The following is a 60,948-nucleotide window of genomic DNA, read 5'->3' as shown; positions in this document are numbered from 1 at the left end:
TTAGCAAGCCAGTTCAGTGCACAATGGTTTTTCCTAGAGACTTCTGTCAAAATTTCAATGGCATTGTATTTAGGAATTGTAGATATAAAATGGCAAACGTAAGCTTAAAACTCAGCTCCACCCCTTCCACCCCCACCCCTCTAACAGTGAAATGAATGTGCGCTGTAGAAAGTGAATATTGTTGTGTTAAATTAACAAAGTAAAAATAAAACAACAAATAGTGTGTTTGCATTAATGTGGCTAAGGTAACTGTAACTGAAAAGAATGCAGAGAGTGGGAGGGGCTTAATTCTATTGGGTGGCGGTGGATGCTGCGTCACAAGTCTCTCTGTGCTTTCAGCTGTCATGGTTTTCATTCAGTCCTCTCTCTTTTTCTAGGGGGTGGGGGGTCCTGAGGATGACATTAGTGGTTTTGGCTTCAAACAAAGATTTTTTTTTTTAATGCAGTTCCAGATTTCCTGTGTTCACCTAAATGACTCATTGACTTTATCATTAAAGACTCTAACATCATGTTGGAGTTGAAACTGTGAATTTCATAGGATCACAGCTGCACAGTTTGTATAATTCATGTGAAAAATCCTATTTGAGGAAACGATTCATTATGTTTTTAACTAACTAAAGACAGAGAGTTTTGTTGGAAAATGTTCTGCAGAAGAGGAAGATTGTTCTCCAACAGGTTATTGTTTTTCCAGAATGTAGGGCATGTAGTCAGGGGTGCTGCTCTACAAACACGGACAGCAGGCTCCTCTGCAGCAAACGGGACCAAACTGTCCACAAACGGAACCACAAGAAGCTTCCATTATTCCCCCAAAAGCAAAACAATCAAACCGTCAAAGCACAAATATCCTGGCGGAAGATGGCAAGTTTCATCTGGAGAGGAAAACCAAGGAAGAGAAACTCTGTGATTCCAGCAGGCCACAAGGAATGCGGCCATACAGCATGAACAGACAAGCCCAGCATGTGATCGCTCACTCACACTCCCAAAGAAGACAAAGGAAGCTTATGAACGGCTGGGCATCACAGCAGGACCCCAAACCGGATTCATTTTTGACGGGAACGCAGTCAGGAGGACACAGTCTGCTCTGTGTGAGGAAATGCCCGCTCTGCCACACACTCCATCACTGTCATGGCTACAGAATGAGCTGGAAACGTCATCCTCTGGTTTGAAACCCGACTCACACTGAGGTGCTGCTCCGGGGCTGAGCCGGGACCTTTCAGTCGCTGCAGGATTGAACCGGGAAGCTGTGAAAACCGACGGATGGAGAGGAAAAGTGTCTGAAAAACTCCAATAAACACCTTTGAGCCTCAAAATTGTGATGGTTGTGTTCTGTTCCTCCACCGAGTTGATGCTCCTCAGGTTTGGTCTCATTCAGCTGAACTGATGGATGAAGATTTGTGGGACAGAATATAAAACATGAATTATTGAAATGCTGGAAACACAGGGATCAGAAACAAAAACATCAGAAACAACATAAAAATGAACCGGGAGATATCCGGCACATCGAGGAATGAGTGTATTTATATATTTAGAGTTTCATTTGTGAGGAAAACAAAAATGATTAAAAAGTTCTGTGAGGGAAAAATGAAGATGGAAAAAAATGATATTCAAATAGATATGTGAAAATGAGACTTTGATCTACACTCCAGACCAGTAGGTGGCAGACATGCCCCTAAAGAAGAAGAAGAAGAAGAATTCCTCCTGATTTCCTTAAAAAAATACTAAATTTAGCAATAAAACTCCTCATTTCTTTGAATTAATCGCTCAAATCATACATTATTTACACACCATTTCTCCCAGTTCCAACAAAAGAAAAGAAAACAATTAAAACCAAACATCTGACTTTACAGAAGAACATAAAATCACTTTTTTTTTTTACTTTTGTAAATCTAACTTCATGTACAGTTTATTGTTCTTTGTTCTTTTACTGTACGTCATGTAAATGTTTTAAATAAACGTAAACATTTTTTTGAAGAAGAATATTTAAACATTAGTTTAATCAGGAATCTACGGAGCCCCTAAAGGGCCATTGATGAAAAAAAAAATTGAAGTAAAAAAAAAAATTTTGAAGTAAAAAATAAAAAATAACTGGTGCGCAACAGTTAGTTTCAGGTATTCAGGACCTCGTCATTTGGGTCATGACCCATTGCTCATGACCACAGGTGAGAATTGGAACGGGGATCGACCGGTAAGTTGAGCGCTTTGCTTTCCCAATTCTCTCTTCACAACAGACCGACAGTGACTGCATAACTACGGACGCCGCTCCGATCCGCCTGTCAGTCTCACGCTCCGGTCTTCCTTTGCTCGTGAACGAGACCCCTCCATCTGGGGCAGCGACACTCCACCCACCCAGAGATGGCAAACTACCTTTGTCTGGTCGAGAACCATGGCCTCAGATTTAGCGGTGCTGACCCTCATCCTCAAACCGCCCCCAATGCACGCTGGAGGTCCTGGCCTGATGAAGCCAACAGGACAACATCATCTGCAAAGAGCAGAGAGGAAATCCTGTGGCCCCCCAACCAGACCCCCTCTGGCCTCTGGCTGCGCCAAGAAATTCTGTCCATAAAAACTATGAACAGAACCGGGGATAAAGGGCAGCCCTGCCAGAGTCTAACAGGTCTGACCTACTGCAGCAACCAAACTCTTGCTCCGGTCATACAGAGACTGGACAGCCGTCAGTAAGGCTCCCCGGACCCCATACTCCCAGAGCACCCCCCACAGACTAAACTGGAAGTGTACTTTTTGTATTTATTTAACAAAAACAAATTAAATTCATTCTGAAAATCCCAGAATGAGTTTGGAGTTTTTACTCAATTCATTTTGGTTTAAAGTTTGTACCTAAATATGCCTTTTCCTTCCTCTGATGTCTAAATCAGTTTTCGTGGTTTTTGCAGGAAGTCCTCCCATGACGCAGCTAATTTTCAACGCTAGAGGGAGCCGTTTTAAACGTGTATCAGTCTGGATGTGTCACAAAGCGCCGGTGCCAAAGGGACCGGCTTCAGGTCGGTGTGTGCACCTGTCCCGATCCGACCAAGAGGACAACGGTCAGTTTGCTGTGAAGTACCGTTACTTTAGATCATTTCCCTCCTAATCTCATGAAACTGAAGCGCAGCAGTTCTGCTCTAAATGCGCATGATGATCAAGTCTTTGGAGTTTCGCCTCTGATCCCGCCCTTCGTCATTCATGTCGGTAGAAATGCGCAACTCTTCCTCTCAGGGCGCAGCGCTTCTGGAGTCCTGCAACCTGTCTGTCTGCTCCGAACCCAGCGCCGCTGCAAGCCTTCCTTTCTCCTCCTCTTCCTCCTCCTTCACCTCCCCCTTTCCCCTCCGCTGCCTCCCAGCCCCGCAGGTTCAATCTGTGCCCCTGTTTCCTGTCACATGGGCTGGAAATCGGATCCTTGTTTTCTACTATCTGGTGTCTTTGTGGTGTCAGTGGAGCTGGAGGACCAGCCTACAAGTTCAGGGACTTTAACTCCGGAGCGTCAGTCAGTCAGTCAGTCAGTCAGTCAGTCAGTCAGTCAGTCAGTCCAGGTCGGCGTGCGCATCCGGCTGCTCTCCAGTCCACCTGAGATTTTCAGACTTTTACGCACCATGGACTCCTGCGGGGTCTCCTCCACGCTCCTGCTCGCCGGCTTCCTTTGCTCAGCGGCTCTGAGTCACTTTGACACCGGTGAGTCCAGATTTCTTGTTTTTTTTTCCTTCCGAAACTCCGGTGTTCAGCCTCTGAACAGTGTTGGCACCGCTCCGAACACTTCAGGGTTTTTGTCCGGTTCTTTCATTCGAGTCGGTCCGTTTCGGTCCAAGCCCGACAGTTTCCCCCAAACAGACGAGGCGTCTGGCTGCAGATCTGGTTCATGAACCGTTTTTGGAACCGACGCGCTGGTTCCTCTTCGCGTTCTTCCACGCACGGAGGCGCGCGGATGTCGGACGTCGTTCCTCCTGCAGGAGGAACCGGCAGTCTCTCACGCGGTTCGGTTCGGGCTTCATGTGAGTTCACGTCCATGCACAACTTCAAAGCCCCCCCCATGTCAGAGCAACAAATCCTCCCGCTTTTCTTTTGTATTTTTGTGTCTTTTAATTACAGGCTGGGGTGTCAAATTAGAGGCTCCGCCATCTGGGTTTGTGCGTAACTGCTCCCATGTGTACCTATGCATTAAGTGAAGGGCGGCATTCCCCCTCAGCGAGCGGAGATGTTTGCTGGAAGTCAGCGGAGCCTCTCGGTCTGTTGCTTCCACAAACACTGGAGAAGGTCACAAACAAACACTCATCTCCAGGTTTCATCTGCTGTGTTGGAGGAGAATCTCCTCACATCCATCTGCAGATGTCAAAGCTGGAGCGTTGGATTTGTCCCTCACCCAAACTCTGCGGGTGGATGAAGGGTGTCCTCGCGCGGGGCGCCTGACCTGCATCCCGCTTCTCCCCTGGCTTCTGCTCAGGCCTCCATGATCCTGTCAGCTCTGTAAGCCTGTAATGATGGGATGCTGGTGTCATAAACAAGCCAGAGCTGCTTAATGGCTGCAGATTTATGTTGCTCTTGATGTTTGCTGGTTTTTCTGAGAGCAGAGTCTTAATTATGCATTTCTGATGAAAGCTGGTGCGCCTTTCAAGTGGTGCTTTGGTTCTGAAAGGTCGTGGTTTGGGGAGTTAAATAGAAACGTTCATGCAGACAGGAATCCTGCTGCAGATGTGTGCAGATGTGTCTCTGAACCCCAATATCTCCAATCACTGCATCTCACTGAGGGAACTCCTTCTATGCATCTACAGAGGACATTTGGGACTTTTGACTGATACCAAATGTGAAGGGGTGGAACTCTGGGAATTGTAGCTTTTGTGGATTTAAAAAAGTTTAACTGGACATATTTTTCCCCCCTCTGGTTGTCAGGACAAAGTCTGAAAATGGGATTTTTGGTGTGTGAAAGGAGCAAAGGAGCAATTTGGATTAAAAAAGCTTGTTCTGTTCTTAAAGTAACTACAACTACAGACGTCTTTGATATTTAGAAAGGTTTTTCTTTAGGGAGTTTCCCAGTGATCCCAAAACTATTGGTTGTATTTTTACTTTTTTTTTTCAGATTTAAAGTCTTTGATGCACGTTTTTCCATACTAATCCCTCCCCTCACAGGTGTCTATTTTATATACGATGAGTTGAATAAGTGAACGACCCTGGGAGTATTTCAGGCAGGCAGCTCAGCGTTTACCTGGTTACTCCTCCCTGCGGGCGGTTCAGTCTAATCAACTCACCTGCTCAGCGTCCTACTTAAGTTCCAGGTGTGCGGTTCAATCCTCTTTTTCCATTTCCGCGAGCTCTGCGTTCGTCACCCCCCCTTCCTCCCCGGCTTCCACCTGTGAGCTCCGTAAGAGGTAGTTTAACACACAAAGTTTTCTATGGAGATCTTTGTTTAAGGTATCTAAACGGAGCTTTATGCCAAACTAAAAGAAATATGGAATAAATCTTCTTTACTGCAAGAGTTGTCTGACTGAAATGGGGTGCGAGCATCCTTGACAGCCAAAATGAGACGGATTGGACCAAATGCCATAATCCAGGGGGGGTGAAACTCCAGGCCTCGAGGGTCTGTTTTTAAGAGATCCTACCTTACCTGCTGCTGCAAACCCTGTTGCACATCGACCTTCAGGGTCTGGAGTTTGAACCCTGGGCCACATTCTGAGCAGACCTGCACAACAACAGGTGGAGTCAACATGTTGCCACAAGCTTTAGAGCGTAGTTTCTGCAATATTAATGCAACTTTTTCTTTGCCGTTTTATCTTCCTGCATGGGTCTGTTCCCCCAACCCTTCGCAGCTCAGCACCGTTCCCGCTTCAGGACTGAAACGATGCCTCAGCCTCACTCTGGGCCCTGAGTTCAGTCTCATGCTGACTGAGGAGGCTTGCTGGCTTATGCAACCGTAATCAACAGCATTCTTCTTGAATTAGGTGTGTCCGAACCCAGTCGCTCTGCAGCCAACTAACAGATGCGGCTGCAGATCAAAAACACCGGCAGGTGGATGTCAGAATGTGCTGGACTCGCTGGACTGACCAGAACCCCGGAGAGTGGTTAAAGCAGTCGTGCATAAAGAAACTCTGAGCAATGGAAAGTGAGGGAGATAATCAAAGCCAGTACATGCCTTAACGTTTAGATCTGCAGCTGAATTCACAGCAGCAGGATCTGCGGTGCTTGTGTGCAGCCCTGAAAGCTGCACAAACCCTCAGGTCCAGCGCCGACGAGAGCTGCTTTCAGGTCCAAGATGAGTGAGAATCAAAGTGCCAAAGGCCACGCCCCCTTTCTGTCACAGGTCTGTTTGGATTCATCTCCAGAGTTTTTATTGGCAACAGTCTGATCATTTTCTAACTGAAGGTCGGATTCTTGCGTGTGCTTGGTCACACCTTTTGAACCACCAGGTGAGGATCAAACCAGTGAGACCTGGTTTGGTTCAGAGCAAAGTTCGGTTCACTCCTGGGGGTGGATCAAAGGAAAGGAAGAAGTTCGTACCTCACTGGCCAAAAAAACGCATCCTTAAGAATTTGAAGAAGTGTGAAAAAGGAAAATGTTGATCTACAGACCATCATGATCAGTGGATTAGCCTGTTTAGCTAGTTTTCTTCTTGATGCTTTTTTCCATCTTAGTGAGACAATAGCGCCCCGAAGTGAGCGGCGTTTGGAACTGCAAGATTTTGCGGGCGTTTTACTCCGTTTAAGCCTTTAGTTGTCTTTTAAGAGCGACTGAGTGAAAGAAAACCCAACCAGCCAAGAACATGCCTTAGCTTTAGCGTTAGTATCAAGAGGGACCTGGTCGTGAAAGCTTTTCAGCACAACTCCAAGCATACGGCCATGGAGGGCAGCAATCTGACTGTATTGACACTTTTACGTACAAATCATTGGATCAGGAAAGTCAAAGCTTTAAGTCTTAGTCACACGTGTTCAGAAGGGTTGATACGTACGGGTTCTGTGCGGTTTTTGGGTCGTCCGGGTCCGTAGAGAGGACCGGCTGCATCTTTAGGTGAGCTCAGGTGTGTCTGCAGTTAATGTTAAAGTCCCTCTATCTTTTTTCCGTATTTGACCCGGTGAGCTGCAGACACAGCGGCGCTCAGGAACCATTTGGTGGTTTAACCCCCCAATCCAACCCCTTAATGCAGAGTGTCAAGGAGGGAGGCATCAGGTCACATTTTTAGAGTCTTTGAGTCTTTTAGACTCAGCCTGGATTTGAACTCACCACCTTCCAGTCATAGGGCGAACACTCCACCACAATGCCACTGAGCTGATTAGTTGCTTTTAGGCTCGTGCGGCCACCTTCAGGGACGATAGGAAAATGGGACGTACCATTGTCGTGGTAAGCGGATGGTGAAGTATTGGTAAGGTTAATGGAAGTTACACACATTTATGGTTTACGGGTGATGCCGTCGTACGGCGTCCTTACGCCACACTCTATTCGTTAATAAGGTGGGAGTACTGGCTCCTTACTGACCGCACACATAATACTGCACGCACGGGGTGTGCACGTGATGCGTACGTGCCCGTAGGACGTCCACACAAACTACTCTGGTTGTCTGATTTCCTCATTCGGCCCGGAAAGAAAGGTGGGACCAAGGTTTCAACAAATTGTTCTCAATTTTCACTTTCTAAATCTCTGGCTAGTTTTTATCTTTGATACGTTGTTCCTGGAGCTGGAATCCTGAAATGGCCTTTAGGGCAGCACATAGTCTTCTTGGAACCCCACCAGCAGAGTCCCTAAAAGGAGACAGAAAAAGTGAAAAGCACAGCACCATCTGGATCCTCCTCGTCTTGTTCTGGACTTGTAATGGCAGCCTATAGAGAGCAGCTCAGGACTGGGCTTCCTCGACCTTTGTGACCCCTGAGACAGAGGGAGCTTTGTGAGAGAGTGTCTGTGACTGAAAGAGGGATTCATTGACTCGTCTGCTGGGGAAAGATAATAACAGACCATCCTCAAGCGCTGGAAGAAACACAAGCTTGTGTTGGCAGAGGCGGCGGGGATGGAGCGTCGGTCTGAGGAGAGACAGCGGGATGTTAAAGACTTTCCTATAAGAGCCTTGGAGTGTGTGTAAAGTCCCTGAGCTCCATGGGGAGGGGGGTTTATAAGGGCTTTAAGGCAGCAGGCTGTCCTGGGTCTGGGTCTCAGATGTGGGTGCTGGGATCGCTCATTCTTTCCTGGTGCAGGAGCAGAGATGGAAAGATCTCCCTTAATGCTTTTCCGTACAGAAGACGTATGGCTGGATTAAGCGTTCGCATAGATCGGTTCTGTGTGCAGAGCCACAAAGCTCACGACGGAGAAGACGGGTTTAGCTTTTAGCTTCTGGTCTGACCTGGATTTTGAGATTTGATGAAATGAAGTGGAAAGTACCAAAAAGATTTGGATCGCCTCCAGACCCTTAAAGACAGTCGTATTCATATTACAGCAATCCGTTTATTGGGATGAACAATCTATCGATCATTTCCTCTTAGACTTGATACATGATGTCGAGTCAGGGTCTGATCTGGAAAACAGGCAGAACGTCGGTGTAGGGACACCAAACGGGCATGGACCGGCTTTGGTCAACCACATGCGTTGGGTTCTCCATCCTGTCTGGATCCCTAATTGTATCCGTGTGCTGCATGGATGGAAAAAACACGTGGGGCCCAAAACTAGCACCTGGTGGAATCCCCAATCACACGCACGGGCGAAGCCACAGTGGCGGCTGGCGCTGGTCGGACGTGAGCGCATTCCCATATGCAGCCTCGCTTCTCATCTCGTTTATAGCTCCTTCTGGTTCCACGGGTGAATTTTGGGCTGAGATGTGGTTTCCCCACCGCACCCAAGTGGAGAAGAAAGAAAGGGAGCCATAAATCAGAGCGCGGGCCGTAAACCCTCCTTTGGCTCTTTAACGTCATGATTGAAGAAGGAGATTATTCTGATGATCAGACGTCTGTGGGACGATGTGGAGGACAGACAGGCTTCACGATGACTGGAGAGGTTCTACATGAAGACACATGGAGGTTTAATGTGTAAAGATCCTTTTGTTGTAGAATCATGGTATGACGGCATCACGTTCTAGCCTAAAAGGATGTCGTTGGTCGTGTGACATCGCAGGAAAACCGGCATGTTGAGCAGGAGCGTGCTGTGCAGGACGCCACACGCAAGCGTCTAAGAAATAAACGGTGATTGTTGAATTAAAAAGTGAAAATCAAGAGTTTAGAATTCATCCTTCAAACCACAAACTTTGAGGAGCTGCGGTTTCTGTCCGTGCTCCGACTTACTTTTTAAAAACAATTAGTAAACAAATGAGAATATTTATCAATTTCATTTGTTTGACACCTGAACAGAGTAAAAAAGAAAATAGCAGCAGTAAAGATATGCTGTCAAAAATATATAGATTTTTCAGGAGGGATTGAAGTTTGAGGAGAAAACTTAAAAATTAACCAACTGTGCTCTTATTGTGAAAATTCCAGGTGAGTGGTTGGATATCAGACTACTTACATATTTAAACGATTAATATTTTTAATGAATGCACAAAACATTAAAGTTCTTTTTGCTTTGAGGCTTTTTGCAGTTTCTCTTCGGTAGAGAAACAAGATTCTCCTTATGACCCTCCTAAGAGCTCGCCAGAATGAAGCCGGCTGTGTTTTTGTGAGAAACACTCGACCTTTAGGTTCTAATGAAGAGAAGACGAATGAGAAGCAGGCTGATCGTCCTCCTCCATGAATCATAATCCACATCTGCGGCCTGTTTGACAGAAACTGCTGACTTGTCTCCACTTTCTCGTTGCACGTTTGGGTTCTTGTCTTTACACCCTGCTGCTTTCACACCGACGGATCACGTTAAGCTGCCAAAGCGCTGAATTAGTTCATAAATTTGTTGTTTTTCGTTCCCAGGAGAACCTTTCTAGATCATGAAGAACAGTTTTCGTGTAAAAACTCTGATTTTGATTCGAATGATGATGACAACCTTCACCAACATGATTAAAAAATCTCCAGAAAAGCTGATTTTTGTGTTCAGTAATTGGATTAATCTGCATTTTTTAAGTCCATGAAGAGCAAACACTGAGATTTCTAGATGTTAGATCCTTGTTTGCAGTGTTTCTAAAGTGTGAACGACCCCGTCCATCACTACTAGAGACAAATGGACGGAGATGTGGCGCCGCGCGGGTTCAGTTCTTCACCTAACGCCCCGACAGGTGAAGCTGGACGTTGTGCTCTCAAACGGACTCAGAGGAAGAGTTCAGGTGACGTCAGTGGCTATGGAGGAAACGGCCTTTCAACTGCGGCGGCGTTTTGAGAAAGTCCCTCATTTTCTGGATGAAAGTGAGCGGCATCTGGAAGAACAGGAAGCAGCGGCGCAGGGCTGACGCAGAGCACCATCCATTTCCTGTTGACGTATGGGTGTTTACCCTTCAAGGGGTCAAGTTGTGGCCGACCGCCGCGTCCTCCTGTGCCAAGGGACAGATCCGCCCACCAAACCACCGACCGCGGAGGCCTGGAAACCCAGCTGGTTATTATAAACACGCTCTTGCTTATTATCGTGCCTCTGACATGACTCGCCTCTCGGCCGCCGCTTTGATCCACGCACCTCTCTCTGTGCAAAGCAGCACCTGCTGGGGCGGCGGCTGAGCGGGCGACCTAGCATGCAAAGCAGCCCGTCCAGCTTCTGGATTTATGATGGTAATGACAGGGGACGGGGGAGGAGGCAGGATGGGGGCAACTGTCCCTGAGAAAAGCCCTCAGAAGTTTTCACCAGGCTTACCTGTCGACCTGCTGGGGGGGGTCAGGTGAATGATGAAAGTTCTCCTTCAGAGCTGGGTGTCCTTCATGCAAAATGACGCGGCCTTTAGGTTCCTCCACCTCTACACAGGTTTGTCTTTGTGTTATTTCATTTACCAGGACCTTCATGTCTGATGGGAGAATCGCTGGTCTATGTGTCGTTAAAAATGGTCAGGTTTTCTTTTTCATCTCAACACTAACAAAGGAGGATGAGTGTGTTTTCCTTTGCTTGATATGAAGACCCTCTCTGATGAAAACAGTGTTTTTGGGAGTTTTTAAACCTGTTCTTGTTGTACTTATTAAGAAAATTCAGCTTAAAATTACATTTCTGAGTATTTCTTAATTCAAATCGTTGTGAATCAGATGAAAAAATGCACTTGGAGTCTCCAAGCTCCGCCCCTTTCTGATGCATCCACCTGCAGACAAACAGATCCATGAACGTCTTTGTTTTCCCGGTTTGAGCTGGAATCTGGATCAGGACTGGACGCCTGGATGGATCTGATAGTGCTGCCATTTTTGTCACAACGGTGATGTCATTTTGGGAGTGTGAGGGGCTGTAAGCTTTCAGGAGAGAGAGTAAACAGATGGGTAATGATGGGAATTGAGGGCAGGCTTACTCCACGCCACACTCAGGGGTGACTTTCTGATGAGCTCCTGCTGCTCTGCAGAAACGATGTCCTAGAAAGCGACACAGGATGTGGAGTTGCTGCTGTGTGGGACGTTCTCCGTCTGTTTGGTCGGAGGCTGAGGTCGTTGCTGCGCTGCGGTGAAGCGACGGCACCACTTTAAGGAATCGCAGAGCCATCTGGGCTCTGGTTTGTGTCCGGCTGCAGCAGCTCGGAACCAGAGAGGCGAACCGCCGGCTTCCCTGTTCGCTGGTTTGAAGAGGCAACAGAACGTCCCACAGGAGCACAGGTTTGGACGGCGCCGTCCTGCGGCGCTCACAGGTGAACACAGAACCGGCGGGGGGGGGCCTGCAGCTGTCGTGGTGGCACCAGCCCTGACCCCCTCAGACTGTAGGGGGGCGGTCACACTCGGCCAATACCATGAAACACAATCTATGGCTGTCAATGGATCCTCCAGCAATGGATCCTTTTGTTGGTCCAATGGCCCCCCCTCGTCTTTGTCCTGCAGCGCTGCAGCCCCTCCCACAGAAAAGGGATAGCTTTCCCAGGACTGAAGCCTTTCAAATTGAGGGGGGGGGGTCTTAAACAGCAGCCTTTGTGCTGCTGTTTTAATATTTCTACGTAAACATTTTTTCCTTGGATTCTCTGCTTTTTTCTGAATCTCCTCATTCAGAAAAAACACAGAAAAAAATGACAAGATGCCCAAAACTGACAGAAACCCCCCCCCCCCCCCCCCCCAGCTGTGTTTATGGGTGCATGCTTGGCTCCACATATGGAGTCTGTTTACCCGACGTTGCAAACCAGAAGCTGAAGTCCTGCAACAGCTTTACACTTTACAGGTTGAACGTTATAAAGTATTCAACCATCGTTTTCCTCTTTCTTTATTCTAGGATCTTCCTCCATTTTTTGCTGCTTATCTCCTTTTCCAATTTTTCTTCTATTTTATCCATTCAACTATTCAAATGTTCAGCTCTTTCATCTTTTTCCAGCTATGACTTTTGGTCCTTCAAATCCTTGAACTTTCCAGATATTCCAGGATTTTTGCCTCCATTGAAACACATGGAGAATCCTTGGTGCTGTTTTCACTTTATTTATGGTCAACTGTGATCATTTCTTCCTTTCTTTATTTTTTTGTGCTAATTATCACCCTTTAATTATTATTTTCATTCAGCAATACAGCATTCAACCCTCCATTTTCTGCATTCAGACATAATATCAGAACCGTTGATCTGGACCAGATTGGACACCATCCGGGATTTTAGATGAAAAATGTTAGTTTACAGCAAAAGAGAAAAAGCAGTTGTTTTGATTTTTTTTAAAGTAATTTTGGTTTTAAAAGTAATTTAGTCTGTTTGTGTTTCTAATGTTGTCATTTATTGTAATAAACATGTCTCTTTTTTTCTCTATTACTCTGATTGTTTCTTAGCTGGGCCGGACTTCTAAATCTAAATCTACCTGACAACAAAACAAAAGCCAATTCCAGAAATCCAAATTGAAATGAAACCAAATAAGAAATCAGAGAAGCGGAGTTATGTTTTGGTTTCTGGAACATAATTTTGATTCCTAAAAAGTAATTTTATTTGTTTTTGTAATATTTAATTTGTCTTGAGTTATTTGTTGATGTGATTTGACCTTCAGGGCCACCGTAGGTAACAGCTCCAAATTAAAAAAGGAACCATTCAAACCTTTCCGTTTATTGTTAAGTCTGGTCGTGCGTTCTCTTAATTTACATTTTATGTTTTTCTATCTTCAGAAAAAGCAACTTTGGAAAGTTCACAGATATTTAGGGGGAAAAGTGACGTGAAGTTGACCAAACGCTGTAATCAGCAGATAAGAATCCAAAAGTTCATCAAGCTGCGCTTCTTCAGAACGTTTCTCCTCTGTGGGTCGTGACCTCTGCCGTTTGTTCTGCAGCACGGCGGCAGCGTCTGATACGTTCCTCCACGTTCATAACCAAGTCGGTTAGCAGCCAGCAGACGGGCGCCTTTGAAGCCGCTCCAGCTTTTCTCCATGTTTGTTTTGATTTGCTCCCTGCATTAGCGGGGCGGGGTCACGTCCATCTCGCTCTGAAAACCTGAGACCTTTATTTATCCCCGTCAGGCCTCGTCTTCCCTGTAATCATACGCCTGCCGGGGTGGGGGTGGGCGCTTTGTGGTGGCTGCACGCCGCGCTCACTGCTTCACCTCAAACCAAACTACGTATAATTTACATTCCTGGGATGGCAGCTAACCTGAGCGCACGCAGGCCGATGGAAAACAGGTGTGGTTAGTCCGTCCCATTAGAGACGTCCCCTCGTGTGTGGAGGTCATGATCTGACCTGGTTCAGCATGGATTAGTATGGTTTAGAACAGATCAGCACAGGTTAATGATCTGACCTAGTTCAGCATTAATCAGTACAGTTCAGCTTGGATCAGTATGGTTTAGCATGGATCAGCATGGATCAGTATGGTTTAGCATGGATCAGTATGGTTCAGTATTGTTCAGTTTGGTTTAGCACGGATCAGCATGGATCAGTTTGGTTTAGCATGGATCAGTATGGTTCAGTATGGTTTAGCATGGATCAGTATGGTTTAGCATGGATCAGCATGGATCACTATGGATCAGTTTGGTTTAGCACGGATCAGCATGGATTGGCATTAATGTAGCATGAAGTCACAGGCAGCAGACGAGGTAAAGCCATCCGACCAGTTGCTCAGATGTGGGCGGAGCCTCATCTCCATCACAGCTAAGGAACAAAGGAGCTAGCGTGGAATCCTCAGCTAGGAGGATGGCCTGACGATGGCTTTACATCACATGGAGTTTGACCCCGCCCCTGTATGAGGGGGCGGGGTCATCGTTCATCAAAGCCATCTCTCCTCCGTCCTGCAGGATTAGCACGTCCCACTTCCTGCTAAACGCTCCCATCTGTGTCCCAGAGCTCGTCTGGAAGATCGCTTGATAAGAGAGGGAAAAGATACGGTCGGGTTCGAGTCTGCGGCATCGTAAAGGCAGCCCGCCCTGACCGGCGTGCGACTCTTTCCTTGTTCATATTAAGTTTTGATTAATCCACAACCGTAAAACGGAGAACACCAGGAGACCGTTAAAGACAGCCCGTCAGTCTGGACGGTTCTGAGCGGGTTCTGCTTGGTGTGTGTCGTCCAGATCTTTGGCTCCAACTCTGAAGATGAGTTTGAGCTTCGTTTACCAAAATAAAAGCCTCCCATGAAGATAACAGGAAGCCTCGTGTCCACGTTTCTCCCTCAGGCCGGTCTTCTTTCGGTCTCTCGCCGCCAAAGCAAACCCGCCGCGGCCCTGAGCCGGGCCAGGCCGGGCCAGGCCGGCACATCCGCTCCACGGAGAGGTTCTGGCCTCTCCTTCTCTGATGCACAAACATCTGCACTGGGAGCAGACGTGGTCTGTGGCTGCAGCCCACCGATGGCTCTTTCCATTACCCGGCTAAATAACAGGGCGCGGGACGGGCCCGCGTTTTATAGGTGCTACCTTGAAAAGCTGGAAGCGGGGGCTGCGGGTCTGCGGCTGCAGTGAACGCCGAGGGTGGTGCAGCGCCGCTTTTTCTGGAGGAGCTGTGGGTTTGGAAGCTATTTTGGGAGCAAACGAGCTCTGGCTTTATGACCTGGTTGTCCGGGGGGGTGGGGTTACATGACGACAGCATGGAAGGAGAGAGGATTCATGGTCTGCAGGTTTCAGCCTGTGCTTGACCTTTGCTTGACCTTCCTGAACTTCTGACCAGCATCATTAGCTGAGCGCCGCGGCGGTGAATTTCAGGCGCATTTCCAGCAGGCCTCTGACGTCTGATGTGGGTTTGATGTGGAAACGGATACTGTTGGAAAAAAGGGGAACCAGACTTGAGCTTCAGCCAGCTGTGAACCCCCCCCATCCATGGAGGAACTCTGTAACCCGTTACATCTGGCCCGGTTTGGCCCGGCCGTGGCCTCCGATCTTACTTCGCTGACACTAACGGGCGCCGCAGCAGTAACGGAGGGGAAGCGGATTGTTGGTTTCCTCTGTGCGCTCGCCGTCAGCCCCTCGGTGACGTTTGGACGCGGCTTCTCCTCTGCGTTTGTGCGTTTTTGTGCATCAAACAGCTGAAACTCGTATTCTTTTAGCGCTGCCTGTACACTAAGCCCGTTCTGATGAGCCCAAAGCTCATAATAAAGATGGAAGGAAGCTGTTTCTGTCGGCCCTCGTGTGAGGAAGCAGTCGTCTGTAATTATCCGTCTTTTCAGCCCTCAGAAAAAGCTGTGAGGCGTTCAGGGGCGGCTCGGAGACGTTTGCGTTCTCAGTTCCACTCTGCTCTGCGTCTCTGCTTTTGCACATCAAACATGTAAAGCATCAATGTGGAAGTCATTAGGCACTAATCTCATCACCGCATTAACGGGGTGAGTGGATGTTGCTGTTCTCTCTTTTTGGGGCCCCCGTCTCTTTCCCGGACTTTTTCTATTTGCAGATCTTTATTATTTGAGGCTTTCCCCCCTCAGTCCTTTCAGTCTTTCATTCAGCTGCAGTTCTGGTTCCCATCACGGCTTATGACCAAACCACAAAAAAGCTCCAACCCACAGCAGTCTGACATGGGGGGGGGGGGGGGGGGGGGGGGGTCAGGAGGAGTTCCTCGTTCTCTCTGGGAAAGGTGGGCCGGTGGAGATCTCCTCTTTGACACGACTGTCATCCTCATCCTCACGATGGTCTCTCAGGGTTCTGCCATGACCTGCTTCCGCCCAAAAAAAAAACTGCTGCCACATGAAAGCCCCTCCTTTATTATCCTGACAGTGGCAAAGAGCTGCCATATTTACCGTCTAATCCTGGAAGCTCGCTCGGCCGCAGAGAGGCGGAATGGTTTCCAGCTGCAGTCGGATCCCAGCCGACCACGTGCAGACGAGCTGCGCCGCCAGAGTGGAGTGGGAAGGTTTCCGGAAGGAGGACCGGTCCGGCCCCCTGCCTCCTCCTCCTCCCTCCGTTTGAAGGCCTCGTTGGGGTTGAGGAGCGGTCATGACTCCTTTAGGAGAGCAGTGACTCAATGCTGAGTCGGTCCTGCTGCTCAGCTCCTTATAGAAGCGGTTCCTTGTTTGTCTCGTTGTTGTCATGGTTACCACCATCTGGAACAATCTAAATACTTATCTTGTACCCTTATTGTATGGAAGCATTTCTGTAGCAAAACTAAAATTAAAAGTCAATAACAGAAATGATTTTTTATTTTCTATTTCAAAATTAAAAGTAAAAATCAATCTGCCAAACAGCACCACTCATTCTGTCACTTAATTAAAATGATAAAGAAAATGGTACTTAACATTTCATTTTCAAACGGTTCTCTGGTAAAATTTAGAAATGTCTAATTTGACAATTAAAATGGATTAACAGAAATCATTTTTCTTTTTCACAATGTAACTGCATCAAATCACTCAAAATGAAGATAAAACATCAATCTTCCAAAAGGCTTTTTCATTTTCTACGTCAACACCGCTCATTCTGTGACAAATGTAGAGCGATAATGCAAAGAGGGGATTGCTTTTTCGTTTTTTGGTGTAGCATTTCTGGTATTGTATGCTACAGAAACAATGTTATCATAGAGTTCATATCTGTTTATTCCGTTATGGTAAAGATGCAAATGAATACATGAAGTTGGGCGGAGCAAAAAGAAGGGGGGGTCTCTAAAGACATCCCAAAAGGGGACAGTTCAACCACTACATCTCAGCTTTGTTCTGTTATTCTGCAGGATCTGGACATGAAATCCTTAACAGATTATTTCTTTTGACTGTTTTAATGATGGGAAATGTCTCGGGTTGTGTGGGAATTTGCCTTTTGGTCCGGATTGAAACACAGATCTGCTGATATCATGGAAATGCATTTGAAACAGAGGCAGCAGTTCTGGTTCCTTTGAATCAATTCACTTTGAATAAAGACGATGTTTTTCTCAAGTTTTAAGACCCACTGATAAAAAATCCTGTTTTTGGCGTTTCTAACATTTTCTTGTGGCATTTTTCTTACAATTGAGAAGACGTATGAATAGAGAACGAAGCTCAAAATTGCATTTCTGAGTATTTCTTTATTTAAATTCTAGTAAATCTGGAGCAGAGGAAAAAAAAGTCTTTTGAGAAGATTGTAGTTGTGGGCTGGGGGGGCCACAAGCTCCCTGCTTCAAACTCTCAGCTATGGAGAAGGGAAGAGGGGTGGGCTTGCTCATGCCAACAACTTAAAGGTGAATTTCTAAAAAAATCATTTTGGCTAAAAACGGCAGCATCAGAGTGAGAAAAGATCAGAAGTTGATCGGAGTGGGACTCATTTCTGGAAATGATCTCCTGGTGGATCATCCCAGCAGTTCCTGAGCTTTGTTTGACGTCACCCGGACTGACATGTGACCCCGTCTAACTCTTAAAAACTCTGACTTCATGCCAGGCGACTCCATGTGTAGACCCGGGTTCAGACCCCAGCGGCAGGCCAGAGGCCCGGTCACATTTGTTCTTGTTTATTTTCTGCTGACTGTATCAGACAGACTGCAGTCATGTGACCTGTGGTCCTGGTCCATCACCAAACCCCAGGATTTTACGCGTTGGTGGAACACACTAGCCTGGTGACTCTGGAGGAGCGCCCCCTGGAGGGCAGAAAGCAGCTGTTGTCCCGCCTCTGTAAAGACTTTGCTCCTCTTCACCTCCCAAGGAGGACCTTCCTGATCAAAGTCATGTTGGGGGTGGTCCACGGTGGTCTCCACCAGAGAAACCCACTGAAGTCCAGCTCTCGGAAGAAACCAGAATAGTTCTGCTCATGCTGGAAAAGGCAAACGTTTCTCTGTAAATCCTGTTTCTTTAGTGTTTGAGAGGTGGTTGAAGTCTTTGCTGAACAGAACCGACAGACGTTTGTGGTTCTGTGGCAGAAAGTGAAGTGAAATCTGTTGGTCAACAGATCCAGCCTTTTAGATCAGAGGTGTGTTTGTTTGTGTCCGAAGCGCCCCGGTGGTCACTCTGTGAACTCTTTTGGCTCCAGTTTCTCAAACAGGAGAAGGAAGTTGTTGCCTTTTCAGTCCAGAAATCGAACATTTTTGAACTTTTTCATGGTTGGTTCCAAAACCGAAGCGGTGAATGAATCAGATTGCAGCTCACTGACAAAGACAGGAGTCCGAGGCGGTTCCTGTCTGCTGCAGCTCTGCTTGCATCAGTCGATGTTCCTCTGCAGCCCCCCTGAAGCCCCCCTGACCTGCACAAAGGCAGCCGTCACTCAGAGGCTGAAAGAACAACGTTTTATCTTCCACATCTCCTGCTCTCAGCGATCGGTTACATCTGCTCACAGGTGCATCTATTGAGACCTGGGCGTTATTTACCGCCTCCCCTCCGGGGATAAACCCAATCGGAGCTCCGCCCCTCCGGTCCACAGCGGCGTGACCTCTGCCCAAACCCCATTAAGCACTTGTTTTTTTATTTCAAGTTGGAGTCGAGTTGTTCTCGGTGCGTTCTCCGCTGACGGTACAGTCTGCTCATGAATGAAGGGCCGCATTCATCCGCCGAATAGACGAGAGCCGTTCACAAACAATGGAGGGGCATCAGAGGACCAGGAACATGACACCCTGCAGCTCCTCGCCACCTCTGCCGCCTCAGGGTTCATGTCTGCCGCACGAAGGACGGCGGATACGCTGGACAATGGCAGCGAAAAAAACAACTTTGATTAGAAGCAACGTCGACAGACACACTGAGAACAAACCTCTGACTGTTGGCGTGCACGTGCAGATGTGCACGCCAACAGCTGTAAACATGGAAAGTCATTTTCTGAACTTGTTTTATTTCGTTGGTTAAAGGCTATAAATCCTTCAACCATTGTTTTCCTGTTTCTCTTTCTTTATTTTAGGATCTTCCTCCATGTTTTGCCGCTTAACTCCTACATATTTTCATCTATTTTATCCATTCAACTGTTCAAATGTTCAGCTCTTTCAGCTTTTTCCAGCTGTGACTTTTGGTCCTTCAAATCCTAGAACTTTTCAGGATATTCCAGGATTTTTGCCTCCATTGAAATAAATGGAGAATCCTTGAAAACCTTTGCTTCTTTCAACCATTACAACTTCATATTTTTAGCTAGAGGCACCATTTAAACTGAAATTTATTCACAAGACTTTAAACTGAATCCAATTTAAAATATTTTTTGGTTTTTGAAATATAAACCTTTAAACTTTGTGGTCATTTCAGCTTTATAATGGGTTTGATGGGAGAGGCTTCTGACATTTTCACCAAAGTTCTTCCTGTTTGGGAGCTTCTTATTTTGGCATTGTGTCAGCTAGAGACACCGTTAAAACGGTAAAACGCTCACAAGGCTTTGGACTACAACATATCTTAGTCTGGTGATTATGCAATGTACATTTTTTTGACAAATGGACTTCAAACTTTGATGACTTTTCAACAATCTCCCCAGCGATGGCATGACGTCATACGCTGTGCCGGTCGACGGAGGAAAAAAGCCTTCAACTTTTCAAACAAAGCTCCCTCACATCTAGAAAATCAAATCAATCCCAATGAAAAATACATAAAAACGTAGGCATGTTTGTTGGCTTTTCAAAAATCTATTTTGTGTCAATTTGTCAGTTTTCCTTTTTTTTTAGTCATCCGGGAGGCCAGAGAGCCGCAGAGCCGTAGATCAACACTCAATGATCAAAAACAGCTGTTATAAGTCCCGCCCACTGCACCTGGTTGGTGGCGTCATGACACCACATGTGAGCTTTGGTGCAGAAGGTTGCTGGTTCAGTAGTGTTTGTATTTTTTCACAATCATCTTTTTTGTTATTGTGCTGTTTTCACTTTAGTTATTGTCACATTTGATCATTTCTTTCTTTCTTTTTTTGTGCCAATTACTGCAAAAACTTTCCTTTTCATTCAGCAATATAGCATTCAACCCTGCATTTTCTTCTAGAAATGCAGCTCCTTCTGGTTTACAGATTTTTGCCAACAAGCCAAAACCCTTTCATAAGTGAATTCACCGACTAAAATCACTAGAATCACATCAGTTTCACATAAAATTGACCAAATAAGACGTTCCTGTCCGACTCTTCCAGACTCGTCTGAGATTTTGGTTCTTATCTGGTTCTGAACGTTTTTAACGCTTGATCTATCTTAGGCACTTTAATGTTGGGAGTGGGGTCATCTAGACCCACTATACAGAGCTCTGAACCTTTCTTCTTCAATGATTTGTGATCTTCACTGGTTTCCATGGATTACATGAAATCTTTCCACCTTCATCCACCTTTGTCATGGTAGGGAGAACACCTCAATGGAAGGGGGGGGGGGGGGGGTCATCTTGACCCCGTAGGATAGCACAAGGGTTACAGGACAGAGGTGTGTTTATTTCTTGGTGCTTGTGAGCAGTTCAGGGTGTGGCAGAAGAATCTGAACTTTCCAAAAAATGTGACAGCAGAGAGAAAACAACCAGGAAGGAGGCAGAACGTTCCTGCCGTCGCTGTAGGTCAGAAAAAAGGAAGTTCAGTTCAACGGCAAACCGCAGCCTGATGGGCCACGGCTGCTCCACCGTGGGTTTGATGCTCTGCTCGTATCCATGTTCTCCTCTGACACCTCCTCCAGATAAGGGGAGGGCGGGGTCCACTAGACCGCGGGAGCCCAACAAAAGGATGACAAATTTGGAACGTTTTTCATTTTCTGTTCTGTCAGAGAAAAAGTGTTTCTTTGTTCCTGCAGACTGAAATGATGACAATCCATCATAATCAATCAATGCAATTAGTTCAGCTGACGCTTTCATTTTATCATAACGCGATAAGACCAGAGTTGGCGTTGCTGTGAGAGGTGTTTTATTTTTCTTTTCTCAGACGGGAGCCCCCGAGGCTCAGCCCGCCGACGGCTCATCAACCTGCCATCACTCTGTTTGTTTGAATTCCTCCGTCCAGGGAAGAAAAGCTCCCCAACGGCCTTTGTTTTGCTCTGGAAACCACATGTGGTTGTTCTACGCTTTTAAATTCAAACCATCTCTGCGCTTGCTTCATATCTGCCGCCCCTCCCCATGCATGAGCATTAATTGAAACAATACGCGTCTCTGTTGTTTTGAGCAAAGCTGAAGAGCTGAACCTTTAAAAAGTCACCGTCTTTGTGGTTTGGGAAGACGGTGGAGCCGCATCACCTCCGATTCTTCAGGCTTCAGTGGAAACCTTCAGGCCTAACGCGTCTGACGGAGCGCTCTAGAACAGACGGAACGAGTACGACTGGTTTGGAGAGACCTCTTCCCCAAAAGACAGTTTGCAGCCAAACAAAAGCTGAACTACAAAGCTAAAATAACTACGTAGGGCTGCGCGATATGAGGACAAGTGCCATATTAGTGATCAATGTTGTCATGACGATATAACTTTGGATACATGAACAAAAAGGCAAACAATCAAAAACATAAGTTCCATTCTACTGCTACAGTTTAATTTAAATAAGAGTTAACCCTCATCTATATAGGAGGCCAACATCAAACGTAAAAGAGCTCCACCCGATTGGTCAACAACGTGAAGGCGTCCGTCTGATTGGTCAAATGCATAGAAGGATTTATTTCCCATAAGGCTGTTTTAGCACATTTAAGGTAAACATTTATCACAATTTTTGACGTCTTTTGCACAGCTTGAACATTTAAAGTTCAACACCAAAGTATCTCCTGTTAAAATATTTTATAAGGAATTTTACTAACAAAGATGAAATGTAAACATACATGCAGCCATAGAGAGCCGGTCACATAGGAGCAGTTACAAGCACAAAACAACTAAATGAGGCCATATTAAACCCTTTAAAGGTCATATATCCTGCTTTATTTAAGCTTTTCAGGGTAAACTATATCTATATATATGTTTGATGTTTATGTATTATTTTTCAGGGTTTTGTTCTGCATCTAATATTAGTCTATTGAACTAATGTTTTGCATTTTATTCAAACATTTGCTTAGCTGATCTGAAAAACCAATATTTGTATCTTATATCTGAACTAATAAAATCCTAGATTGTGTTGGGATTCATTTCTACTCTGTGCTTTGCTTTCAGAGTGTTACACCGCCAACGGCGAGGACTACAGAGGCCTCCAGAACCAGACCAGCCTCCAGGCTGGCAAACCCTGCCTCTTCTGGAACGAGACCTTCCAGCATCCGTACAACACCCTAAAGTATCCCAACGGAGAGGGAGGTCTGGGGAGCCACAACTACTGCAGGTGAGCATCCGCCCTTTTGGAACCATGAGGACTATGAGATCCAAAACTCATCTGACCAATAGAATGACTGAAGCTATGGACGTCTATGGGATTTTTTTGGCTTCTTGGAACCACTTCCTGTTTAGAACGCCAGGGGGGCGGAGCCACTCCTAGATTTTGTATGCCATCAACAATTCCGTGTCTTTTACCAACCTGGCACCATTTAAAAAAAAAAGAAAAAAAAGGAAAGATTCCCAACAGTGAGAGCTCATTGTGAAAAACCGGCTTTCAGCAGAGAGATCCTGCAGCGACCGCAGAGGTCTCTGCTGTTTGTTCGGGGTTTATTTGCTCCTGAACTCTTGACGGGGTATTTGGGTCTGTCAGCACGAGCGCTTAAGCACACAGAGAGTTTACAGAAGCGCCGTGCGTGACGGACACAAAGGCTCAGCGAGACACGTCTCTGCGCTTTCGCTCTGACAGCCATGCCTCAGGCTGTTCCACCGACACAAGCCGCTCCGGGAGTCACGGTAAACCAGCCGATCCGTTCAAAACGGCGGCTTGGCCCGGGTGGCGCCGGGCCGGGGAGAAAACACAAGCAGCCTCTTCGATGATTCCTGGTTGTAAACGCGTGAAGCAGCAGCAGGCATCCTCCTCTGGGAGGATTTAGGATTTGGATTTATGCAAAGCATGATGGTCGAGCGCTGAGCGCGGGACTGCGGGGGGCCACAAGGGGCCGCTGCACCCGGGCGCGGGGCCGTAGGGGGCCCCTCTGACATTTTTACTTTGGTGGGTTCTTACCTCACTTTGGACAGTTTTCCTGATTTAATTTGATTTGTTTGATGTTTTTGTTTCAAACATTAATTGTAGTCAATACAATAAAAAGACAAAATACACACAGATTTTTTAAAATCATTACAGAAATGATGAAATGCATAAACAACAAAAACAAAGACACATTAAGTCAAATTTTCTTAATGAGATTTATTGATCATTAACTAAAGTCATCCTGAGATTGATTTATTGATTGATTGATCAGGAAGAAGCGAGTTTCTCTACTGAGTTCAGTCATTTCATAGTTTGACATCGTTTTTGTAATCCGGTTCTGATCCAATAGATTCTTTTTGAGTGTCTAGTAATGATTGATTATCTTCAGAAATCATTAATTCATGATTTCAGTAAACAGTAACTTGAATCACACACCATGTAACAGAAATGTAATGCCATTGATTGTAATCAGATTACAAGTTCATACTAATCCAGATATCCTCTCTATACATTTCAGATCAAGGTATCAAGTAACAAAATTGATTATTGATTATCCTCAGAAAGAATTCTTGAATCTTTTCAGTTCATGATTCACACTTTAGGTAACCGATATGTAATAATCATTGATTATTATTAGAACACAGGAAACCGGTATTTGTTGCTACACATTAAAGATCTAGTAAAGAGAATCAATAGCTTATTGATTGTTTTTCAAACATTTCAGTGATCAATATTGCACACAGTGTAGTCCTCATTGCTTGTGTGAGTCTCTTTGAAAGGAGCAAAGTAAGTGGGCGGGGGGCGGGGGGTTGTCCGTTTTTACTCGTATTTGAATTGCAAATCTGCAGATTTGTGAATCAAACGGCCTCTTGAAGCTCCTCAATTTCTGTCGGATGATCTTTTGTTCTGGGTTCAGATTATGTCGGTTCTACTTTTACTTTACTTTTTGGTTTTGTTTCCTAATTTGCCGTAGGTCTTGTCTTTTTGTTTTATTCTTGTTTGTTTTAATTGTTTAGAATAAACCAAAATCCCCAAAAACCTTTCCGGCGGTGAAAAAAACGTGTTTCCCGCCTTCAACGGCCGTTCAGCCCAGGTCCCCGTTGGAAAAAACATCTTCTGGGATTTCTTGGTAAAATAAATAAATAAATAAAAAAGATTTCTTAAGATTTTTGACCTTTGACCCTATTTAGATAATAAATTGAACCTAATGCAAGAAAATGCTAAATTCTTAAATGGCGATTCAGTGTTTAACGTCAGTAATCAGTGAATCTGATCCTTTGTCTTCTTCTCCTTATTCATCTTTTAGGTTTTACCACACTTAGATTTGGGGGCGGGACTTAAACTCGCTGTCATTACTCCGATTCCACCCTAAAGTCTCTAATGTCAGCAATGACTTGATCAGACACCAGACCTCCAAAAGTCTCCAACCACCCAACTGCAATCAGCCAATCTCCTCCTCCTGTTCAAGGGAGATCTTTCATCTCCTCTTCCTCCTCCTCCTCCTCCTCGCTCTGCAAATGTCTGCTTCATGAAAGGCGCTGCTGCTTGTTAAATGACTTTAGGCTTTTATATGAGAGCCGTCTGTGCCAAGCATTACAAAGCAGATGATAAACTCAGCGATTAAAGTGGAGGAGAAGCGTCTGAGCAGCAGCCAGCGGAGAACAGCTGCTTTGAGCCGCTCCCGCCTGCGACGGCGAGGCTGCAGAGCGTGCCAGGCTGATGTGGCCGCAGCTGGCTGAGCGCCGCGGCGTGCAGCAAGCTGGCAGGGGGAGAAAAAGAGAGCCGGTCGGTGTAATTGGGCCCATTAAGAGGCCAAACAGCTTCAGTGATCTACCTCTGGGTGTGGGAGGGGCCCCCTCTGCTCTGTTAATCACAGGGTGGGAGGGGGGGTGCATCATCATCTTCTGCTGCCTTCGCCATTGAACAGCTTTTGGTGACCGTGTGGGTCAGGCTTCTGTGACAGAAAAGAGCAGACAAAGCAATAAAATGCTGAATAATCTGGAATTAGGAGAATCTTCAGGAGAAACTCTCTTTCCAGACCCTTTACACAGTGAACCTTGCAGTCTGAAGCCGGGGGACCTCTCCGCTCATCCGGATCCGGTCTGGTGTCGGTTCCTGGAGTCCAAAATCAACGTGGAGAAGCTGCATTCAGCTTCTATGCTCCACAGATCTGGAACAGACTTCCAGGAAGCCTCAAATCAGTTGTGTTTGTGTGTGTGTGTTGGTGTGTGTGTGTTTTGTGTGTATGCGTGTTCAGAAATATGGAGTTTTCCAGCATTTCTTCAGTCCCTCGCCGCTTTTCTGACAGAAAGAGAAAATCTCCCAGCAGCCCCTGGGCTTTATTATGACGGGGCAAACGTGCATTGATGTTGTTCAAAAGCCTCACAAAGGCCAGACCCCATCAGCCGTCTCCTTTTTTTTAAGCTCTATGTCTGGCTCAGAACAAAAAGCTTCTCCCCCCCTGACCTCCAGCCGGACAGTTTGTTCTGGTCTTTAGCCCCAGAGCGCCACAGAGGAGGCTAAACCAACAAGCCCCTGCTGTGGGGGACGCCGCCCAGCACGGTTGACGCGTCTGCAGACGTTTCCACAACAGACATCCAGCTTTCAGCCGCTGACCCGTCTGCGCTTTCAAGTTCCTCACTGAACCGATTCTGCTCCAGATTAGCCCGAAAACAGGAAACGCAGATTTGTGGGTTTTCTGTTTGTGATGAAGGACAACGGCGGCAGAACCTGTATGTTTACAGACGCTGCAAACATTTGTTTCTGACGGGAATTGGCCTTCTCCATGCTCCGATGGTCCGGCGTCGCTGCTCAGTGGCCGAAGTTCAAATCCTGATTTGATTCCTGATTCAGCAAATAGATACAGATTTATTTGTCCTTTTAGATTCTCATAACCTGAATAAATAAAGCGGGAACTTCCATTGATCGAGTGAGGAATTCCTGCTTTAGAAATAAAAAACAAAAACAGTTATGGGGGGAAAGTGCAAACCAAAGCCTTCCTAGTGAGGCATGACGTTTAGCTGGGAGGAGGGCTGGAAAACCTGGAAAGACCACGTGTCTGTTGTCTGGGAACGCCGTGGTACCTTTTCAGGAAGTGGGAGAGGGAGGTCTGGGCCTGAGAGCCTGCCGCCCCGGATAAACCCACATGGCTCCCAGTGTGCAGAGTCCAGACAATGGATCCAACGGCAAAAAATAATGTAAACATTACTAGAAATTGTAATCTGGTCCTGCTGGAACCATGCAATACTGGATGTTTTTATGTGGCGATTTACTGTGGTCATGTGATGTTTCCACTGTATATTTATTATTTTTTTTTCTGCTTTTATACACTTTGCACTTTTATTATTTATAAATATTTTTGATAGTATTTTGGTCATATATTTTATGTTATAAACATGTGGGACGCACAGATAAAATGGCAATTTTTACATTTTGTTGTGCTAATAAAGAACTATCTGCACTGGAAAAATGTCCATCTCAAGACAAATTACAAATACAAAATACTGGATGTTTTTTTCCTGTTATGCATGAACAAATCTGTCATTAGAGCTAGAATTTTTCTTGTTTTGATTTAGATTTCTTAAAATAAACTCTGCTCTTTGAGACTAAGTTATTAAGCCATAAACTCTCTTATTTCAGTATATTGCTCTAATAATTAGAACTATTACATCTTGAAATACTCATTTATAGTTAAAAAAAGTTTTATATCTTTAACCCTTGTGCTATCTTAGATGACCCCCCCCCCCCCTTCCATTGACGTGTCCTCCTTACCATGACAAAGGGGGATAAAGGTGGAAAGATTTCATGTAATCCATGGACACCAGAGAAGATCACAAATCATTGAAGAAAAAAGGTTCAGAGCACTGTCTAGTGGGTCTAGATGACCCAACTCCCAATGTTAAAGTGCCTAGGATAGCACAAGGGTTACAGTAGAAAGATTTATTTATAAAATATAAAAGCTTTATATACTTCCCCCTCCAAAATGTCCTATTTTAAGAGCTACAACAATCCATCTATCTTTATTTCTAGATAAATTAAAACAGACATTTTATAGACAACTGTCAAATGTATATGTAAATAATGAGTCACAATAACGAGTTTGATTAGAGAAATTATGAAAAATAAAATGTTTATAAGATTAAATGAATCAACTAGATTTAGGGTGTTACTGTTTTTGAATAGTTACTGGAAAGTTGGTTTTGTCTTATAACAAGTGTAAAAACATATTTTACACTAATATTTGGTGTTTTTGCAGGGCATCTATCTGGATGGATGGATGGGTGGATAGATGGATACATGGACAGTGGATGAACGGATGAATGGATTTTTGGGCACCATAGGTTTTTGATAAAAGCAGAAGTACATCCAGAGGTTTTCCTAAAGAAGCTGCCTTCTTTCCTCGGCCTCAGCTGTGAACCTGCACTTGAAAAAATAAACAGAATTGAATCTGAAACAGTTTGATTTCTGCCTCATTTGCATAGCAGACGAAACCAGGCTGAGAAAGTGACAGAAGACTGAAGAAAAATGGATCTTTATAAAAAAAAACATTGCAACATAAAGCTCTGCAGGTCCAGCGATAAGCAGCCGGTATAAAAGATGGAACGATGCAGGAAGATTGAAGGAAAGATTAAAGCGACCCAAACATGTCAGAAAAGAAAAGCAAACTCTTCTCAGAACCAAACAGGAAGTGACAGAGTAAACAAACTTCAAGTTAAAATTGTGATAATAATCAAAAGACCAAAGAGTTGATTCAGAAAGATAAAACAAGCATAATGGTTAACATTGTTTTTTTGTTTTTTTCCCTGCAGGAATCCTGACGGAGACGTGCAGCCGTGGTGCTACATCGCAGACCACGAGGACGGGATCTACTGGAAGTACTGCGACATCCCGACATGCCAGAGTAAGGCGGGACTTCTGTCTGCAGGAAGGGAGACCTGCATGGAGAATGCAGAGCTGTTAGCATAGAGAAATGTCCCTAATTGCCTCCCGTCGGTTGTTCTTCTGCCGTGCCTGGACCTGCTCTGACGTTAGTGCGAACTGTCACTCGGCGTCTCAGCGCTCATAAGTTCCCCTTTAGCTTCACTGCTTGTTTGGACACGCTGTTTGATGCAAGTCATTTAGTGCATCCAGCCGTTATGGATGGATGTTTGGTTCACCGTCTGAAGGCTGCGCTGCTGCGTGTGACAGCAAAAGGCTGCAGGATCCAAACCTTCAGCCCTCCAGCTCTGAAAGCATCTCAGGTGAACTCAGAGAAAGGCTTTGATGGGAAAAAGAAACAGTCCTGCAGAGCTGCTCTCCTCCCTCCGTTCATCGAGTTTGGTACGGTCCACAGATTATCAGCTCAGACCTGTTGCTGCATTCTTTTCACTACGACCCACATCTGATAAAAACAACCAGAAAAGTAAACAGCGCTTTCATCTTCAGTCATGAGGAACATTCCACTTCAGTGTGAGCTCAGCCTCCAGTGTTTCCAGATCCTTTATTCTGGATTCTCACTGAAGGATTGTTTTGTTGTTGTGGCCCAGTTACCTACAGAAGATCTCAGTAGCTGCGTTTCCATTGACTAGGAAATTGTGCTAACTGCATTTGTGATGGTAAATGCGCCTAAAGGAAACACGACAATTTAGAGAGAAAAAACTCGGCTTTGTCGACAAAAGGTTTCCGGTTGAAGGAGGTGGTTTTTTGAGGTGGATCCAAATGGACAGATTTCCCAAAACTGCAGTGAAACATTATTTCTGTTAAAATGAGTCACATGACCAACAACCGGACGGCGATGAGCATCTTGGTAGGAACTGGCGGCCTTGGGCGCTGCACGGCGGCGCCACCAGAGGTCCCACAGCGTCACACGGCTCATCAGAAGTTGAGCGTGTCGTGTGGAATTGTTGGATCCACAGCTCGTCTGGAAAATCACCAACCACCATTTCCCAGAATGGTTTCATCCGTAGCCCCTCCCACGTGGAAGTAGCTCGCCGCTCCACGGCTTGAAGAAGACGCCGACGTCTGCTTTGATAGATGATGATGATGTCGCGAGAGGCGGGGCAGAAACTTGACTGGACCTGCTGTCAATCAAAGTGTTGGTTGTTTCTTAATGACTTCGTTGGTTTGTGTTTATCTGCATAATTAGGATTTAATAGAAACAGTGAAATTGTGTTTTTTTTTTTTTCTCAACATTTCTAGAATTTGGATCAAGTTTTGCGCATGTGTGTGTGATGGAAACACAGCTAGTGTCATAAAGCTAAAGGCTAAAAGTGGAACTTATGACCTTTTAGTTTACTGCTAGCTCACGTTTTTGGGATAATTTTGACATTTGAGGTTCACACAATGCCACATGTGCGTTAATGATTGTTGCTTTTATCAGCTGTTAAAAGCAAATGGGGTTCATTTTTTTTTTTATTCATTCACGTTATTGTAGAACCTTTAAGCTAAAGCCTTAGTCCCGGCTATCCTTACGCGTGAAAAATGGTCCAACCTGCAGGAAATATCAAGGTGGTAGAGCGCGTAGTGAGAAAAGGTTTGTTCACATCTTTTCTACAGACGTCCGACAGACACTTTTCCTCCGTCCAATTTGTGTATGAATTGACAGAAATTCCCATCAGTCGGTGGCCTGACCTCTGAGGATCAAAGAGTTTGAGCTTTCCAACTTAATTGTGCAGCATAAAATGTCCTAATCCATGAACATCCACGCCGTCATGCCGACTTTACCAAAGAGACATTTTCCAGCAGGTTCATGTTTGTTTTCCCTCTTGGATTCACTCTGTTGGCTCCAAATGAAGCAAAAGTGTATTTATGGAATTTTCTTCTTTATAGTCTGTCTGCAGTGTTTTAACCCTTGTGCTATCTTAGGCACTTTAACATTGGGAGTTGGGTCATCTAGACCCACTCGACAGTGCTCTGAACCTTTTTTCTTTAATGATTTGTGATCTTCACTGGTGTCCATGGATTACATGAAATCTTTGTCCACCTTTGTCATGGTATGGAGAACACGTCAATGGAAAGGGGGGGTCATAGGATAGCACAAGGGTTAACATCATACCAGGGTTCACTTGCATGTCAGCTTCATTTATGTTAGTTAGGAGCTTTTGGATCAGAACTGAAACACGTAGCGTCTCCAGGCCAGCTCCAACCTTCATGAAAACTCAGCTGGAATTGCATGGTTTTGCTTGTTTAGGTAAAGCTGCGGAGCAGAACAGAACTGTGGGTTTTTACGTGCTCAAACTTGAGATGGAGGTTTGAGTGGCAGAGCTGGAACTCAGAGACGACTCTTCATTTGGTTGCATTAGGCCTCAGGAGCATCAGGGAGCCTCTGGCTGTCCCCCCATTATCCTGTCTGACAAACATCCTTGACTAAAGTCTGCAGACAAACGACTCCGGATCCATCAGACGATCTAATCTCTGTGGCTCTTTGGGTTGTGTACAGTGTGTTCATTCATGGTATTATTGCTCATTTTCCACCTAAGAGTTTGTTCAAATTTGGATCAGTTTCATTCAAACCTTTGCAGCTCAGGAGGGAGTGAAAGCGCTCTGGAACTGGTTTTTGTTTTGGGCAAAATAAGGCCACCTTTTGTTCCAGATGGGTTTTTAGTTCAGTCTGTTGTTAAAGATCCGGTTCTGTGAAGCGTGTAACCCATCCAGGCAGCACGCCTCTTTTCTGAGAGCTCTGCCCATATCTAATGGCGTCTTACACGACCGCCACCCTTTTTGTTTCAGCTCTGAAATGTTCAACGAGGTAACACGAGAGAACGAGGAATGCGTCTTGAACACAGCGGAGACGGTTTCTCACTGCAGGGACTTCTCCCACACAGGCGCTCATCTATTGTGAAACCACAATCGCCACGTGGTGCCTCACCTTCTGGCACTGTTTGTTCTCAATTTGCTGCATTCAGCGGCCAAGTGGGAAAGCGTTGCTCTCTTTGTGTCGCTGTTCCGCAGCTGGCAAAAAAAAACCTCAAAGCAAAGGATGTGCTGCAGAGAGCCAGAAGTGCTCCGTGTTTGGACGTTGTTTTTGTTTTGTCTTCGCCTGATGTGGCGGTTGGTGGAGGATCGGCGCTCACCTGCCATCCAGCCGAGCATCAGGGGTCGTGACATCCCGCTTGGCAGCAGGGAGGCTGCGTTTACATGCGGTGATCCCTTTGATCCTCCTGGCTGGGGTTAAGATGTGCTGGAGCTGTGAGAGCATTTGATCAAAGTTGCATGGTGACATGAGCTCCACCCAATCCCACTAAAAACAGTTGACCTGTTGACATTCGTCGACTGTACCTGAGAACGAGACCGAGTGACATCATCCACAGAAAATGCCTTTTTTTTTCTGGTTCCAACCCAATCAAGTCAATTCAGTCCCCATTTTTTCATGATACGTACACCGCCATGTTGGTCCGACTTGGTCTGAGTCATTGTTTCTATGGCAACCACTCTGACCAATCCAGAGTACGCTCGTTAGAAGGCCAAACCCCTTTCACTTGAAAGCGGTGGCAATCAAACGTTTTGATCGTTGGGGACCAGCAGCCTTCGCCGACTTCTTTTGAGGCATCTGATTGGTCAGTTTAGAGCTTGAACTACGGAAAAAAATATCCTGAAAAACAGAGAATTATCAAGAAGATGTTAAAAAAACAGGTATCAGATCCAGAACGGTTCTTCTGACCAACAGAATGACCGAGTAACAGATATTTATTTCTTTATAGAAGTCTATGGGATTTTGGCTTCTTGGAGCCACTTCCTGTTTGGAACGCCAGGAGGGGGCGGAGTCACTCAATCCAGTTTTCACATGCAATAGTTGCTGGTGGACTTTCTGAATTCTTGTAAAACATTTACCAAAAAACAGCTATTTAATTAAAAAAAACTGAACCTATAGAGTTTATACTTTGGATTCAAGCCTGTTTATGGATCCAGAAACACGAGCGACGTGTTAACGGGTGACCCTATATGGTCCCTAATGTGTGAATGTGAGTGTGCTTGTGGACCTGTGATGAGCTGAAAACCATCAAGACTGAACCCCATCTTCAGCTGGGTTAGGCTCCAGCAACCCTGTAACCCCCAGAGGGGTTGCAACAGTGATGGATTCCAACTGACCTGCATTCACGGGTGCCACATAAATGGACAACTCCGTGGAGGGACATTTCTGTAAATGAACTTCTTGCATATTTGGGACAACAAATAGCTCTACTGTCGGTTTTTAATCTAAGACAAAACCTTTTCGAATAGAAAACGTTCACCTTTGTTTAAAGCATAAATCACTTTCAGGTGAGTTGAGGTGAGCTTTCACACCTGTCCAACCGAGCAGACAATCCGCAGAGAGAAGCTTTGCAGTGACTCAAACTGCCTGCTGTGACTGAAGTAACCAGAAAAAGTCAAACATTCAACCTTTTTACTCAGAGAAGAAGGTATTTGATGTCAGCAATGTTCCTTAAACGCCCAAGAGTTTTGGCATGAAGTCGTCCGGCCTTCAGTGCTGCTCGGAAGTGCAGCTTTGTGTTGTTGTGTTCAGAGACTGGTTTGTGTGACAGTGTGTGACTCCCTCCACACGTTTCATTTTGGCGTGGCTCCTCGGCGCTGACATGCAGCAACAATACACCCGCCGTTTGACTGACGGAGTGAAACTCCTCGAGCGTTTGTGCAGACAAAGATGCTTTGATGGGCACGCCGAAAGTTCATCCATCAGCAGCAGATAACCAAGAAAAACTTGTTGTGCCGCCGTGCCCTCCTGCCCTGCAGAGCCGTGGTTGTGACTGTGTGCACTCATTTCTGCTAGAAATGTGTAAGTGTGACAATCCCAGTGTAGTTTGTGTTGACATCCTACGGGCACCCACGCATTACGTGCACACCTCGTGTGTGCAGCATTTGTGCGGTCAGTAAGGAGCCAGAACTCACACCTTATTAACAACTAGAGCGTGGCGCAAGGACACCGTACGACGCCATCACCCCTACCTGTAACTTCCATTTTACAGACAAATACCTCACAGTACGCTTACCACACGCAGGACAATGGTACGGTCCAATATCATGATCGTTTTTGAGGCGGTTGGACGCGGCTCAAGAGAGCTGCCAGACACACCTGCGCTCCCCGCTCCAGGACGTTCCATGGACCGGGACGAACCAAAAACACACAGAACCTGTACGGGTCATGTGACTCGGGCTTTATCAGGCCAATCAAGTTTGGCCTTCTTAACCTAAGACATCCAACAGTAACAGTTGAAAACACTGATGTGTAAATGTGAACCCAGTTTTGTGCTTCTAAAAGCAGTTTTCACCCTAACTCTTGTGCTATCTTGTCGGGTCCAGATGACCCGTTAACGTGCCTGGGAGTGCGGTCATCTAGAACCTTTTTTTTTTTTTTTTAACTTGTCCTGACCAACAGCTGGGCAGACAGATGAGAGCTGAGGGCCTCTTGTGTTGGACATATTTTACTTTAACAAGAGGGGTTATTAATCTTCAGACAAACCAAAGGTATGTCTGAATAAACCCCTTTTGTAATTGAGGCCAAACTTTATTAATTTCAAACATGTCTGAAAATCTTTGGTGTTGGACCGGACGGAAAAGGAAAGAGGGGAAGAAGAAAGAGGGACGTTAGAGAGAGGGGGGGTAGGGGGTGATAATAGGAGGGGAAGGGGGATAAGACCATGAAGCAGCATAAAGCAACAAGTTTACTGGTTGTTAATCATTATGGTAAGGTTCAAATGTAGAAAAAAAAAAAAAAAAAAAGGGGTGGAGCCTGTCCACACACACACTCAAATGTTATAAACACACCTGCTAGCTGCAAAAATGTCCACCTGTCGACATGTACACAAAACAGATAGTGTTCACACACGCATACTTATGCCTTAAAACCAACTAATGTGAAATATTTCAGTCATTCAGTCATGCAAACTGTTAGTGCAAAGGTGAGCTAACACCAGTGCTCAGGTGAGTGTTTATGTTCTTCTAAAATGGATGGTGGAACGTGACAAGAAGGAGGGAGAGTGCCCAGCCATCCCCACCCCAAGACCCCCACCGCAGCAGCAGCGGCAGCCGGAATCCCCCCAACGCCACACGGGAACCGGCAGGGAACAACCGCCGCCCGGGCGACCAAGCCCGCCACCCAGGCCAGGGCCAGCAGGGCCGCCGCAAGGCCCCCAGAGCCAGAGAGCAGGGAGGCACGGAGGGAAAGAGGGCGCCGCCCCAGCCCAACCAGGAGAGCAGCCCCCCCGCCGCGCCGGGAGAACCCAACGCAGGGCCCCACCGGAGAAGGACGCCCACAGCCCCAAACGAGCACCCCACCACCACCCAGGAGTTCCGGGCATCCCCCCGCCCCAACCCCAGGTACGAGCCAGGACCCCCAAGGGAGACCCGCTCCGCACTCCAGGCAGCCACCCGCCCGGCCCACGGTTGGTCCAGGGAGGAGCGAGGCAGGGGCCCGCCGCCCCCGCCCAGGAGGGGGGAACCCCGGGGAAAAAAGAGGGCCCACAAGGGGTGTTGTAAATATGGCCCGACCAGGCTCGGCCACAGTTGGAAATTTGGCGGGGCCCAGCACTCAGGAGCAAGGACCAGAACCCACCCCCCAGGGACCAGACACCCCCGGCTCAGATGTAATGTGAACCCCCCCACCGCGCGGAGAGAGCACCGCCGGGCCCAGGAAGCCGGCACCCCGGGGTCACGGCCGCCGCTGCAAAGGGGCCCGTACCCCCCACCAGGGAAGAGGCAGGGGACAGATGGTCCTAGGTCCCACCTTCCTTGCAAAATGTGTGTGCGTGTATGTGTGTTTGAAAGGGTGTGTGTGTGCATGTGTGTGTGTTTATGTTGGGATGTATATATTGAGGGGGGAGGGGTGTGTGTACTAAGGGGGGTGCAGTTAAAATTGGCGGGTAGGGCACTAAGGGGACATCTCCTGATTACTCACAGTGACGTCCCCTCACCCTCCCCACCAAGGGGCCCTAAATGTCTAAGGTGCGGTTAAAATTGGCGGGTAGGGTGGTAGGAGGACATCCGCTGCTTGCTGGCAGTGATGTCCAAGCACCCCCCCTACCAAGGGCCCTACATTTCTAAGGTGCAAATAAAACCGAAAGAGGGGGGGCCCACTCCATACGGCAACCACAGGAGGGGGGCCACTGCCTAGTAAACCCCCCCCCCAAGGCTCATCGCAGGCTAAGCCCCCCACCCCCTCACCCTATTATGAGGTTATATGAGGAAGGGGGTAAGTTGGGGACAGATGATAGACTGTCCCCCGGTGGTCAAACAGCTGTCCCCCGCCCCCCCCCCACCCCAGCAAGGGGGCCAGGCCCACCCAGCCCCGGGGCCCCACCCCCGGAGGCGCAGACACCCCAGGCCCAGCACCACCACCCCCACACAGAGAGAGAGGAGCCAGAAAACGCCGCCCCCCCCCCCGAGCCCAGGCCCCCACCCCCAAACGCCGGCCCTAGAAGAGCTCTGGTCAGGCCTCGACGGGACCGAGGCAGCCAACCGGCCGGGGAAACCGCCGATGGCCTCAGCGGAGACCCCGACCCGTCAACCCCCCCTGCCCCGTATCAATAGTGCCCCCCCCCTCCCCCAGAATGCCCCCCCACAGGACAGGGCCGACAAGACCCCCACCCCACCCCACCCCCAGACCCCGCAGCCGAAGCGGATGACACCCAGAGCGACCGGGGGCCCCAAGAGGGTTGCCCCGTCTAGAACCTTTTTCCTTCAATGATTTGTGATCTTCACTGGTGTCCATGGATTACATGAAATCTTTCCGCCTTTATCCACCTTTGTCATGGTAGGGAGAACACGTCAATGGAAGGATCGGGTCATCTGGGCCCCATAGGATAGCACAAGGGTTAACGAGAACCAGAAGGACTGCTGTTTTTAGATTCTGCCAATTGTAAAGGTGAAACGGTAGCCTCTCTTTCACTCCCATTTCCCTCGTTTACATCTTTATGTACGTGGACATCTATCGTTGGTGTTCCTCCCAGACGGCGTGGACCCGTCTGACGGTACTGGTCTCTGGTGGTTGGGTAACAACCCGCTGCCATGCCGCGGTGTTTTCTTAAGCCCCGTCTGCGTTGTGAAAGACTCTGCGGAGGGAGTCTTTAACGGGAACACTTAAGCGAAAACACCCGCGGCTCCGCGTCCGTCCGACAAAGCGGCCACACCTTGAGCTCATTAAAACAATTTCATGTGTTCGGGCGTCTGTTTTATTGCTGAACATTAGCAGAAATATGCGGTGATGAGATATTGCCTTCATTAAGGTTGATTTATGGCTTTGCCGAAGGCACTTTGAAGTCGTGGTTCAGCAGATTCACTCGTCAAAATGCTCCTTAAGACGTTTTCGGAAGAACGGGCGAGTTTTCTCAGAGGAACAGAGCCTAATTCACACCTTTTGCAGGCAAACTGAAGGAAAGACAGAAGAATTAAACCTCCAACCTGAGGTTTCAGGCCCCCCCAGCCGGGACTTGAATTGGGGCCTTCTTGCTGTGAAGCAATAGCGGTTACTGCACCAGCGTGCAGCCCCCTTTACCAACAATAATTAGACATTTAGCAAACATGTAAAATTTCTTTATTTGTTGACACATTTGTAATCCTCACAGTTATTTATCCTCCGTAACCCTTGTTCTATCCTAGGCACTTTAACATTGGGAGGTGGGTCATCTAGACCCACTAGACAGTGCTCTGAACCTTTATTCTTCAATGATTTGTGATTTTCACTGGTGTCCATGGATTCCATGAAATCTTTCCACCTTTATCCACCTTTGTCATGGTAGGGAGAACACGTCTATGGAAGGGGGGGGGGGGGGGGGGGGGGTCATGTAAGATAGCACAAACCTTTCTCGCCTGCATCAGACTTATATTTACCTGCAGAGTGGGTGGCAGTGCTTGGAACATGCTCAGTATCCGGTTACTTTGACCCTTGACCTCTCGTGGCTCCACCCACACCTGGCCTCAGGAGAAATACCGGGCACGAGGACACAGATGCGTAGACGCCGTGGACATCCATGGTCAGCCTGAGCCATTATGAAATGAAGGTATCGATTATGAGGCTCGCTGGCTTTGTGCTCGCCAATGAGAGCCGGCAGCCGCCGTCGTTTGGCGTTCGTCTGGAGACGGAGCAGAAGAGGAGCAGCTCCATTACTTTAAATGTCGCTCAGCCAGACGTGACATTCCTCTGTGCAGGTAGAGGTAGTGTAATGTTTAATGGACACAATGAGTGCGCGGCGTCTTCTACGCTCGAGTCTTTCTCTTCGATACTTCAGAACTAAAACATGATGAGAGTTTGAGGTCTTTCAGAGATGTTTCGACTGCAACATTTAATGAAATGATCAATTTTTATCTGCCTTTAAGCTTCTCAGTACATGTTTTTGGGCTTTAATAAGGCGCTTATGTTTTCTTATTTTACCCATTAATGCAGACTTTAGGTGGGGCTTTTTTGTAATGGAAGTTGTTGTCGTCGTTTGTCATTCTCTTATTTCAACACGGTGTCAATTAATGATAACTAATCTGATGATTCAGTGCATAATTCACTGGAAAATTTGTATTTTTTCATGTTAAAGTTTAATTTCAGCCTCATAGAATAATCATAAACAACAGTTACCCCTTCTTCCCAAAAAAAAAAAGGTTTCTGCAAAAACATTTAATCATCCTCGGTTGATAAATCTGACATTTTGGTGCAAATGTACAAATGATCTGAAAAGAGTTATTGACAGCTGGAAGACACTGACTATCTACTAAATATACTGTTAATCCAGTTAAAGTGGCTCTAAAAGAAGGAATACAATTATAAAAAAATATATTTATATAGATAAAATTGGAAAAAAAACATGCAGGAATAGACATTAAAATAGGTAAGAAACAAATGAATAATGAACATTGCTGAGTGTCCAAAATAAAATACTTAAAGGTAAAATGCTAGATGAGGTGACACCTCAAAGGACATCGTCACGCTTTTACCATGATCACTTTTGAAAGAAAAGAAGACCAAATCAATTATTAGTAGTTTGTCTGTGTGTGTGTGTGTGTGTGTGTGTGTGTGTGTGCGTGTGTGTGTGTGTGTGTGTGTGTGTGTGTGTGTGTGTTGTAAAGACAGATCCATACAACAGAAGCGGGAACAGATTTCTGCTACAAACAGACTGGAGGTTGGATTTTTTTGTTTCCGTGTTTGTCTGGACGTCCTCATAAGTGGAACAACTTTCCACAGCAGACGAATGAGAATCCCGTCTGATGACAAACGGGGGTCCTTATCCTTCACCTGGGGGCGGCCACAGAGGGTCTGCTCACCTTTTCATCTTGTTGGAAGATGAAAAGTCCCGGTTCTCCTGAGGACAAGGCCTCTTCGGTTTGTCGGTGGCGGCGATGCGGTGGGGGCGCCATTTTTCATGTCCTCCCGGTATTGTTCCTCCTAATTATTCATCTCAGACCGCAGTTTCCTTCCCTGTAATTAGACGGTTGGTGGGTACATGGCGGTCCTGGGTGGGGCAAAAGATCTGCCTCCGCAGTGTTTCATCAGCAGCAGTGAAGGAATTGAACGTGTGACATGAACCCCCCCACCCCAATTCAATCCAGCTATAACCCCTTAGAGGTCAAACTTTTTCCTGTTTACAGTCTGGAGGTTTGATGAAGCAAAGCGGCAGAAACACACAACAACCCCCCCCTACTCACAAACAAACAACCATCCCCACCTCCTCACAAACAAACAACCACCCCCACCTCCTCACAAACAAACAAACAAGCTTCGTCGGGGGTGTGGTGGAGCTTCTCCGTGTCTCTCGTGTTCTGCGGCGCCGCACAGCGGTCGGCTGTAATAATCAGGGACTTGATGAAATGCATCAGCGCTGTTTGTTTATGTGTGTGGCATATTGTGTTACAGTAGGGGTAATAAATGGAAGGGGGGCAGAGCGAGGAGTAGAGGCAGGGAACCAGAACAAGATGCAATGGAAAAAGCAAGTGGTGAAAACTGAGATAAATGCTGTTTCCTCACCTTGAAACACTTGCCGTTCCTCTGAGGGCAACCAGAGGGTGAGCGGTGAAGCTGCTGGAGCCGGTTTATGGGCTTGTGGCGCTATCGCTTTCTCTTGAATGACTCGCAGTGAACCTTTTAACGCTGGGAGTGGAGCGTAAAGCCGCCTCGGCTCTGATGTGGAGACACAAAGTACTTTTTGGTTTCCAGTTTCGCTGTGATTGACTCTTAATGAAGCGTTCCTGCTGCTTTGAGCTCTTTGTGTCAGAACAGTCTTTCATTTCACTTTCTTTTAGTGTCACTCCAGGGTGAAATCAGAACTCCATGTTTGAGATGTTAAACTAATTAAAGCTGCAAGCCTCCGCCCCGATCGAACCCTTCGAGCTGCCAGCATCCCGACTTCACAGCCACCCAAGTTTGTCATTAGCAGATCGGATCAGAGTGGCTGTAAATTCAGCTTTTCTGAGGAGCACATTAACGTCCCACTCCGGTCTTCTCCTGATCTCGTGTCAAAGCGTTTCCAGTGGTTTTTTTCATTAGGATGATGCTGTTTTTAGCCAAAATCCAAAGATATTGGTCACAATAGTGGATTCTGAATCTTCTGACACGGTACGGGTGCATTTGCATAAACCCCTTTTGTATTTTAGGCTAAACACATAGTTTCTGTAGAGCGGCAGGAGTTCATTAAAAAATGTACCTCTGAGTTGTGGGCAGGACTGTTGGCTCAGAGCAACCCCGCCTCCCCTTCCCGCCCTCATTGCTGAGAGCTCTCTGTTAAACCGCTCTCCCGCTAGCTTAAAGCCCCTCACACCCTCAACCTAGCATTAGCAGGGCAACAAAAATGGGGAGTGATACCAGATCTATCCAGTTGAGATCCAGAGAAAAAAACAGATAAACTAACAAATAAATAAATAAAAACTTTTGGACTTTTGTTAGTATTATTTTTTTTTTGGGGGGGGGGGGGGGGTACTGTCACCAACAAACCTTTGAAACAGAATGTTTTAAGCTGAGCTCTGGAGGGATTTGGGTTTGGGAATTCCTGCCCTGCTGCTTTGAAATGGATCATTTTCCTCAAACTTTGACCTCCGCCCTCCTTGCCGAGGAGATGGGGTGGAAATCAGCTGGGGAAGGGGGACCGCCCCCATGGGTAGGCTTTGAATAATCAGGCGTTGTGTTCATTGTGAGGGAAGGCGTCGGCAGATCACGCCGTCTTTACCAGCGAAGCGAGTGCCGAGTCTGAAGACGAAGCTCTCAGGTGAAGAGCAGGTTTGCAGGCTTTCATGGCGTCCTGCTGAAGGAGGCGGAGGTCGTCGACCTCAGATTACTGAGGAGGAATGATGGATACGTAGCAGGTCCTCATCATCACACTTCAACAATAAGACATGATGTGCCAACATCAGATTATTTTACCAGTACATTAAGAATATCCTAAAATAATTTTAGATTGCCTTAACTAAACACTTTCAGAGTAAAAGTTGGGCTTTGCAGGATCTTTTTGGTTTCAATTTTGCATCAAGAGACTGTAAATTCTAGAAATGTCAGTTCCTGTCTTCTCTGAGGTCATCTTGGAGGTTGATGTTTGTTTTGAGTTTTGGAAACTCTGATCGCTTCAAATCCGTTGGAGACTATTTGATTTGACTTTACACAAAGACAAACGGCGGATAAATATTCATTTTAACCACCAGCTTCATTACGTCTTGTTTAACCTCAGAGCCGCGGCCCACGCCGAACAGCCCCCGGGGCGATTCACTCATGATGAGTGTGGGCGCTGTCAGACGGTTCCTTTCAGATCCCCACGCCCGGCATTCTTCAGCCTGGAGCTCACGCGCCGCTGGCTGAGCGAACGACCCCGCTGACCGGCGTTCTTCCAGCCCACACTGACCGTCAGCTGGACGGAGGTGACCCAGACCGCCGGTTCTGAGAAAAGTCTGCTGGACGTCGGTGCTTTGGGGCATTTTTTAGAGCAAGAGTTTGTTTTGGGTTCATCTGAATGAATCTGTGAAGCCTCACGAAACAGAAACAGGATTTGCTAAAACTTGCGTACATCATGTGGTGAAGAAAAAAGTTATTTTTATTTGACCAAAATAAATCTGATTAAGATCTAAAAACTTATTTTTCAGGAGAAACAAGATACAGATTACAGAAGTAAAAATGTCCAAAGGCAGCAAAAATTCCTGTTACAAAGAATTCAAAGGAAGCTGTGATTTATTTATTACAAATATCAAATTTTATCTTGAATAAAATGTAAAATAAGAAAAATCATCTTAATTTCACTATTTTTCTCTTCTGCTTTAGTTTAGTAAAAAAAATACTGGAAATGTGTCGTCTTTCTTCACATTCAGAGTCGAAAATGTTTTGGGAAGTGGGCGGGGTTTAGTCTGAGGACTTATTTTATGGGCGTGGTTTCTTAACATTGATGGAGATGTTTTTTAAATGACAAAGTAGGTCCCATCCTCACAGACTTCCTGACATTTGGATTGGTCGTGATAAATTAATGTGAGACACAAAAAGGTGAAAAGAGATCCAACAAAAAACAGAAAAAAATACAAAATCTAAATGGCTGTTTTTAATTTACTTTTTTTTTTAATATTACATTGATCAAGAAGTCCCTTGGCTGTAATAACATTTCAAATCTGACTTTTTTACACAGAAGTTGGTGACAAAGTGCTGCCCTTTGGAACCAGCCTCTAGTGGTTATATCAAGAAGTGCAACATTCATTATTCCATTAAAATCTGCGAATAGAAGATGAAAATAAGTCGTTTTTCTTTTTTTTATGATTGAAATTGTGGATTGCTTTTGTTTCAAACAACAAAGTAGTTATTTATCTGTAAGTATTTTATTTATACGTTTTTATGAGTATTTAGTATCACTTAGGTTAAAATATTTAGTTTTGCGCTTCCCTAACAGTAAATGTTTATTTAGAAGTTTTTAAAAAGATAAAAATTGATTGAATAACATCTCTTTTCTCAGAAATTGGTCCAATAACCTTCATTTTTATGTTTTTTTTAAACCACATTTTTAAAACTACTTTTAAACTACTTGTGCTGTTGTGAGTGTGGAGCTGCACAGCATAAAGCCGTTATTGACTCATCTGCAGAGGGGTCTGCTCCCAGCTAAGTGCTGCATTCATGCACCGCGTGTTTTTCTTCATTTCCCCCCTCTGGCTTGTAAAACCAGATTCCATCAACAGCTTTGAAGTCGTCCGAATGTGTTTGTGTTTTCTCCTCTACTGTACTTGTTGCGCCTGCGACACAGATGTGTTTCCAGACGCTTTGTTCTGACTTTTCATGCAATTCTAAATGCTTTATTGGTGGTGGTGGTGGGGGGCTGTGCATGCAGGAATGTAGATGGCTCTCCACCTTCTCTCTGCTGCCATGAAGGGATGCAAACCCACCTGCTGGCCTGTCAGACGACGGCGGGAGGAAGAGATCAGGCTGCAGCCTGCAATCCTCTTTTCAGAGCAAAGTGGAGGAAGAGCTTTCCTGCCTCTAATCTGTATGCAGACTCCCACAATGCATTTCTCTGTGCTTTTCATGACACCTCTTGGAAGTGGCACCCGCCTGCCTTACTGTGTGAGTGAGGTTGCTGGTTCAAATCCAGGTGTTTGAACCCACCTCTGTGCTTTCTAATGAACAAACCCAATGTGGTTTCTTCAGCCCTGGAGGACGGTGCGTTCACAGACAGTCATTTCTAATTGGACGTTTCCCTTTTGGCAGATGGAGGCTAAAAACAGAGTTTAGTTTGGGATTTATGACCACTTGTGCTATCTTAAGCACTTTAACATTGGGAGAGGGGTCATCTAGACCCACTAGACAGTGCTCTGAACCTTTTTTCTTCAATGATTTGTGATCTTCACTGGTGTCCATGGATTACATGAAATCTTTCTACCTTTATCCACCTTTGTCATGGTAGGGAGAACACCTCAATGTAAGGGCGGGTCATCTTGACCCCATAGAATACCACAAGGGTTATAGACCTTTGTGGTGGTGAGAAACGTGAGAGTTTTGAACGCAGGCGTTTATGTAGACTTTTGCTTTGGAAGTGGTCGCTTGCGTTGCCGAGGGCAGCGTAGTGTGCGTAGCATAACGGTCGTCTGCACGCAAAGAACACGCATTTGTCACGGCCACAGCACTAATGGGATCTGCAGAAAGCTGTACGCCTGCGTCTCACCTACTCCCTTTTCTCCCTACGGGTTCACGCAGCGGACTACCACCTTGATATTTACAGGTTTAACCATTTTTGCCCCACAGACAGCCGTTATCCACCGGTTAGGGCATTTGGGTCTACAGCCTATAGCTGGGATTGTTGGGCAAATCTTTCATGTTCATGGAAAAAGGAGTGATATGGAAAAGTGGGGTTTCGTGTCCACCTGCAGTGCCTCTGTCCTTGCAGCTTTTGATGAGAACATTAGTCCAACGTCCGGATAAAGCGCCTCTGTTCGGGATAATTCATCCTAAAACTTCATAACTAACTTTTGTCTTTTCTTTTTTTGTCATCTCCTCTGGTGTCTCCAGTGCCGGGCAACCTGGGCTGCTTCAAAGACAGCGGTAACCCACCCACGCTCTCCGGCGCCAACGAGATCTCCAACAAGCTCACCATTCAGAACTGCATCAGCTTCTGCCGGAAGCAGAGATACAGGGTGAGCTTCGAACCAGAAATCTGCTCCTGACGTTTCCTGGATTCTGTCACAGCGACGGGCGTCTGGCGTTCTTTTTGACGCTCGTTTTCTGCAGCCGTTAAATTTCAGGTAGAGGCGAAAGCAGCAGATGTCAGACCATCGGGGCTGACAGCTGGAGATGAAGGGGCATCACCGCCTCTGAAGGCCTTTTTTCTCCTCTCTGACTTTGTCGCAGACGGCCAGGTGCTCGTTTTCTGTCTCCGCGGATTCGCTCCGGCCGCTCTGACTGGCCCCGACACCCCCCTCGTTGGGCAGCAGGCGGACTGGCAGCTGCCCTGCCCTCACTGCACATGCTCAGAAGTCCTGATCCCGTGTGACTCTTTAATTCAGCAGTCCAGATGACGTGTTTGCGTGACTCCACGGTGACAAAAATGCAGCACGAAACGTGGTTTTGGACGCTGTGTGGGTTCCTGTGACCAGACACAGGACGCAGAGGGGGAAGTGATGCGCTGTCGCCGTTTCCCTGAAGTCATGCAGGGCCTGAAATCGGAACAATGATGCCCCTTTCTACCAACAACAATAGCTCTTTTGAGGACAAGCGTTCAGTGTCGGTCAGGTCAAGAGAGTGTGTGAGCCTTTCTCTGCTGTTCTGCTCCGACACTAGAATCTGAGGAGGACGGGCGGCTTTTCTGCACCGTCAGTGCAGACGGAGGCGGAAGGTCACGCTGCAGTCCGACGTTTGTAATCAGGTTTCTCAAACGGCCCTTCTGTGTTGCAGCTCGCTGGGATGGAGTCCGGATACGCCTGTTTTTGTGGAAACGAGGTGGAGCTGCAGGACCACGGCGAGTCGGCCGGCATGGACTGTAACCACGTCTGCTTCGGGGACCATACGCAGCCGTGCGGGGGGGACGGCTGGGTCATCGTCTTCGACAGTGAGCTCTTACTGCTGTTGACGTTGGGTCTGTTTGATTCGTGTACCCTGATGTGACCAAACAAGTGGGGCAAAAGTTTTACGATTGTGAAATCAAGTTTCAAGAAAGGGGCCTCGGAAATCCCCCAAATAAGGAGCCGGTCCTACTAACAATGGTGTTGCTTAAAGCAGAAACCGTCGGCGTAAGCACGACCACGCCGCGCTGAAACCTCAGTGACTTTCCTCTCAGCTTCACTTCAGAGACCATCCGTCTGCATCTTCTCGGTCATCACGTCTTTCATCCGTCCCGCTCCAAACCGTCCTACCTGTGGCGTCCCTAAAACACGTCCCTGCTCCAGCTCGGCCTCCTGTTCTGGAAAATACATTTTTTCAGAATCCGATAAAAAATACAAAAATATACTAGAAGGAGCTGCATTTCCGGAAGAAAATGCAGGGTTGGATGTTATATCGCTGAATAAAAATGAAACTTAAAGGGGAATACTTGGCAAAAAATAAAAAAGAAAGAAAAAAAGAAATGATCTGCAATGACTTTTTATATGATAAAAGTTGACCATAAATAAAGTGAAAACAGCACAATAACAAAATAGATATGTTTGTAAAAAATGACAGAAAATTTTGCCTCCATTTATTTCAATGGAGGCAAAAATCCTTGAAAATCTGGAAAAGTTCAAGGATTTGAAGGAGCAAAAGTCACAGCTGGAAAAAGCTGAAAGAGCTGAACATTTGAATAGTTGAATGGTTGAAATAGATGAAAAATTGTTAAGCGTTAAGCGGCAAAAATGGAGAAAGAAACTAGAATAAAGAGAGAGGAAAACAATGAATGGATATTTTATAGCATTCAACCAACCATGGACGTTTTTACTGATGTTCTGTGTGACCTGGTGTAAGCGGTCGCTTTCTGCGTTGTGCTGGTTAATTATTTGGCGTGACACAGTGTTAACTCCTGCAGAACAGCCTCCCTTTATGTCTGGGAAGAAACAAACAGTAAACAATACACTGTATGAGTGTAACCAAACGGAAAAAAGTATCTCTCCTAAGCCATCGATACCTTGTAATCATCACATCACAAGTTAGAAACAAATATTGTTGTAATTATACAAATAAAAGTTAACACCAAAAAGGACAATAAACAATAGGATGGGTTGGTGTAACAAAATTATTTTAGGATGATGGCCCCCACCTCTCTAGCAGGAGATTGTACAGAAGGGGAGGGGGACAGTAGCCTTTGGAATATATGGAGGTAAAAAGACGACGGTGGGGCTATGACTTTATGGAAGCATTTCTGTTGCATCCTTAAAAATAAACAAAACCAGAAATGCTTTTTCATTTTCAAATTAAAGCTGCGTTTGTTGATTAAAAAATAAAATCAAAAATCAATCCTCCAAAATGCTTTTTCATTTTCTTCTTCAACACCGCTCATTCTGTTACTTAATTAAAATGATAAATAAAATGGAATTTGACAGTTCCTTTTCAAAAAGTTCTCTGCTAAATGTGTAGCAAAATTTAATTAAAAATATCTAATTTGACAATAAAATGAATCAACAGAAATGCTTTTTCATTTTCACAATGGAACTGCATCATGTGACTCAAAAATTAAATTAAAGATCAATCCTCCGAAATTTCCACTTAAACGCCGCTCATTCTGTGACATAATTAAGCCGGTTTTGACCTTTATTTTTAATTGAGCAACAGAAATGCTTCCATATGACTTGGAGTATAATGCAGCAGTTTGTTAGAGGTATGCTAACACGTGAGCAGATTTTGTGCTATTATAAAATAAGATAAGAGTTTTCCCGGTCACACCGGTACCAACAGACCCACTGAGTGGTGCCGGTCCGTGGTCCGGTGGTTTGGGAAGATTTTACTGCTGTCTTCCCTGCAGGGGATCTCGGTTCTGAAGGTTTATGATCTCTCCTCGTAGATCAGTCTGTTCCAGACAATTCTTACATATTAACCTTTTAACACCAGAGATATGACACCTAAATAACACGCTCTTTGAGGTACCGCATCCCCTAAACCACCGTTCTGACTCACGGTGGTGAAAAGAATGTAAAGACTGGAGCTACGACCCAGGGGTTGAAGGGTCAATCGGACAGACATTTGCTGACATATTTCTCTGTTATTGAAGTCCTGAGCCTTGTTTGAGTCACTGCTTTAATGAGAAGGAAGGATTCTAAGCAAAGGAAACCCTTTTTGACCTTGTTCAAACCCTGATGTAAAGCAGAAGTGTCAGAGAATGTTTCTGCTTTCAGCTCGAGTGGGCGCCTGCGGCGGGAACTACACCTCCCCATCTGGAGTCATTTACTCCCCCGACTTCCCCGACAAATACAGTGCGAGTCGTGTGTGCTACTGGACCATCCAGGCACCCGGATCCTTCGCCATCCTCTTCAACTTCACCTTTTTTGACATCTCCGACCAGGCGGACATGGTGGAGCTTTTGGACGGTTACACCAACCAGGTGATGGCTCGCTTCGACTGGCGCAGCCCCCCACGGGAGCTGGTGAACATCACCGGCGATTTCGTCATTCTGTACTTCTACTCGGACCGCACCAACCAGGCGCAGGGCTTTGCACTGCTCTACCAAGGTAGGCCTTCCCTATGAAGCGTTGGACTTGTGTTACATTTACACGGGCAATAAAGATCGGCGGATCAACCTTTGTTGGTTCTGAACTCAACCCAAGCGAGCAACTAGATGGGATTAACAGTGGCATATTAAAGATGTTGTAGTACTAAAGGTACGAAGGTCACCTGACAATCAAAGGACACGCCTGCATTTGTTTCTAATTTTAAAAAGACTCAGTCAGTTTTTATTTATAAAAGCTACTTTTTCCAACAAGGACGGCTTGTTTGTTGCCCTGCGACCTCTGGGGCGAACCCCACCTTCCCCCAACAGTAGCTAAGATAGGCTCCAGCGACCCTGTGAGCCCAAAAGGGATTCAGCAGGTTCAGGAAATAGATGGATGGACTTGCGTGTACATCATAACAAGCCCCCCTTGTGGTCACCTGGTGAACTGCACCTCCAGTTGGGTGTTTTGGCGCTGCAATGGCGAGGTCTGAGAGGTTTTTTTCTTTAAGGCATAAGCTACGTACGTATTTCCTTCCTTGTGATACATGTGTGGTATACGTAATTCATGCGTTTGCCATTTGTCAGTGTGAGCAGATGTCCGTCGAGGGTTTTGGCTGACGGGTCTTTACGTGAATTCGGTTTTGATCTGTTCAGAAGTTTTGGTTGCTTAAGAATTATGCAGTTAATACGCAATCATTACATAAATCTTTTGCAACTGTGCGTGATTCCATGCATGTCTGACAGACTTTTCACGCATGAACCACCGATGTAGAACTTTTATATCACGTATACGGCGCCCACATTACGTTAAATTACACAATTACTCACAAGTTTTTGGCTGGATTTAGCTTTCACACTGATTTACGTGTTCTTTTCGTGGTTTATTTGTACTTCTTCCGTGGTTTTAACGTGGTCCATTCGTCGTCCATCTCTGAAGATTTCATGTACAGACTAATACTTTTCCCCACATGTGACTGATTTTTCACCTGTGCAGTTTGTAGGTATGGCTGTGTGACGCTGCCTTTTTACTTATTTGTCTCCGTTAATGCTGTTTTCATCTTCAGTCTATGAAGCTTTGATGCATAAAGAGTTTGTTCAAGTGATGATTGTGTCTGAAAAGGATGGTTTGTGCAAAAACAAAAGAGAGAAAAGTTCTAAAAATGATGAAACGCTGTGCATCTTTTGTTTAGGATGTCACTAAGACTCTTTCACTAAGAGGATGAAATGAGGAATGACGCATCTGCTGCAGCTCCAGATGGAGAAAATGAATAATGAATCTGTTCAAGAAGGAAAGCAGCAGCTGGATTAACGCTCACGTCTTCACCAACTGACAGCTTAGTCAGTCCTTGCTGCCTTCCTCACGTTTGATGCATCATCAGGCTAAAAGATATCCTTGTGCTATCCTATGGGGTCCAAATGACCCCCCCTTCCATTGAGGTGTTCTCCCTACCATGACAAAGGTGGATAAAGGTGGAAAGATTTCATGTAATCCATGGACACCAGTGAAGATCACAAATCATTGAAGAAAAAAGGTTCAGAGCACTGTCTAGTGGGTCTAGATGACCCCTCTCCCAATGTTAACGTGCCTAGGATAGAACAAGGGTTAAAAAAATGGAACCACTTTTTATTTCATGAAGTGAGGTTGATGGTCTATTTAGGATCATGAATCATCCCAAACTTCACATAGTCGGATTTACTCCCAGTCTCTCTTCGCTCTTGAGCCCCTGAGGTGATGGAGGTCAGATTTCTTCAGGACATGTAAAAGTCCTCCAGGTGTTTTTGGATTTGTTTAAATCAGATGATGGATCTCTGTGAAGCTGCAGGAACGTCTGCCTGACAGCCACCGTCTGTATCGCAGACCTGGACTGAGCGTGACGTCGTCCATAGAAAATTCCTTTCAGCTCCAGACGCCGTCAGCAAGCAGTGATTGGTGCAAGTCTGTCTGAGTCAACGTCTCTATGGCAACCACTCACCAATGAGGAGTGAGCTTGTTGGAAGACCACACCCCTACTACTTAAAAGCAGGCTAAATGTAATCTGTCAATCAAGCATGCTCCCCCTACTTTTATTGAGACATCCGATTGGTCAGTTTATGTTAGAGATGCTGTCCAACGAAACCAAACTGCACCGATGGAGCGGCAGGCAGGTCAGGGGAGCACAACTTCAGGAGGGATCCCGCCGGGACGGTAACTGCGATTTCCGCTCCTGTTTCTGCAGCGCTCCGAAACCAGGAGACTGGAACAATAGAAGGCCATGACGGCGTGAAGGGGGACGTTCGGAGCACGGCGAAGCCGGCGCCGGCCGGCATCACGGAGAGATCCAACGGCACGTCCAACGGGCATTCCACCCAGATCCTCTTCATCACGTCCAGCCCCGGAAAACCGGAGCACAACATGCCAGGTCAGTGGGCTGGACCCGGCGAGACCACTAGTATGTTAACACCCACAATGCACTGCAGCCGTTCAAATGTTTTCCCTGCAGCATCTTTTCAGCACATGTGCCGCAGCCTCTCTCTGCAAACATTCCTCATTCAAATCCCTTCATGCTTGATTTAAAAGAGCGATCAGCGATTTCACAAGCACAGCGCAGCAGATGTGCACCAATAATCTGTCACTGTTTACTGACAACTTCCTGGCTGAGCTGCTCTCACAGGTGCGCCACGCCGCTCAGAGCTTCGGCCGGCCTCTCCCGTTTGGTGTTTTGGCTGCGACGGCTTCTCTGATGCTTCCGTGTTGCTCCTGTTTGCAGTGTGGACCATCTACGCTCTGGCAGCGCTCCTCATCCTCACCGTCCTCGCCATGGTCGCCAAGCTGCTCCTGCACGTCTCAGTCAAGTGAGTATGAGGATGCTGGCGCTCCGCCTTCTTCCATCCCTCATCCCTTCATGCCGGTGAGGGATGGAAGCAAAACCGACGAACCCTTCCCGCAAAAATACAGCTGCTCTTTTCGGATCTTTTCTGAGTAAAAATGATGTCAGACTGAGAAGCAGCGAGCCGAGGAGGAATAAAAAATGAGGTTTAGATGCAAACAAAAATGCAATCTGGGCAGCAGGAAGAGACCGGCCCGTTTCATGATGTTCCAGCTCAGCGTTCCTGACATCTGTAGAAGTCATCATCCACCCAAACCGGAGTTCTGCTTCTCTCACAGAACATCAATTACTTCCTGAAGTCTCTTTCTGCTGCAGCTGCTGGGAACCTCTCTGGATGTTCTGCATCTTTAGAACCGACCTCACCTGAACACGGAGTGACTGTGGAACGAGAACAGAGGATTCTGACCCCAACCTAGTCTATTATTTAGTAAAGAAGCCAAGGAAGCCAGTGATTGGTAGATATTCTTAAATCTCACACTGTTTGAAAGTTTGGTCATGGGATCAATACTTCTTATAAAATCCACCAACAGTCTGATCTCTGCTGCTCCTCCAGAGCGAGATTTAAGCTGCAATTATTTGATCTCATCCAACTTTTATGCTGCTTGAAAGATCGCCACACTGCACACGACGATCAAATCACGCCGCGCGACCTCCTTTTGACCTGACGCGGGTCAATCTGCTTTAGGCCCAAACCCCGTTCAGTGTGAACGCTGCTTAAGAAACATCAGATCAGTTTGTTGGTTTATTTCATTTCCATGTTGCCCAAACTTCTCTGTCAAACCCAAATTTGGTTGCCGGATTCAGTACTTTTTTCACCAGTCAGACTTCTGGATGGAATCCTCTGTAGAATTGAAGGAATCAGAGGCGTTTCAGCTCACAGCCACTAGAGGGCGTGTTACACGTGTCAGTGCAGTCCAACATAAACAGACTTTCCCTGCATTCGGTTCAGCGGCGTAAATCACGGTTCGGTTCTGAAACTGAGAGCGGTGGCGTCTCTGATGGTTTCTGGGTCACATGATTTTTGACGATCTTTACTACGACGTTAGCATCTTCACATGAACCTAGATGATCTGGAAACGGACTTCAAAACATTTCATGGTTTTGATCTGTGAAACGCAGTTTTTGTCTAAAGTTCAGCTGCTTTTTCCTCAGACCTCTCCTCCTCTCCTCCTCCTCCTCCTCTCCTCCTCCTCCTTCTCCTGTCCTGCTCCTCTCCTCCCCTATTCCTCACGTTGTCGTTTCTCCTCTCAGGTCCCCAACCATCCCGACTGTCAGCGGTTCTGACGGCTGCGGCCCGGGCCCGGTATCCTCTGAGCCGTGGATCATCCTGTACCGACCATCCACCATCTCCCTCTTCAAGAAGAAGCTGAAGAATCACCATGGAGACCTCAGCCCCCTGGTGGGCAACTAGCGGTGCCGCCACCCCGACACCCCCACCTGGCAAGAACACTGTGTGACGCCACCGTCTGCCAGAGCGACTGCAGCGGGGGGCTTCAGACTGCCCCCCAATACTCGCACCAAAGAGGAGGGGTGAGGACTGCAGCAGGGGGGGTCTGCAGCAAACTGTGGGAACATGACGAGCAGACCGGTCCAGTAGTACCTCCACCCGCCAAGACTGAATCTGTTTCCTGTTTCCTGATGGGGGGGGGGCAGGACAAAATTACATCACAGCACTTCAGCCAAAGGATGCCCCCACCACCACCACCACCACGCTGTCGTGTGTGTGTGTGGGGGGGGGGGGGGGGGCACATGCATGTCTGTGGAGATCTGAGATCTTTTTTCTTCACCGCCGGGGGGTTGAAGATCGTCCAGTTCAAGTGCCTTAAGGACCTCGTCTTCCTCCATGAAGATCTCAGATATGGAGAGCCTGCCCCCCTCCCCATGTAAAATCACCCTGCTATCTTCTCTGGTGGGGGCCGGCAGGTTCCTGTGGTCTTTTACTGAACATATTGTTCACACAAATCTTTTCTGTTTTCAGGAGACCAAAGGTCCAAACTGGTGTCAATATTTGTAAAAAAATTCTGTCTGGAACTGATATTTATGAAGCTCCAAGAGCTCGTCTGACTTTTTACATGTCACTCAAATGTCTAACACATGCTCCGGAGGACGCCGCCTCCTACGCTGCTGAGAGCTCAACGCCGCCGTGTTTCCTCCCTGACAGGTTACACACCTAACCTGCACTTAACGACGCCGCCACTTCCTGATTCAGCGTGAAAGCAGAACACAAACGCATCAGCACTTCAGACAGAGGAGGCTCTCTGAGCGCGCTCAGACCAAACGGGGGCTAACCAAAGCTGACACTGCGGATCCAGTGTTTGCATTGCCCTTTGAACTATGCAAACCGCCGTTTTCTGCTCTGTGCGCTCGCCAGTCGGAACATTCCCAGGAGAGAACGCGCTTTTCCCCAGATCATCGTGAAAGTCCCCCAAATGCACAATGACAGGAAAACAAACCAAAACTTGTTTTGGAGGAGCTGTAAATAGCAGGATAGTCAAAAGTTTAATTTATACAGTAAATTATTCTTATTTTGTAAGTGAATGGAATATAATCTATCTTTTGTATACGTGAAGTATCTGTAGTTTTATTTAAAGTGTCCTGGTTGCAGAATAAACACTGTATGCATGTTTCTTAAGTCGGCGTCTGGTTTGGTGGATTTTCCTTCAGGTCATTTGAACCTTTTCCAGTCCAAAAACAAACCAAAAGCTTAAACGGACGCCTGCATGTTGGGACTTTGTTCTTCCTGTCGGTGCAATGAGTCCCAGATTGTTGGGAGGACTTGGGGGAGCATGTGCAACTCATCTCCCCCCCCTCCGTTCGCCTCTCCTCCCGGGATGAGGTCAAGCATGCAACCTGCAGATTTGAGGAGAACAGCAGGAGCGCAGCTTTACAGCAGAAAACAAACATGGGAGGATGTGTGCAAAACGCTGGGAGGCTCCCAACTTTAGCAGGAGAACGTTAACTCCTAAAAGCTGCTCCTCCATCTGGAACCAGCCTCTGTGTGTGTGTGTGAGTCTCTGCTGGTGTGTGTGTGTGTGTGTGTGTGAGTCTCTGCTGGTGTGTGTGTGTGTGTGTGTGTGAGTCTCTGCCGGTGTGTGTGTGAGTCTCTGCTGGAGTGTGTGAGTCTCTGCAGGTGTGTGTGACTCTCTGCCGGTGTTTGTGTGACTCTGCTGGAGTGTGTGAGTCTCTGCTGGTGTGTAAACAGAGAGCTCTCAGCAACGAGGAGGTGAAGTGGGCGGGGTTAATTGGCATAATCATAATTAAAAGACCACTGAGAATACTTTGAAGATGGAGCAGAAGGCGATCAGAGTGGACCTTTCAAGTTTCAGGACAGAAAGGACCTTTTAAACTAGCATCTTGAATGTTCTGGATGCCATTGCCCCTATGAAGGTTAAATTGAGAAAACATAGACAGAAAGCTCCCTGGAGGAACGATGATCTAGTCAGGGCACAGAAACAACAGTGCCGCAGAGCTGAGCGAAAGTGGTGCAAGTCAAAACTCCAGGTTCATTATGAAATGTATAAGGGGGAGTTGTACGCTTACAACCAGATCTTATGCAGAACAAGGGAAAGGTATTTCTCTGAAATAATTGGAAGTTGCAGCAGCAACTCTCGTGTCCTGTTCACAACAGTAAACAGATTAACTAACCCTCCAACCCAGCTACCAATAGAACTGGTTTGCACACCCAAATGTAATGAGTTTGCTGTATTTTTTAATGACAAGGTTCAGGGCATTAAAAAAGCTATCAACTCCACAACAATATAACTATCGAACGGCCACCTACTCACTCTAAGCTGACTCACTTTATACCTGTCACTGACCAAACTGTCCAAGAGACCATCACCCGTCTGAGCTCGTCTACATGCTGCCTTGATGTGTTACCCACTAGATTTCTAAAGTCTGTCCTGAACAGTGTGTTGCCATCAATTACTCAAATAGTTAACATGTCTCTTCAATCTGGAATATTTCCAGAGGCTTTAAAAACTGCAGTCATTAAACCGCTCCTGAAGAAAAGCGGTCTTGATCCCACTGTACTGAATAATTACAGACCTATCTCTAATCTGCCATTTTTAGGAAAAGTCCTTGAAAAAGTTGTCTACCAACAGCTCACTGATTTTCTCTTATTAAACAATTCGTTTGATGTTTTCCAGTCAGGTTTTAGACCCCATCATAGCACAGAAACTGCTCTTATCAAGGTAACCAACGACATCCGCCTGAACACTGATGATGGCAAAGTCACTGTCTTAATCCTGCTAGACCTGAGTGCTGCCTTTGATACTGTTGATCATGGGATCCTTTTGCACAGACTCCAAGACTGGGTTGGCATCTCTGGATCTGCCCTAAGTTGGCTCAAGTCTTATCTGGAAGACAGGAAATATTTTGTTGAAATTGGGAGTTGTGTCTCAGACTACATGGGCTTGAATTGTGGTGTGCCCCAGGGATCGATCCTGGGACCCCTTCTGTTCAACCTCTACATGCTGCCACTAGGGCAGTTAATACGCAGTAATAACATATCTTATCACAACTATGCAGATGATACTCAGATCTATGTGTCACTGACAGCAGGTGAATATGGGCCAGTGGATTCACTCAGCCACTGCCTCCAACAGATCAGCGCGTGGATGCAGAACAACTTTCTCCAGCTAAACTCAAACAAGACCGAAGTTATTATTTTTGGCCCACAGAAACAAAGAGAAAGTGTCAGCAGCTACCTTCATTCTCTGTCTCTTAAACCCTCAAATCAAGTCAGAAATCTAGGGGTAATCATGGACTCTGACCTGAACTTTATCAGCCATATCCAGTCAGTAACATCAGCGGCATTTTACCACCTGAAAAACATTGCCAAAATCAAAAACATAGTGTCAAAGCCAGACCTGGAGATACTTATCCATGCATTTGTCTCCAGCAGGTTAGACTACTGTAACGGCCTGCTCACCGGCCTCTCCAAACGAGCTGTAAAACAGCTTCAGTACATCCAGAATGCTGCTGCTCGAGTCCTGACCAGAACCAGGAAGTATGATCACATTAGTCCTGTGCTCAGGTCTTTGCACTGGCTCCCTGTACCTCAAAGAATAGACTTCAAAGCAGCTCTGCTTGTGTACAAGTCTCTCCATGGCCGAGCACCAAAGTACATCTCTGACATGTTAGTGCCATATGAACCATCTCGTACTCTGAGGACCTCAGGGGCCGGCCTCCTGTTGATTCCCAGAGTCAGAACTAAACAAGGGGAATCAGCGTTTCAATATTCTGCAGCTAAAATGGAACAGCCTCCCTGAAGTCGTAAGACAGGCCTCTTCTGTGTTCATGTTCAAATCTAGACTTAAAACATTTCTGTTTAGCCGTGTATATGACTGAAAGGTCCTATCTGCACTTTTCTTTCCTTTCCTTCCTTTATTTTAAATCAATTTTCACATTTTTTCTTTTCTTTTAAGGTAAATTTTACGTTGATTATTTCTATGATATATTGTGATTTTAATTCATTTTTCTGTTTTGTGAAGCACCTTGAATTACTTTGTGTGCGAATTGTGCTCTACAAATAAACTTGCCTTGCCTTGCCTAAACCGTCCTGTGTCGCCCTCTAGAGGCGACCCGAGGGATCGTCCCGGGGATTCTTCTGTGTTGTTTGCTGCAGAATCAGAGGGGAGCTTCTTTGAAAAGGTCCAACTTGTCCCTGTGGTCAGCCCTTCCACAGCAGAGAAAGAGGATCCTCCTGAACCCAAGTCCAGCAGTCAATTAGGACAACAATGGGACAAAAGAGCCAGGATCCAGTTACTGAAAGGAAGGGAAGGTGAGAAGGCCGGAGGACAAAGCCCGCTGCAGTCAGAGAGCAAATCTGTAAAAGATCTCCATGGAAGAGGCAGAACCAACATCAACCTGAGACATTTAGAGCTCAAGAAGAAGTAGAACAGAGAATAAAGCTGCTGCTGTGGGAAAATAACTGTCAAACTATCACACCATTGATATTACTTACTAAGACATATGGATGTCAAATTTAAAACTAAAAAGTTACCATTTCAAACAATTCAGGAAACAAAAGCTGTAATTGTTCATTCATCTGGCGCCCCCTACTGACCAGTGGAGTCCCAGCAACTTCTTTTTGCATTCAGACTGAATGATCCAGCAGAGGACCAAAGTCTGGCAAATGTTCTCAGCACACCTCCCCAGGTGGCATCCAGACCAGATACCTGGGCCCCCGACACGGCCCGACCCCTCTGCAGGTGAAGGAACAGAAGCTCTGCCCCCAGTTCTCTGCAGGTTTCTGTTAGCAGCCAGCCGGCAGGAGGGAACCCAGAAGCGTAAAGAGCTCAAATCAGTGGGAGGCTCCAAAAGCCTCAGCCCACCTGGAATGAAACAAATCAAGGGACAAAAATAGAAACTATTAAAAAAAAAGGGGGGGGGTGGATATGACATGATATGACATGAAAAATGTTAAAGACAGAGATGCAGCAGATAGATCTGCTCAGTTCAGACCAAGAACTGAAATAGTTTCATTCCATAAAGAGCTTTAAACCTGAATCAGATCCAGGTTGAAGTGGTTACCATGGAAACAAACATCTGTCTGCAGAGAGAACTTTAGTTAGATCCACTGCTCTGTCATTTCAACCGGATCTGCCTACTGGTTGCTGCAGGTTTCCTGTGAGAGGAAATGACACCCGCAGAAGCTGAAAGAACGACTGATGGACTGAACTCTGGCGCCATTAGAGAGGATCAGACCGTTGTTAGAAAAAGACCACATTTATTGAATAATTTCCGCCTGAAGCCGGTGAGTCCTGAGACTAAGTGACTTTGGTTAGAAATGGCCGAGGGAACTGCTGTTCTGGAATCTTTCCTGAGCTGTCACATCTGTTCAGAAACCTTCAGAGATCCCGTAACTCTGAGCTGCAACCACAACTTCTGCTCGAGCTGCCTGAAGACGTTCTGGGAACAAACTCAGAGAAAAAACTGTCCATCTGCAAAAAGAAATCCTCTAAAAAGCACACGCAACTGAACTTTAGCCTGAAGGAACTTGCTGACTCGTTTGCTGGAAGACGGAAATCTGGATCCTCATCAGGGGCAGAAGAGCAGAAGGTCCTGGTGGTCTGTGAGAAACACCAAGAAGAACCCAAACTGTTCTGCAAAGACGAGCAGAGAGCTGTGTGTCCCGTCTGTGAGTTTTCTCAGCACCAGAGTCACACAGTGGTTCCTGTGGAGGAAGCAGTCCGAGCGCTGAAGGAGGAGCTGGAATCAGACATGAAGTCTCTGACGGACAGGAAGGACCAATGCAGACGAGTGGAGGAGACGTTCCAACGTGTGATGCGGCACTTTGAGAAGCAGCTGCTGTCCACGGAGACGCAGATCAGAGCCCAGTTCAACAAGCTCCACCAGTTCCTGGAGGAGGAAGAGGAGTCCAGGGTGGCAGCTCTGAGGGAGGAAGAGGAGCAGAAGAGGAAGACCATGATGGGAGAGATGAAGAGGATCCAGGAGCAGATGTCCTCTCTGTCAGAAAGTATCAGTGCTGTTGAAGCAGAGCTGCAGAAAGACAAGGAGGCCTTCCTCAGCAGCTATAAAGCCGCTCAGAGCAGAGCCAGAGTCCAGAGCTCGCTGCCAGAACCTCAGCCGCCCTCAGGAGCTCTGCTAGACGTGGCCAAACATGTGGGCAACCTGTCCTTCAGAGTCTGGGAGAAGATGAAGGAGAAGGTCCACTTCAGCCCGGTCCTGCTGGACCCAAACACCGCGAACAGATGGCTCCATCTCTCTGGTGATCTGACCGGCGTGAGAAACGGAGAAACTCCTCAGCAGCTTCCAGACAATCCAGAGAGACACATGAAATACAGCAACGTCTTCGGCTCCGAGGGCTTCAGCTCCGGCAGACACGGCTGGGAGGTGGAGGTGGGAGACCACCCCCACTGGAACATCGGCGTGGCCAAAGAGTCCGTCAACAGGAGGGACGAGTGTTCTGCTTCACCCAAATATGGGATCTGGTGTTTGGTTCACCGGGAGGGAAAATACACCAACGGTGATGGTCAGACTGTCACCCTGACCACGATTCTCCGGAGGATCAGAGTCCAGCTGGACTATGACGGCGAGGAGGTGACCTTCTCCGATGCTGAAGACAAGGCGGACGTCTACACTCACAGAGACACGTTCACCGAGAAACTTTTCCCGTATTTCTGTGCTGGGAAATGTGGAGCAGCGAAAACGTCTAAACTCCAGATCTGTCCGACTGATTGACCTGATTGGACTCCCTGGTCATGAAAACCACCGACAACTTCTGTTTCATCCTATTTGGATCCGTGTTTCTTCCCACATTCCCCTTTATCTGATGATGACGAGAAACGGGAAGATTTTCTTCATCACTTCATCAAAGTTCATCAAATGATTCCTCTAGAATGAAACAACAGAACTGTTGTAATCTCTCTGGAATCATGAATAATGTTTTGTGTTGTGGTCATGTTGTTGCTGTGAGGATTGTGGGCTTTCGTTTGGCTCGTCGTGTTCTCTGTCAGTCCCTCCAGGTTCAAGTTCTTCATCCACGGCGGTCTCCATTTCTGTTTTTAGTCCTCAGTGCACTGAAGTGTGTCGTTTTCAGTTCTGCATCACCAGTTCATCTACTTTAACCCCTTTGTGTTTCTCCACAAACAGGTTCTAAACCTGTTTAGGTTTACTTATTGGTTGAATGCTATAAAGCTATAATGCTATAAAGCATTCAGCCCATTTTTTTCTGTTTTTTCTTTATTTCTTTCTATATTATTGTATCTTCCATCATATTTTGCTGCTTTTTCATCAATTTCAACCATTCAACTATTCAAATGTTCAGCTCTTTCAGCTTTTTCCAGCTATAACTTTTGGTCCTTCAAATCCTTGAACTTTTCCAGATATTCCAGGATTATATAATATATAATAGATATTATATATATTATATTATTCCATGACCTGTCTGCTGAACCTGGTTGGTAGCGTCATGGTGTGACATGAGGTGTGGTGCACGGCTTTGCTGGTTCAATTCCCGGCTCTGGCTTTTTTCACAAACGTATCTTTTCTTATTGTGCTGTTTTCGCTTTATTTATGGTCAACTTTGATCACTTTTTTCCTTATTTGTATTTTTTTGGCAGTTATTACATTTTAGGTTTCATTTTCATTCAGAAATACAGCATTCATCTTGGAAATGCAGCTCCTTCTAGCTCCATGTTTCAGTTTCTACCACCAAGCTCAGATTCCTGCATTTGGGCCCCCACATCTCTGGAGGTTAGTTACTTCATACTCTTATTTGGGTTTGCCTACGACTTTTGGAGAACTGAGATGGACTCCTGGAAAGCTGCTGAAAATGATTATTTTTCTCATGCGACTCCAGGGCAGACATGCACGTGTTTGTTATCTTTTCACTTTGTGACTTTTAGCAACGGTATTGTTTTGAATGGAGTGCTGAAGCTAGTGCTTCTTTTTTTTTTGCTCTTCCTGTTCTTCTTTGTTGTTTTTGCAAATATATTTACATTAATAAACTATTCAAAACATGCTTTCTTTGTCGCAGACAGTAAAGAAATCTCTTTTTGTATTCTTCACATTTCCAAACCAACACGCTGTTGCATCAGTAACACTTGTCTCCGTTAAAGATGTGCGTTTGTTACGTATCAAAGACCGCCACACAACACAACTATTTGCAGTTGTAGGCTCTGTTAGAAGAGACTTCCCTGTTGCACACCAGACGTCATTAAAAACGTCATGTTAGTGAGAAAACCCACCTGACAGAATCCTTTGGCTGTATCCGTGTGGACGGCCCTCCGTCCTCCTCCATCCAATCACAGAGCACGCTTGATTGTCTTCCAAGTTCATGTTCATCTCTGCCAGTGGGATTTTTATCATGTTTTGTTGGCCAACTGCAAACACAGACATTTGGGGCAACCTCCCCTGTTAGAAGACTCCCATCCTGTCCCTCCAGGAGGTTGGGTTGACTGGATGTGAGACTCTGTCTAACAGGGGACACCGCTACAGCACAGCCACCTGACTAGCATCATCCTTTACAGGTACAGTACTTTTAAAGTACAGCGGGTAACCTTTGTTCCAGACATGGAAACTGGATCTTTGCCGTTTCTGTATTCTCAAGATTTAAAGGAATCACCCTTAGTCCTGCCCGACCCTCCCACCCCCCGGAACTTCACTGTCATAGCCCTTGTGCTATCTTTTAGGGTCCAGATGACCCCCCCCCCCCCCCCCCCCCTCCATTGACGTGTTCTCCCTACCATGACAAAGGTGGATAAAGGTGGAAAGATTTCATGTAATCCATGGACACCAGTGAAGATCACAAATCATTGAAGAAAAAAGGTTCAGAGCACTGTCTAGTGGGTCTAGATGACCCAACTCCCAACGTTAAAGTGCCTAGGATAGCATAAGGGTTACAGTGCCTCTGAGGCACGTTAGCGATGGGAGTGGAGTGGGGTCATCTGGACCCCACAAGACAGTACCCTTACTAAGCCAATACCTGTCTTGTTAATGTTTACGTGCCTTGGATAACACAAGGGATAATGATGTATTTGCCCTGACCTTAACAAGGGCGAGGCAAATACATTGCTCCTGGGGGAACCCAATTACAGTGTGGGTGTGACAACTGAAGCACTCAGATGATTCAAGGATTCAAGGAGTATTTATTGCCATTTTCAGTGAACAGAGCAGCTTCACAGAATAGAAATTTGCTGCGGTGCTAATGTGCGACATAAAACACTTAAGAATAGAAAAAATGAACAACAGTAAGCAAAAAAAATGACAATGATCAGAACAATAATAGAAAAAGAATTGTGCAAACAGTGCAAACTGAGGTAGTGGACTGGTATCAGG

The 60,948-nt window shown here is 46.3% G+C and overlaps 1 protein-coding gene and 1 pseudogene across 3 annotated transcripts; both read left to right on the top strand.

The window, feature by feature from the left end:
- The first annotated feature begins 2,938 nt into the window (after window positions 1-2,938).
- On the top strand, window positions 2,939-52,774 carry kremen1 (kringle containing transmembrane protein 1). Of its 2 annotated transcripts, none has more exons than XM_011478746.4 (9): window positions 2,939-3,666; window positions 22,355-22,517; window positions 28,070-28,161; window positions 43,675-43,799; window positions 44,557-44,710; window positions 46,962-47,294; window positions 49,492-49,674; window positions 50,023-50,107; window positions 51,394-52,774. In XM_011478746.4, exons 1-9 carry the CDS (start codon window positions 3,093-3,095, stop codon window positions 51,551-51,553), a joined length of 1,869 nt encoding a protein of 622 aa, XP_011477048.2. In that variant the 5' UTR covers window positions 2,939-3,092; the 3' UTR covers window positions 51,554-52,774. The 2 variants fall into 2 exon arrangements, with proteins under 2 accessions (XP_011477048.2, XP_011477047.2); XM_011478745.4 differs by having other exon boundaries at window positions 49,492-49,704.
- Window positions 52,775-56,557: 3,783 nt separating this feature from the next.
- Window positions 56,558-59,632, top strand: LOC101158201 (zinc-binding protein A33-like; annotated as a pseudogene). Its single transcript, XR_013658023.1, has one exon. The product of XR_013658023.1 is annotated as a zinc-binding protein A33-like (transcript).
- Window positions 59,633-60,948: the final 1,316 nt, after the last annotated feature.

This window comes from Oryzias latipes, chromosome 9, assembly GCF_053564925.1.
Source record: "Oryzias latipes strain Hd-rR chromosome 9, Olatipes_Hd-rR_3.1".
Taxonomy (NCBI): domain Eukaryota; kingdom Metazoa; phylum Chordata; class Actinopteri; order Beloniformes; family Adrianichthyidae; genus Oryzias; species Oryzias latipes.
Note: the sequence above shows the minus strand (reverse complement) of the source record. Positions and strands in the feature narration are given on the sequence as shown.

Excerpts from the sequence above, each read along its gene's own strand:
- kremen1 (XM_011478745.4), top strand. The coding sequence starts at position 3,093 with ATGAAACTGAAGCGCAGCAGTTCTGCTCTAAATGCGCATGATGATCAA. Across the intron at positions 22,518-28,069 it reads GGGAGCCACAACTACTGCAG|GAATCCTGACGGAGACGTGC; the intron begins GTGAGCATCCGC and ends TTTTCCCTGCAG. Across the intron at positions 28,162-43,674 it reads CGACATCCCGACATGCCAGA|TGCCGGGCAACCTGGGCTGC; the intron begins GTAAGGCGGGAC and ends TGGTGTCTCCAG.